Genomic DNA, 57,773 nt, shown 5'->3' with positions numbered 1-57,773 from the left:
CAACCCTGCCCAAAGAACCTGGGCAAAGAGGTGCGTCCTCACTGGGGATGAGGCACTCCTCAGAGGGAGGCCATTCCAAAGGTCACTGCAAAGAAAATTCACCAGCAGGCCTTCACCACAAACCTCATTACATGCAGGAACCACTATTAGGGCTTTCCCTGGAGGTCTTTGGGCAGGTTGGTCTAGAACAGGCATCCCCAACCTGCGGCCCTCCAGGTGTTTTGGCCTACAACTCCCATGATCCCTAGTTAACAGGACCAGTGAGCAGGGATGATGGGAATTGTAGTCCAAAACATCTGGAGGGCCAAAGGTTGGGGATGTCTGGTCCAGAAGGAGCCATTCTTTCAGTTATTTGAGGACCAAGTCATTTAGGGCCTTAAATGTCACATTGAACACCTTAAATTGGTCCCAGGAGGAATTTCCAGGAAGTCAGTTCTGGAGATAGCTGGAAATTCACGTCCTCATGGGCTTCAACTCCCGTACCCTGATATTGGCAGTGTTGCAGTATAACTTACTCATAAGTAGGGATGGGGTGGAAATTTGATTTTGTTTGCATTTTGATGAGCAACCACCTAATTAGCATACTTTGAATCAACACGCAAACAAAAGCGCAAGTGTGCTTTGAAATTCACTCTTCTCCAAATTTTGTAATGCAGTTCTCCAAGCATATAGTAGGGAAATGTTTTTTATAAACATGTTTACACTTATGAAAATAACATGCAGAAATGGACCATACTGGAGAAAATGTCTTGAAAAATGTGTATATTAGTCACAACTGCATCCTGAAAATGTGTATACTAGTCCTAACGAATTTTTATGAGGACTTTTTTTTTTTTAGTTGCAGATTGCTGCAGAAATGTGGAGAACTGTATTTAGGATCTGTCCAAGCAAATAATGAACTCTCAATAAAAAGGCCATCTGGAAGTGACCGCAGTCTCTGAGGAAAATGGAGCCTATGCTACACACACACAGACACACACACACACTGCATAAACTCTCCAATATAAGCTCCTTTCTGTACAACACTTAGAGTTATCTTTTTATACATTAAGTGGTATAGAAGTGGTCTAAATAAATCATGATATGCAGATGACACAACCTTGATGGCAGAAAGTGAGGAGGAATTAAAGAGCCTATTAATGAGGGTGAAAGAGGAGAGCGCAAAATATGGTCTGAAGCTCAACATCAAAAAAACGAAGATCATGGCCACTGGGTCCATCACCTCCTGGCAAATAGAAGGGGAAGAAATGGAGGCAGTGAGAGATTTTACTTTCTTGGGCTCCATGATCACTGCAGATGGTGACAGCAGTCACGAAATTAAAAGACGCCTGCTCCTTGGGAGAAAGGCGATGGCAAACCTAGACAGCATCTTAAAAAGCAGAGACATCACCTTACCAACAAAGGTCCGTATAGTTAAAGCCATGGGTTTCCCAGTAGTGATGTATGGAAGTGAGAGCTGGACCGTAAAGAAGGCTGATCGCCGAAGAATTTATGCTTTTGAATTATGGTGCTGGAGGAGACTCCTGAGAGTCCCATGGACTGCAAGAAGATCAAACGTATCCATTCTGAAGGAAATCAGCCCTGAGTGCTCACTGGAAGGACAGATCCTGAAGCTGAAGCTCCAATACTTTGCCCACGTCATGAGAAGAGAAGACTCCCTGGAAAAGACCCTGATGTTGGGAAAGATTGAGGGCACAAGAAGAAGGGGACGACAGAGGACGAGATGGTTGGACAGTGTTCTTGAAGCTACAAACTTGAGTCTGACCAAACTGCGGGAGACAGGAGTGCCTGGTGTGCTCTGGTCCATGGGGTCACGAAGAGTCGGACATGACTAAACGACTAAACAACAACAACGACAAAATAAATAATCTCTTAAAAAAGCAACGCTATCTGAATTAGGAAGTAATTATTAGACTGAATATGAGTTCACGCTCTGCCGTTGCAGATGGCCATGCCCAGAATCAGTCACATGCTGTTTTTTCCTGTGGCTGTTCAGGGCTGCTGACTCCACATTGTCTGCTGCTGCTCCAAACTGGCACCGCACAGTCTTTTTCTCCTGAGTTCATTGAGCAATATTTATGTGAATCAGAATGGTGGTGATTGTCATTATTTTGAAATTCCTAGAGCTGCTCCTCAGGGTGGGAGGTGGGGATTATGGGGCTGAGTTGCCCTTTTATTGCCCTGAAGAGTTAGCAGCCGTTGAATGCAGCATCCTCTGACATTCCTAGGTCTCACTCTCTGCCAACAAACAGCCGTGTGACCTGCATTATGTGAAATGGCTTGTTACGCCTGGCTTTAGTCCTGCCTGGGTGGGGCTGAGGAAAGCTTGCTGCAAAATATCCACTTGGAAAGAGGACTCTGGGGTGAGATGTAGCAGCAAATTGTTCCTAGTATTATGGCAGGCATTCATTGGCTGAGTTTCTGTTCTGCATTTGATTGCAAGGCTTTTTGTTTTAAAAGACAATTCTTTACATTCTGCTCCTGGTAGATACCATTTTTCTTGTCAAGTCTGAACTCCACCTACTTTTTGTTTGCTTGTTTTCTGTATTTTTATGGGTGTTGTCATTCTTTAAGAGCCCAGTCCTATACAGTGGTACCTCGGGTTAAGTACTTAATTCGTTCCGGAGGTCTGTTCTTAACCTGAAACTGTTCTTAACCTGAAGCACCACTTTAGCTAATGGGGCCTCCTGCTGCCGTCACACCAGCGGAGCACGATTTCTGTTCTCATCCTGAAGCAAAGTTCTTAACCCGAGGTACTATTTCTGGGTTAGCGGAGTCTGTAACCTGAAGCCTATGTAACCCGAGGTACATGTCTTTTCTAGCTCTACAGTTCTAGGATTCTATGTTGTAGAATACAACTGCAAAAAAAACCACCGGTCCGTGGGGGCCCATAGTGCTTGCATTGTTTCAAGGTCTTTTGATTTGCAATTATTGACTGGAAATTGGGGGGGGGGGGTCCAATAACATCAGCTGTCCTGCCACCAAAAGCCATTAGAAAGAGGGGGAAATATTTTTTTGCAATTTGCTAAACAAAAGCCTAGTGATTATTATCTCTTCACTTGACCCGATGCAACATTAAATTCCCATTATTGCTGCATGTATACATAGATTTATTTGGTTCAGTTACACACACAATAACCTCAATTTTATTTCTACCCTTTTGTGCCCTGTGGTGCTATTTGTTTTTTTCTCTTCTGCTGTTGTATTTGTATTTCAATCATTCCAATCACCCATTAGCATGACAAAGATCAGCTTCTGGGGTGATATGATGGTGTCTGGACCAAAGTAACATTTCATTATTTAGCTCCCTGCCTTGTATATTGCCAGCCTTGGTTCATTTAGAAAATGGACATAATGTACCTACTCCTGTGCCCTCACTGACCCTCAAAGGTATACATTCTGCCAGCGCAGAATGCTAAATGCTTGTCAGTTCTCAAAGTGCGTTTTTCAAGTGGGCCTCATTTAGTTAACTTGTGCATGCAAAAATCAGGGAGCTTTTGGTAAACATGATGAGAGGCACTTAAGAGGCAGCTACCAAGGCTTTCAAAAAAGGGTGAAATAGATGAAGAGGAAGTTGCTGCTGAATCTAACAGAGACGCCTTGCATTAGAACAGAGATGAATCACCTGGTGTCAGCATGCCTGATCTAAAAATCCCAGGCTGCCATCCTATGCCCTCTGACCTAGAAGCAATAAACTAGAGGTGAACTTTGAAATGCAGGAGCTCATTGTGACAACACCCATAGCCATGCCGACAAAGGAAAAACCAAAACTGTAGGCAGCTCTGTTGATCATAGCCCAAGAGTACATCATCAGACATCAATATCCCTATATCTGTATGCTGCATCTCTCTCTCTCTCTCTCTCTCTCTCTCTCTCTCTCTCTCTCTCTCTCCTGTGTGTGTGTGTGCTCAGCATCACATAGCATGTTGGCCTCCATCTGTCTTGAAAGACAATGAAAGAGTGTGCCATCAGGGGTTAAGTCAAACCATTGGAGAGCCACAGTGCCTGCTGTGGCTGTAGAGAACACTACAGGAAAGACGTGTTTTGTTGCAGCTGGGGCAGATGAAGGTGTCTGGTTTTGCTGTTAACAGATGCCTGTGAGAAGCAAGGTATTCTCGCACTTGTGTTCCTCAGTAACTGGTATTGAGGTATACTGAACGCTATTCTAATCACTATCCTGCACTGAGGTGTGTATCAGGCCCATATTGTGGTGGACACTGGGTGAAAACACTGGCCAGTTTTAGCTGGGGAATTGGACAATGTTAAGTGTATGGAACTAACTTGCTCTGGGTGTCTGCTGCCCTTGCACTAGTAAAAACATAGATAACAATGCACACTAAAACATTTCTCAGAAAATAATTTTTATGAGCTGGTTTGCATCAGTTTCAATTCTGAACGATGGTAATAGCCCCCCATGTCTGACAGAAGAGATTGAATACATGCTCTGTGACAATTCAGTGGAATGATCCAGAAGCCAACTGAACAAAGTGGAAGAAATTTCGAAATGGAAAACTTCCGACATGCCTCCTTTCCATAAGACAGTTGCTTTCCCTTGGAAAGAAGCCTTTATGGTATATTAGATTCAGTCACTCAAGCAGCTTACCATTTCTTGACATCTGTGCTCTGGTTAGTTGCAAGGAAACACTCTCTGCTTGCCTTTAGTATCCTCTCTTCACCTTTAGGCAAAAATAAATTCAAAAAGGAAGTACCCCTAGACACCTTAAAGAAGCAGCAGTATGCAGATGCTGCAGAAAGGTCTGGGTGAAACGAACAGCTGTCACATTTTCACCTGGTCTCACCTCAAAGGGTCCTCAGCCGGACCCTACTATTCTTGGAGAAGAGTTTGGGTAATTCCCACCCTATATTTTTGAATATTTAGAGACATACTTGTGTAATCATTGTTTGATTGGATTCTCCATAAAAAGTGACTGGGTGATGGCTGTTCCAAACGAAACACTGTGTGGAAGCAACCATAGCTGTTTTGCTGTTTCATGGGTGGATTTGTCTTTTTAAAAAGCTTTAGATAAACTGCAGAAATTATGTGTTGTACTTGCCCCTCTGGTTCAAGGCACATGAAGATCATCCAGAGAAAAGATGATGGGCAGTCTAATCCAATGCATGCTGTACAATAATGTGTTTGAAGAAGGCCTTTGGTATTGATACCAGGCTGCAGTCCTGTTGTTCTTGCTGCAATGCAGCTGAGTGTTTTCTGAGGAGTTAACAAAACAACAGGGTTGATTCTGAGCTGCTTATCTGTATCCTGGCTATAAAAGCTATTTCTACACACACTCTTTGGACTAATGTGTCCCCTCAAAGCACTAGTGCTTGACTGCTTATGGCTGTCTTAGAAATTGAATGGGAGATAAAACATAACAGTTATCTTTAAACTACATGACTGATCTTAATGAAATTTTCCAGAAGGTTAGATCCTAGGCCCTTTCAATTTTCCCTAACAGTTCTGGTTTTAAGACATTTAATGCCTTTTATTTGCTGTTTTATATGGTGTGGTCTTTATTGAGGGTTTTTTGGTTCTTTTTAATTTTATTGTTTTAATTATGCAAACTGTTGTGATTTTTTTTTAATTGAAGGGAAGCACAGAAGTTCTTTAACAGCACAATCCTATGCATGTCCATTCAGGAGTAAGCTGCACTGAGTTCAGTGGCACATACTCCCAGAATAGTCTGCATAGGATTGCAGCCTAAAGTCATGTACATGTTACTATGGACTCCGGCTCCAGTGTGTGCCCACCATTGGTGTTTGAAGCTGAGTACACATTACGTTAGCCACAATCCATAGGCATCCTATAGCTTCTTGAGAATTACTCCTGTTTGATGTGCTTTCCTTCAAATCAACTTCCATCCAATTAAGCCAAGGTCTGTATATACTCAGGCAGACAGCTTCAGTGAATTAGAGTTCAGTGAACTGGGGAAACAATCCGGGTGCTGGATATTCCTATCCTCTCTCTGGTCTGTACAGCACCTTAAGAAAAGATGGGGCTTGTGACTTGCTGTTGCTTCAACACAGTTCTTTTTCTATACAGATCACTGTGATAGACCCTTTATGTGTTTAAGGCATCAACAATTTTGTTTGTTAGTGAGTAGTAATCACACTTGTATATGATGTTGCAGTGTTGCTACTCTTCATCCTCTGCAGTTCTGTATTTGCTGTACAAAACAAACAAACCCTACAGTGTTTGGAGTATTATTATTTTTTAACCACCGATTTATTTTGAAACAGTACAAATCTATCATATTCATTCCTGGGATGTGGCTGGTGCCGGTGTCACATGCTGGCAGCTTCTAAGAGCTACAAGTGAGAGCTGAGTGCAGGGTGGGGACAAAAGATGGACAAACTATTAGCCAGCTAAACCAGGTGAGGGTAGCTGATGGGTCTCAAACCCTCCATGAGTTAGGAACCTCCCCTGCATGCGAAGACAAGCTCTGGCAGACTGAGCACACAAGACTAATAGTGGGTCCAATAGTCCAGAAGGTGGTTTCTGCACGTGCTGTAGAGGGAAGTGAGGGACAGATGAGGCTCGTCAACCTGGGAAGGTAGTCCATCTAGAAGGAAAGCTCTGATCCAAATCTCTGCTGCCTTGCGGGATATCTTCAGGACAACAGAAGGCTAAGGAGTAAACCCTACATAAATTTGGACTGTTGGATGGTGCCTTGTACACCTCCTTCCGGCAACTCCTGCAGCCAAGCTTGTGCCAAACGTATTGCTCTGCTTTCCTTTAGACCACATCAGCGAGGCCAAGGGGTGTGTGTGTTATCATCTGGGAAGCCCAGGACCTCCATACACACTGCCCAGGCTTGCGCCCCAAGGAGATCACTTTGGTGCTGCTAACACAGTAGTTTGACTTCACCCCTTGAAGTGCATTCCATTGTCTCTTGAGACAGATAGATATCATCAACAACAACAGCAGGATAAATTAACCTTCTCCTGATTTTGTTTGGTGCAGAGGTCTGTATAATCCACAAGCCTGAATGGAAGACAGGATTTCATTCCATTTTTAAAATAGCTGTTAATTCTCTGCAACATAGCAAGGAGAAAAGGTATTGCTTTAACATTTGGTATAAAGAATATGCCATCTAGTGGATAAACGCAAACACAGTGATCAAATCTGCTTTGCCAATTTTGAGATGGTCGCATTACCAGGAGAGGCGGGGGGGGGGGGGGCTGTATCTAGGTTTGGGCATAACAGCTTTAAAAAACGGCTTTCTCAGATCTATTTTCCTTTCGCAGCCTCTAATTTAGTATGTCATTTATTCATTCTTTAAAGCAAGTGTCACTGCTGCCAAGGATATATGATAATGAGTTTTTGAGACAGAATATAGCCCACCAGCCAGCTTCATATAGACACAGGTATAAAAAATCTAGAAAAAGAAACACTGGGATAATCTGCCTGGAAACAACACCCATCTAATGAGTACATGAGACTTCTGTTTACACGATGGTTTAAGTTTGATTTGTTCTTATTTCTTATGCTTAGGGTAAAGATCCGAAATAACCCGTCCGCATGGCGTCAGCATATGCCTTAGTTTATAGTTTGTGGTGTGCTGAAATGTGTTTTCAGGATGGAACCAATTAGCGGCGGAATTAAATAGATTCGGTGAAATCGAGGACACAAGCAGCACTAATTACTAGAATCATAGAATCATAGAATCATAGAGTTGGAAGAGACCACAAGGGTCATCGAGTCCAACCCCCTGCCAAGCAGGAAACACCATCAGAGCACTCCTGACATATGGTTGTCAAGCCTCTGCTTAAAGGCCTCCAAAGAAGGAGACTCCACCACACTCCTTGGCAGCAATCATGTCCTTTATTTGTCTGCCTCCAAATTCGGGGAAACTGGACCCGTCGAATTTCTGCCTGCCAAGCCCTCCTTCCGTCGGTTTTAGGCATCTGGACCGCTAACCGGGTGCCCATTCGAGGAGTCCCTGCGAGTGGAAATTTTTATTTTTATTCTCCCCCCCCCAACCCCCGTTTCCCTTTTCGAACGGCGGAACTCGGCTGCTCCCGGCTTCGGGATCCGAGGGACCAGCGTTTCGGTAGGACGCCGGAAGAGCTGCAGGAACGGCCTCCCCCCCCCCCTCCGGGCCCAAGAAGGCGAGATACTGGGCCGCTCCAGCCATGGTCGGAATGCGAGCGCTGCGGAAAAGCAAGACGCTACAGTATGGAGTCCCCATGATGGTGAGCGGCGGCCGGGGGGAGGGGGCGGCGGCCGGGACGCTCGCCTAGAACTAGCTCGGCAGAGCGGCCGCGAAGCGCTGGCGGAGGGCGGGGCTTCGTTTGCCAATGGCGGAGACTGCAGCGCCCCGGGCCGGCCGCTAGGGGGCGACCTTATCGGGAAGGCCGTCGAAGGCGCGACGAGGCCTTGCGTCGGGCGGCGCGAGCGTTTCAGCAGCGGCTCGCTCTGCGCTCCCCCCCCCCCCGCTTAACTAGGGTCATGTGACACCCCCCCCCCCCGGGCAGATGAGATTATATACGGAAATGGAGAGGGGGGTGTCGTTCTTTATATTCTTCTTGCCGCATTGCATGAGACGCATTACAGCGTGACTTTTAAAGTACAGTATTCGAGAACTGACCCTGTTTTTAGAGGGTGGCTGTGCTTGTGGGGAAACAAGGAAAACCGCCCCCCCCCCATAATTTTATTAGTTAGCTGTAACCCAGTACAGTGGTAAAGGTAAAGGGACCCCTGACCACTCGGTCCAGTCGTGACCGACTCTAGGGTTGCGGCACTCATCTCGCTTTATTGGCCGAGGGAGCTGGCGTACAGCTTCCGGGTCATGTGGCGAACCAGAGCAGTGCACGGAAATGCTGTTTACCTTCCCGCCAGAGTGATACCTATTTATCTACTTGCACTTTGACATGCTTTCGAACTGCTAGGTTGGCAGGAGCAGGGACCGAGCAACAGGAGCTCACCCCGTCGCGGGGATTCGAACCGCCGACCTTCTGATCGGCAAGTCCTAGGCTCTGTGGTTTAACCCACAGCGCCACCCACGTCCCGGCCAGTACAGTGGTACCCCAGGTTAAGTACTTAATTCGTTCCGGAGGTCCGTTCTTAAACTGAAACTGTTCTTAACCTGAAGCACCACTTTAGCTAATGGGGCCTCCTGCTGCCGCTGCACCGCCGGAGCACGATTTCTGTTCTCATCTTGAAGTAAAGTTCTTGACCCGAGGTACTGTTTTTAGGTTAGCGGAGTCTGTAACCTGAAGCATATGTAACCCAAGGTACCACTGTACTGGAAAGCAGGTGTGAGCGAAATACATGGAGCAGGCATATGTGGGATAGCTCAGTTGGTAGAGCAGGAGACTCGACCTAATCTCAAGGTTTGGGCAAAATGATTCCCGCATCGCTGGGGTTGGACTAGATGACCCTCGTGGTCCCTTCTGATTCTATGATTCTGCGATTCTACAGCTCATAGCTCTGACTACTGCATGAAAGAGCACCGCTGCTTTGGTGCCCTGCCCCAATTTGCCTGACATTGGAGAGACACAGCCGGATGTGAGGCAGCTGGTGACCATCTTAGTGCCCTGGAAGGCTGCTGATGTGTGGCACTCTTTCAACTTCTCCCCCCCTTCTTGTCTTTGTGCCTGGCGCTTCGGCAGATGCCTTGGCTGTTGTCTTTGTGCCCTGCTTGGAAGCTTCCCAGGAGCATCTGCTTGGCTGCCGTTAGACTCCGAATGCCGTTAGATTCAAAATGCCGTACCGGCTTAGATGATGGACCTTTCCAGATTCTTTTGTTACGACACGGGGAAGAAAGGAACTTCCACATGCCTTTGGGGTATCATTACTAGGTTGAAAGGGACTTCATCCAGTTGAAACCCGTGCCATTGCAGGGAGACTAAATGTAAGAAGAGCCCCACAGAATCAGGCCAAAAGCCCATCTAATCTGGCACTCTGTTCTCACAGGGGCCAAGCAGATGCCTATGGGGAAGCCTGCAGGCAGGACCTGAGCACAACAGTACTCTTTCCTGCAATTTCCAGTTGGCTGCAACAAGTATTACCAAAGGGAGGACAGTTAAATTTAAAATTTGGCATTAGCAAAGCAAAAACATTTTTTCTATTATAATGGTAGCAAACATACTTTCTAAGTGCCAATCATGTCACTTCAATTCATAAATAAGCTGACTTTCAGACATTCTAAGAATTTTAGCTACCATTCCGTTTGCGGTTAACTGTGTAGCAATGCTCATTTTCCTGTAGAAGTTTCCTTCTGGAAAAATCTTTGTAGTTCTTCGTTTCAGTAATTTAATAGGTAAAATCAGGCCTACTTCACTTCCAAGTCACCAAGCTCAGTAGGATATCCTAACAGCCATGTATTGTGAAGCCTTGGTAAGGCTATTATGCTTAAAAAGCAAAGGCAGCACCTTTATGAGGACCAACCAAATTGTCAGAAAACAGCAAGCTTTTGAATTCTCCAGAACTCTTAATCAGCCTTGATATTATACAAAACAAAGGGGTGAGAACAAGGGGAAAAGCACAACAAAAATTCAGGAGTTTGGCTGGATGACACCTGCATTTAGAATACAGTAAGACTGCATTTACACAGTGGTTACGTTCCAGAGATTGTGCCTAATGCCAAAATTGCATATAGTCAAAATCCATTGGGTTCAATGGTAGATGGGATTGCCAAAGTCATTTTTTCCAGGACCCTGCCCCCTTTCCGGCCTTTAAAATTACTATTTTTTGCCATGCGCGTAAAGCTGAATGTGCACAAGTTAAATGTGCATAAGTTGTGGGCCAACGTTAGAAAAGTTGCTGAGTACCTGAAAAGCCATGATGCATAGATGATGGGCTGCACAACATTTAGTTTGCTGGCTTTTAAGATTCAGTTGTTTTGCTGACAAGTAGATTTTGCTTAAGGGGTTTGTTTTGGTTTGTTTGCATGATGGTTTTTGTGCCATTAGATTCAGAATTCTGGTCAGTTTTCATTGTTCCAATGGTACATGCTTCTGCAGAAACTGAACAGACAGGAAATGTGACTTTGTACAGAATTTAGTGTTATGATTGAATTCCAGTCTTGGTTCCTATTAGATTCTTTCTCTTCAATATCTATTCACAAATCCTGCCTATGTCATTAACTGAATAGGATTATTTGTTTGTCAGCGTTAATATATGTGACAGGTCATTGAGATAAGTAGCACTAAAACCCGGGCCGTTAAAGGCACAAACACAAAAACATAAGAATTGATGTAAAAATACCATAGTACTATTCAGCCTAATACAATACAAAATAATACAATAAACTTGGTATAGGGAAGTCATAGCACACTGGGTAAAAGCATAGCTGCCAAGCGTCACTTATTTGGAGGGACAGTCCCTTATCCCAGCGCCATGTCCCGCTGCTGTCCCTTATCGATGGATGTCCCTTAAATTTCCCGGGTTTCAAAGGAAGCAGCTTCTGTCCCTCCCTGCCAGCCAGGGAGGAGGGAGGTTCCAACTGTGTTGTTTGGCTGCCCGGCCTGCCGCCCTCCGGCCCCTCTCACCAGCCTCGCAGCCGCCAAACTGAGCATCTCTGCCTGGGGCCTCCCCTCTGCCCGTTGCCGCCGCTCCTGCTCCCGCTAGGCCGTACTGCAGCTGTGCCGCCAAAGGACCCGGGTGAGATGGGCAGCCTGGCATGGCCTATGAATTGCTGAGGTGCCATGAGAGGAGAGCGAGGGCAACCATAGAGAAAGCAGTTCAGAGAGGAAGAGGAGGAGGCGGAGATGCAGGCAGGTGTTCCAAGGGCAAGCGCTTCTCCCATAGATTTGTAGTGGTAGACTAGCATAGATGGTCTGATCTGGGGGTTTACTTCGGGCGCTATTTCCCTCCCCCCTTCCTCCCGCCCCACCTGATGGAATTGAGAGGTGCAGATGGGGCACGAGAGAAAAGATACAGAACTACAGCAGCATCTTCGTAGCTTGGACTTCGTTTTGCGTGAAAAGTGGTGGCTGCTTGTAGTTATTTAATTGCAGTGTTTCATCGGCTGGTGTCTTGAACAGCAGCCTCTGGAAACGAAGGGTTAAAAACGAGCGCTGCTCTCCAAAATTATCTGGTCCCTTTTAACTTTGTATTTCAGCTGGTTGACTAAAATCCCTTATTTTGGCTGCTGGTCCCTTTTTTTCAAATCTGTAAGTTGACAGCTATGGGTAAAAGTTGTTTGAATCCCCACCCCAAAACCCTTGCTATTGTGTGTTTGTGCGTAACTTTTTTTTAAAGGAAAGACTGAATTATGGAAGGCTTTGTAGAATTCTCCCAGTTGTAGCTTTGTTAGATTGTTCCATACTTATTTCTCTACCCAGCAGGTAGACATAGTACAGGAAGAATGTAGAATTCTTAGTTTCTGGGGTCCCAAAGAAAGGCAAGTGACAGTGAGTTTGATTTTGCTGAAAGTCTAGCAGACTTTGATATCAGACATGGGAACTGCATGCTTTCCCTACAATTACCCTATTGCTATCTGCTAATAACATTGAAGACTTTTCAATTTAAGTAAAATCTAATGTGTCCTGCCTTCAGAGACCCCAGCAAAGGTCTCTCTCCTGAGCCTTATGTGCATAGAACAACCTATACAAACATCATGAGAATAAAATTAGCAAGGCTATGATCAGCTACATTTTTTTTTGACAGGAATCTTGTCAGTTTCTTGTGTTCTTGCTTAGAAAAACCAGAGCACATGGGTGTGGAACCTCTGGCATGTGACCTATATGACACAAAGCATGGGATAAATAAAGTTGCAGCTGCAAAGGAAGAATTAGGAGCTTTGGTGTCTGCTTCCAGTTGTCCCTTCAAAGTGCATCTTACATTTGATGCTGTTTCAATTTGGTGCTGATTGTAAACTCTGCTGCTTTCCCGCCTGGGTTTTTTTATGACATGTTGGCTTAGCCTGTAGGACAATAGCATGAGCAATGTGGATCTTTTATATATGCCCACCTCTGCTCTTTTTGTCATTTTTCACATCCTTAAAAAAACAACGTCCTAGAAAATGGCCATTGTGCAACTGGTGTGACTCATTTCTGAGTAGTGAGTCCACTTACCAAGTGGATAGTAGTGTTCTAGGGAAATCAAGTTTTACCATGTGTCAGTTGCCTTTTACTTTAAAACCCCCCAATAAAAACCAACATTGCTTATGTTTTAATCTATTGTAGCTCTTCCATATATTTCAGGATTAGGAAGGCTAGTACTGTGAATTAAATAACCAAATAAACTTTTAGAACAAAGAAGAAGTTGATTTATGGGGGATTAAAATAACTAACACAGGTAAATCTGCTGAATACAATGATTATTCTGGGGAATTCTCCAATCTGGCTTTCTTCACCTTTGAACTTGACAATATGTGTGATCATATCAGTGCCTCGCATAAGCCAGCAAGAACCTAAGAGAGTGATGTAAGATGGCATGGAACACTGTTTAACAGCTTATGCGCTGCAGGGTGTGAAGTCCCACAGCACCAGGATGGGAACATCTGTCCAGATGCTGGGATGAATTCTTGTGACCTTGTAGATATGTACTATATGTCTCACAAGAGGTTGTTCCGCATGCTTGGATTTTCACATCTCCTTGCCTCTTACTACTTTGTACTGTTTCCAAAGTGATTTCTAAGAGCCATGAGAGCTTTTTCTTTTCGGAAATTCTATTTGAAGTGTACCTAGCTCTCAAATACAGTAGATGGTGCTCCTGTTTCTAAAATATGGTGTTGATTTCACTTTTCTGATAATAGTTGCAGCTGCCAATGATTCATTCCCCATGTGACTCTTGCATACTGTACTGGGACAGCAAAGTTCTTTGTCACTGGTACAATAAAACTGCTATTATACTGTTTCCTGAACATGCAGAATTTCATATTTGGAACACTAACTCCATCTGAAAAGTGTCCCTTTAAAACCAACAGAAGATGGGTGTAAAAATCTTGATATTGTCTCTATGCAATCATATGTGGTTTATTTTTAGTTAGACAGGCAGCACGACTAGAATGTCTTTCATCCTGTTCTCTGGAGGGTTCTCATGCACTGCTGGTGCTTTATTCTTTCCCATTGAAGTGAATGGAAGCCATTCACTTCTATAAGAAAATAAAGCTGCTGAGCTTAGGCGCATCTATAGGGCCGACTGGCAAATTTTGCCTACTCACAATCACAAGCTGGTGACTGCAGCTATTTTATATTATCCTCCAGAAATGATTGCCATGACTTCTATAGGACAAAATAAAATCAGCCATCACACTGGCTGACACTTTGCCCGCTGCTTAAATTAATTTGTGTTTAGAAAAACAATTTTTCATCTCTGTATTTGCCATGACTGTCATCTGTTGTTTTTTGTTTGTCTTTTATCGTTACTGATGGCTGATGCCATGGGCAATATATGCAGTGGGAGGTGTAATAGTACACATTCTGCTGTTTAATGTTGGAAGAAGAAAGATGAAAGTCAAGTGGTTTGTCTATGTGTATTGGAAACCATGAAGAAATAACACTAGCCAGATGCTATCCCAAGCTGCCCTCAGAAAACGCTCATGCAAAGGTGAACCCTAAGCCCTTAGGGGAGAGCATCCCATACCTGTGAGCCAGCTGCTTAAGGAAAGCTGTCTCTACCTGCCTTTGCCATTCAAACATGGTACACCACAGATAGTGGTATGCCATTAATTTTAATGGACCACAGAAAAGGAGGCCCATTCGCAGTAAGTCTGTTGCTCAGCCATTCTCAGAAATTGAGCATTGCTCCATCCTATCCTCGTGTTTAGGGAGCATGAGTACTTTGCAGGTGATGCTGTCATTTAGATGAACTCTTAGCTGCTTTTTCTGTCATCCCATTCTGTTCCTCAGTCTGTTCCTCAGTTTTGACCTTTGCCCCTCCCACTCCTTTTTCTCCTTTCAGAATTTGGCTGTTTTGCCACAGCTTCTTATTTTACCCTGTAGTCCAGGTGTGGGGAACTTTTGCCTTCCAGATGTTGCTGAACTACAGCTCCCATCAGCTTCAGCAAGCATGCCCATTGGCCAGGGGTGATGGGAGTTGTAGTTCAGCAACTCTGCTGCAGTCCATTTAACTGGCCAGGAAAAGTCACTGCCCAACTAATGAAAGAGCAGCAGCGTTTAACTGCAGAGTTGGGGGGCTCCAAATCTTTATCCTTTGTTTCTGCCCTGTATTTCTTACATCATGGAACACTGGGTGATAAAAGGGAATATTAATTCCTGGTGTTGGGGTGTGTGGTGTTTCGCTTCCCTGTTGTGTGGAAGCTACTGAAGAAATAATACTAGTCTTTAGGTATCTACAGATTCTTCTTTTTTAAAAAAGCAATGACAGGCTGGTTGCATATGGAGCTGAAATGAAGATGGGAGAGAATTCTTCACTTCTTAAAATGCAACGTGTCTTGTTTTAAAGGAAGAAAGGGACAGCCCTGTTTTTAACAGGAAAGCTGTTCTTGACCCACCAAAACAGACTTGTTCTTCAAGCAGCTGTGTTAATTCCCTTGTTATCTGACCTGGCCAAGCACTGTGTGTAATGCAAAATGACAACAGTCTGGTTGAAGGAGCCATTTTTGCTCATGCTTGCACTGAGGGACATATGGGCTGCCTTCTTTTTAGAGGGTTCTTTGTGTTCTTTGCAAAATATCTTTTCTGTACTTCATCACATAAATTTGCCTAAGGCAGCTTCTTTTTTTACTGAACAGGGGTAGGGGGACTGTGGCCCCTGGATGTTGTTAGACTACAATTCCCATCAGCTCATCAGTTAGGGATGACAGAAGTTGCAATCACGTCACATGGAAGAGGGAACAAGTTTGTTTTCTCTTGCTCTGACTTCAAGTTAAAAGAAAGGACACTCCCAACTAAACATCAGGAATAACTTAATGATGATAAGATCTGTGGACAGTGGAACGGACTCCTCAGGAGGTTGTGGACTCCCCTTCCTTGGAGGTTTTTGAGCAGAGGTTGGATGGCCATCTGTCATGGATGCTTTAGCTGAGATTCCTGCATTTTGGGGGGTTTGGACTAGATGACCCTTGGGTCCTTTCCAACTCTACGATTATATGATTCTGTGAACTTTTGGAGGGACACACGTTCCCCCTTCCTATCCAGAAACTCTCTTGTGTGGCTCAGAGGAGCAGGTTATTTGCTCAACAGGGAGTCCTTTGTGATTAAATGTGCAGCTTTTGTTTTTACCTCTCCATTCAAGATGGAAGGAAGTATGAAGCTAGCATTTCCCACTCATCCATAAAAATTGCTTTAGCATAGGCATCTTATGACCAGAGTGATCCTCTCTTGGAATCAAGGACAAAACCAGCTTGTTTCCAACCAAATGGAAGAGCCAAAGGCCTGGCAAGTGGTATTTCATGCTTGTCACTCTCAGAATTGCTCATAACACTCATAAACTAGATTAGGCGAACCAAATAAGGCTGATGTAAGTCTACATCTTTTTTTATTTAACCTAGATGGTTTTCCAGCCTACTGCTTACATCTTTATTTTATTGGGAGAAATGTCTTCTGCAAGTAGCAAGGTTTGAGATGTGGCACAAAACAGCAAAAAATCATTAGCGCCACCAACCATTCTATGTATGTTAGCTTGCTGATGGCATATATAAGTGGGATGTGCAAAAACTACAAGAAAGAAGATTCCACCTAAACATTAGGAAGAACTTCCTGACAATAAGAGCTGTTCGACAGTGGAATTTGCTGCCAAGGAGTGTGGTGGAGTCTCCTTCTTTGGAGGTCTTTAAGCAGAGGCTTGACAACCATATGTCAGGAGTGCTCTGATGGTGGTTCCTGCTTGGCAGGGGGTTGGACTCGATGGCCCTTGTGGTCTCTTCCAACTCTATGATTCTATGATTCTAAAAGTACTGCAGCCTGGCACGTTCCTGTTCACTGTTCCAGTCAGTTGGACACGCCCCTTTTCAACTATTCTTCTAGTTGGTTATCAGATTTTTTTGCTTTCAACCAGCCAATGTTCTATGGCCATTGAATTCTCATTGGACTGGGTTTTTTTTTGGGGGGGGGTATCTCCCCCTCAGTTGTACAGACCTTGGAGTACTGCCCTTCTATGTATTGGTGGTGCCATTGTTTGGCTACATTTGTGTAAGAACACAAAAGACTACAGTTGGAAGTTGAGAGAATGATAATACATGAAGCTGGCTATTCAGAGCAAGTCCAAAAGACCTGATGGCCACAGGCCTGGTTTGCGTGTCGTTTTAAAATAATTGTTTAAAATCAGGCATCCGCAAACTCGGCCCTCCAGCTGTATTGGGACTACAACTCCCATCATCCCTAGCTAACAGGACCAATGGTCAGGGGTGATGGGAATTGTAGTCCCAAAACAGCTGGAGGGCCGAATTTGGGGATGGCTGTTTAAAATAAACTCTGGTTTAAGGGTGTATGAAATGTGAGCGTACCCACACGTTTGCAAAACATTTGTATGTGTTTTGAGGGACTTGTCTAGTCATACATAGCAATATTGGTTTGTTTGTGAGTGTGCTTCTGTACTCATTTCCCAGGTGACTCTTGCATACTGTACTGAGACTGATAGTAGGGGGACTTTCTGGGATCAGTGTTGCTTGAGATGAAAGATGAAGGGATAGGGCAGGTCTGTAGAGATCTATGCTGTGAAAAGGTTCAGAAAAGGGCAACCAAAATGAACAAGTGAGTAAAGCAACTCCCCTGTGAAGAAAGGTTGCTCTAAACTTACTAGTTTAGAGAAAAGTTGAGATGAGGCATGAAGAAAGTGGAGACAGAAATGTTTTTCTTCCTCCTCCATAACATCCGATGAAGCTGAATGTTGGAAGATTCAGGACAGATAAAGGAAAGTGCTTCTTCGTGGAGTAAATTGCTGCCACAAGGTACTAAGGCAGTGGCCACTCACACGACTTGAAAGGGGATGTGATATATTAATGGAGAAGCAGTGTGGTGATGATTATACGGAACCTCAAGAGTTCAGAGGCAATGTGCCTGAGAACCACTTGCTGATGAGCAAGGAGGGCTCTTGTTTTTAAAATTATGGTTGGCCCAGAGAAACTGAGTAAAGAAAAGTTATCTCTAATAACAATGAAGCTGAATGTTGAAAGATCCAGGACATATAAAAGAAAGTATTTTTTTTCAAGCAGTGCATAGTTAAACTATGGAACTTGCTTCCACCTGAGGCAGTGGTGGCCACCAACTTGGATAGTTTTAAAAGAAGATTAGACAAATTCAGGGATGAGAAGTGGCTACCAACCACTATGGCTGTGTTTTGCTTCCACTTTTGGGGGCAGTATGCTGGGAATCGCAGGGGGGCAGAGTGCTGTCGCGCTCTGGTCTGTGTTGCAGGCTTCCCACAGGCATCTGGTTGACTACTGTGAGAACAGGATGATGGCCTAGATAGGCCATCTTATGTTCCTGTGTGAGACAACGAAGATAATTGTCTTGACAAAGTTGTAGGTATGAATACGACATCTAAGGAGCGGTGCTACATTTGTCACAGTATGATTCATACAGCAAGCTATGCATCCAGGCTACTAGACTGCTGAGAATCCAGAGGCTGCTGAGAAACCCAAAGTTGGCTGTGCTTAATTTGAGTTGAAAAGTGACAGGATAAGTGGTTGGTGATATTTCTAAAGTCTCGTCTATGTGTTCCAAGCTTGCAACTGCAGAGCAAGGTCTCCTGGACAAAAACATTTTGATGACACATAGCTTCCTGGAGAATGGGACAACACAGTTACAAATGTTTAGGTACACCTGAGCTGTTTGGGAGAGCTGCCTCTAGCAAAACCCATATTATTCTGAAAGATAAAAGATTGGGGACTCTTTAGGGTGTCTGGGGCTGAGCCATATTGGTAGCCAGCATTTGGTTTTTTGGGTTTTGCTTTTTGTGCCCCTGCTGTACTTGAATAAATGAAGAACTGTAGTTTTCAGAGCTGTCACATTGGGACCTTTCAGCAGCTCTAAAGTGCACACACAGCAGTTTTTCTTTAAAAAAGGAACCCCCCCCCCAAATCTCTTTAATTCCCATCACTGTGAAGTAAAAAGAGAATATTTCATTTGACTGTTCCAGTTCTGCAGCTGCACAATGCATAGCTGGAGGCTTCAACAACAACAGTCTTAAAGAAGAGGCTTGAAAATTATCACATTCCCTCTTCAAGTAAAATATTTCATAACATTTCCCCGGCTTTCTTTTCACCAGTGCATGATCTGTGTTGCCAGCAGTGAATATTGTGATGTGATTAATTTAGGGATTTATGACAAAGGGAATGTAATTTTGTAATCTGGCTTTCAAAATCAGTGCTACAACAACGGAATGAGTTTCTCTAGCAACAGAGGTGATCTAACATTGCAAATTGCTAGGCAGTGCTGGAGAAATTGCTGCTTGTTGTTTTGCTAACCTAAGGGTTGGCTGCTTTAGATTTTACTGAATAATTTGGTGAGTCTGGAATCTGTAGTAGAACACAGGGTTTGAGGAGGCCTGACTTATTCAGTCTTTATTTATGTCTGTCTTGTGTTGATGAGCGTTAATATCCTCTGTGTACAGTGCTCTGTCTGTATTTGTTTACTTAACATGCTTTTCAGTAAAATAACAGAAATTAGTTTTTCACAATGCTATTGAACAGAAATTAATGTCAATTTCTTCATGAAACAGTTACTGAGGTTGCTGAGCATATGTGACAGATGGCACTTCTGTGTCGCCTCCCATGTTTCATTCTACCTTGCATTCTGTGCATATATAATTTCATTAAAAATGTTGCTTTTGATGTGTGTCTTGGTGTGAACTCACTGAAACACCAACAAAATCCTTCTTTGAATATTGAATCAAGTGATAGTTCTGAAAGCTGTGCTGTTGGCTTGTTTCCAGGTTAGTTTGTAAAGCACGGTCTAAGTGAGGAGTATTGGTGTTCTGTGTTGTTAAAGGTGACCTTCAGATGTAAAATGCAAAAACCTATTAACGTAGCCATGTTTTCCTGGCTTTACAGTAGCCAGAGTCAAAGTGAGACAATTCTGCATGTAAGTTCAAAACTTAATTCTCCTGGTTTTCTTGTGCACCACACAGACCTCATATTATTAGCAGACCCCTCATGTTGTTAATCTCAAATGTGAAAAACCTCTGACCCAACACATAAATGCTTACAGTAGAGGATGCTAACTGTTAACTGTTACAGTAATAATGCTACAAGCATGGCACTGTATACCCCTGGACGAAAGGAAAATACATGGTGTGTGAAGACGATCTATAAATTCTTCTCTGCCTTTTGGAAGGCCAAGATTATGGGTCTTTAAAAAAAAATCGATACACTATGCCTTTCCATCAGTTGATGCCCAAGGCAGCTTATATAAAATCATAAAAAATAAATTATAGCAATAACCCCCCCCCAATAAAACAGCAGGCACTACAAAAGCTAAAAACACAATAGTAGCATCTGTCTTAGTTTCTACACATCTTTGTAGACAGTTGCAGACATCCATCAGACACAAGCTCCAGTGACCTCTCTGGACCTTTAAACACACCTGAGTTTTAAAAATCTATGTACACACTATTTCAATTAGTCTTCAATCCGAAGCCCACTTGCCTGGAAGTCAGCCCCATTGAACTCAATAGTACCGGTACTTAGTTTTCAATAGACATGTATAGGATTTCACCCTTAGCTTTTTTCTGGTATGTGAAATATTGGTCAATTTCTTCATGGGGGAAAATCAGGTTATGATATATTCAGTATCTATATGCTAATGAAATGTAACAGAAACATGGACACTATTGTATACACTTTGCAAGCTTGAAGAGAGGCAAACAACATCTTAATGGATCTAGCACAGCTAAGTGTTGCTTTATAATTAGTTTCACTATTGAGAAGCCAGGCCCTCCTGGTACAGCTGTTTCAGTCCTGCACAGCTATTATTCATATGGGCATGTTGCTGTGGGTTTGTGGGTTTGTTGGAATGTATATACTCAGTAAATCAATGGAGAGCAAAACTGCATTCAGTTAACCTTTTTTATGTCAGCCCCTGTACAAATGATTACTGCGGTAATAACCATTAAAGAAGAAATTATGAGCATGTGTGTTCATTTAAAGCAGTTTTAAATTTTTAAAGGAAGACAAACACACTGCATTAAACCCCATACTTGTTCCTAGGCTTTTGTTGAATGTCTGTAAGTTACCCCTTTTAATTTCCTCTTACTACTGTTTCTGATTGTTTCTGGGTCTAATCCCAGGCAGTTGGAAATCCTGTTGTAAATAAGGATGCTACAATGCTATGTAGGTAACCAATGTCACAAAGTCCAGTCAGCTTGAAGGCAATGCTTCTTCACCCTGAGTAGCTTTTTGCCCCTGTTTGCAGCTCCTCCCAGTAAATCAGGTGTGGGAAACTTGTGGTCCTCCAGATGTTGCTGGTCTACAAATTTGATCCTCCCTGATCTTTGGCCAGCCTGGCACAGCTGATGGGTCCAGCAATATCTGGAGGTCCTCAGATCCCTCATCCCTGCAACACACACACTGAGAGGTGGGATGCTTTACAAAGTGGGTGAAATTATACCTGAAGGAGCGTCTCCACCCCCATCGTTCTGCCTGGACACTGAGGTCCATCTCCAAGGGCCTTCTGGTGGTTCCCTCACTGTGAGATGTGAGGTTACAGGGAACCACGCAGAGGGCCTTCTTGGTGGTGGCGCCCGCCCTGTGGAACGCCCTGCTTTCAGATGTCAAGGAAATATAGTGGTACCTCTGGATGCGAAAGGGATCCGTTCCGAGCCCCGTTCTCATCCTGAAGTGAACGTAACACGCGACTGTGCGTCTGTGTGTGTGTCACATTTCACCGCTTCCGCACATGTGCGTGACATCATTTTGAGTGCGCATGCACAAGCGGCGAAACCCAGAAGTAACGCGAAAACACTTAACTTGAAGCGTATTCATCCTGAGGTATGACTGTAAACAACTATCTGACTTTTAGAAGACATCTGAAGGCAGCCCTGTTTAGGGAAGTTTTTAATATTTGATGTTTTATTCTGTTTTTAATCTGTTGGGAGCCGCCCAGAGTGGCTGGGGAAACCCAGCCGGATGGGTGGGGTATAAATAATAAATTATTAACGTTATTATTATTTTGCAAAAAGTGTCTGTGGTGTTTATCATTGTCACTGACTTGCGCAGATTTGTATGTTAAGAGATACACAGTAGAATGTTATTTAGAGAGATAGTTGTAAGATATAAAGTAAGGTGTGAATGAGATATTGGCACATGTCTTACGCTGACTGGCTAAGAGTGGAGTGTGACTTTTAGAACAGTTGCGTGTGAGGAAAAGAGGTAGTTGGGTTTTGGAGGAAGAAGAAGTTTGGCTGGTGTGGCACTGAGGAGTAGGGGAAAGTATAAGATAGGATTAGAACTTGCATTAGGAATAGAATTCTAGGCACATGTTATGTCATACAAAGTATCTAAGCACTGTTATTGAAAACAAACAATAAGAACTTGTTATATTCAGCTGTTACTATAATAATAAATATTTGTTCATTCAAACTACATCTCCTGTTAGGTCAACATATTGAGGCTGTGACAAAATCAGTCAATATATGGTGGCAGTAGAACACCACTAGTTAGAGAAGATTGCTTCAGATATTTGGAGCGCAGAGCTGGAACTCTATAACTCAGGGGTCAGCAACCTTTTTCAGCCGTGGGCCAGTCCACCATCCCTCAGACCATGTGGGGGGCCATACTATATTTTTTGGGGGGAAATGAAAGAATGCCTATGCCCCACAAATAACTCAGAGATGCTTTTTAAATAAAAGCACACATTCTACTCATGTAAAAACACCAGTCAGGCCCCACAAATAACCCAGAGATGCATTTTAAATAGAAGGACACATTCTGCTCATGTAAAAACATGCTGATTCCTGGACCGTCCACTGGCTGGATTTAGAAGGCGACTGGGCCACATCTGGCCCACGGGCCTTAGGTTGCCTACCCCTGCTATAAGGCAGATAGGAACTCAGGAGAGCCTTTGCCAATCAAAAGGGATTGGGGATTTAAATTGAAGTATCCTCTGGCTCCTAAATACAAGGCTTGTGTGGGGAGGGCATGGCCGTATCATCCTCCCAATTTCAACTTGGATGGTTTGAATTCCTGTCATACACTGAGATTTCTATTCGTCCTCTTTTTGTAGTAAAGGCTATACCACCCAGGCTTGGATTTGAAAAGCAAGTAGTGGTTTGCTGGTGAATTTGGGGGGAAATTGCCTGAGTGTTTGGAGTTCCGCACGCTTGTTGTATATTAAAAGAGAAAGCTGCAGTATCTCCGAACAATTTTACACGTCACTCGGGAAGACAGGCTAGCTAATGTCAGTGTACTGGAAAAAGCAAAGATCACCAGTGTTGAAGCAATGATTCTTCAACATCAACTTTGTTGGGCTGGTCATGTTGTTCAGATGCCTGATTACCGTCTTCCAAAGCAACTACTCTATTCCCAACTCAAGGCAAACCTAAAAAAATGTAACATAGGCACTGATATCTGGGAAACACTGGTCTGCGAGCACTCCAGTTGGAGAACAGCCTTTACTAAAGATGTCATGGACTTTTAAGAAGCTCGAACTCAGGGCAAAAAGAAGAGGAAGGCATTCTTGGCAAACCCTCACCGTCATCAACTCCCTCCCAGAAACCTATGTCCCCACTGTGGAAAAACGTGTGGATCCAGAATTGGCCTCCAAAGTCAGTTACGGACTCACTGTTAAGACCATGTTCATGGAAGACAGTCTTACTTGGCTACAAGGGATCGCCAAAAAGAAGTATATTAATACAGAACTATGAGCATGTCATCTCTGTTTGCCTTGGTATAAGATTTCAAAAATTGTATTTGCATTTCATGACAGAGAGAAATGTCACCTTCCTATAGATATCAATTTCTTTCTCTCTCTTACATATTGCTCCTATTCATAAGTCTCGGAGGTTTGGAGCTATTAGCTATAATGAAGATATAGGTGCAGAAGGGACTGATTTATCTAGCTACATAATAACATACCATAGGATTCTGGTTCCAATCTGCTGGCTTGTTCCAAAAACTTAATTGGGTCCTTTTCACCTTGGCACCAGAATGAGCCAGCTGAGCATTGTTGCTTCAATTGTTAAAAGTTTGAAAATGGTGAGAACAAGTCCCAGAGCTATGATGTTAAGGCTCCCTAAATGCTGTTAAATGCTGTTAAAGGGAAAAGGCATTGTGGGAGGTGAAACATAGAGTCAGAAATATAATGGGAGGTAGGAGAGATTCAGAAAAACAGTCTTCTGAAGTCCTCCGTGCAAGAATGAGACATTTTTGATATGTTTGTGAATGAAAACTGTAGTAGCCCCATCCATTTGACATGAAATGGACAGTCAATCAAGTTAGATTATCAGAAGCTAGAACAAATCTCTTCCCTGGAGCAGATTCTCCATGCATCTCTCTCTCTCTCTTATATGCACATGCCTGCATCAATGAACAAAGATTAAGCTTTGACTTTAATATATGTGCTTTGGAAAACCGAGGGGCCATCATGGAATCTGTGCTAATGAGTCTGAGTCACTATTGTATTATAGCATGCTTGGCATTTCTTTAACACCTTTAGACTGTTTAAAACCTTTACATGCGTTATCCTGAGAGTCCTTACAACAGCTTATGGCAGCAGCTTCTTGGCTTTGTACGTGGTGTTCTAGATTTTTCTTTCCTTCCTTCCATCCTAGTTATTTTTTCCTCTCTTGCTTTTTGAAAGTGTATTTTAGCTCACAATGTTCTGGGTACTCATTTGCTTCTATTCTGGTTATCCCCCCCCTTTTTTTTTATATTTCAGCTGCTTATAATTGGTGGGTCTTTTGGGCTCCGTGAGTTTGCCCAAATTCGCTATGATGCTCAGAAGCTCCACAGCAAGGTAAGCTGAATTATCCTCCCCTGTACTTGGAGAACACAAGCTTCAAGAGAACTAGACAAACTGTGTACACTGGGTTCTGCCAATCAGCACAGGCTTGCACATATACATGTATGGGAGCTGAAACATGAACACATACTTAACCCAGGTGCTATGGTTACTGAAAGTTGCACTCCCAGATTAGGCCATAAAGTCTATTTCGTAATAGCAGCAAACACTCCAACATACAGCAAGCAAAGGCACAGCTTGGAAAGGTTGGCTTTAAGTCCTATTTTATTTTATTTTATTTTATTTTATTGTAGAGCAATGAATCTGAAATCTGTTGCAAATTTTGTCAAACATTGCATTTTAAAAGGAAATTTCTGAACATCCTGGTTGAGGAGTTCGGTTTGAAATATATGGGCAATGTGATTATGAACTGAAACTTATGGCTTGTGCAAATTTCATTACAGATGAGCACAACATCTTGATCTTCTTAGCATAGAACTTGGTGTGCCTATTTTTGTTTTCTTGGGTTCTATATATTCCTAGTTTCTGAGTGTAAATAACTGTGAAGTTGAATTTGCATTGCCTCAGCCCCAGTATCAGTGCATGGCATCTTTGGGTTGTCGCTGGCAGAGCACACTGCGGCTGAACTGACACTTGCCTGACCCTCTGCCAAGAAGTTTGGAGCCACCATATTAAATTCTCCATAATGCCCTGGAACATCATTGCATTGGAACCACTGTCGGAAATTTTAAATGGCAGTTCTAATCTGTCCAATGATGATGCAGCACTGTTGCCAGGTGCCACTGCCAGGTAAGCCCACCAGACTCCTCTGGTGTAGGAGGGGAGCCCACCTAAAGCCACTTTGCTGAGGCCCCCCTCAAACCTGGAACTTGCCCTGGTATTGACTAGGACATTTGCATTTTGCTGAGCTGTTTGTGTGCCCTCAGAACATTGAGACCCCAGGCAGCTGCCCTTTTGGTTCAGTACGTTTAATTTCCTTACAGGCCGCTTTCTGTCTTAAAATATGTATGGACTCTGTGCAGCACTGAGGAGGTAAAGTCTGAAGGATAGTGAACAAGAAATAAAAGGCTTGACCAGCTCTTTTGAGGTTTAGTCTTACAGGACTGGGCTGCCTTCAAAAAGTTGGAGAAGAATTCATAAAAATATTTCCTTGGTATCGGAGAGTAGCAAGGACATAAACAAGAATGGCATCTGTAATACCATTTAGTCATGATTTTGGTCGCTGAGCAGATTGCATTAAACTGCTGCTCCTTAGAAGTTGTTTGTAGGCTTGCATTGTGGAAGTTGCATTGTGGACTTGCCTTCAATTTAGCTCTATTGGACAGTGTGGCCTTAGAAGGATGTTGGGAATATTATCTCCTGCTTTTTTAATTAAGGCAGATCAAAAACTGGAAAACAATGTATGAACTGTAACTTCATGGCAGACTTTATTTGTTTGTTTATTACCCTGGCGTTAAGGATATAAATCCTTCCCAGGCAGCTTACAGAAACATTAAATTACATTAAAAATAATAATTAACTAATAAAAAGTCATTGGGATCCTTCCCCACAGGTAGTTGGTGGTAGAAAGGCCTGACAGGAGCGGGGGCAGGGATGGTTCAGTTGATACAGGCTCTGAAGTGATCTTTACCTGTATACATTCAGTGTTTGCAGGGCAGCGGCTGAAGAAGGAGCCAAAAGGGGTTTCTTGTGTGTGTGATTCTTGTGGCTGATTAGCTGCTTTCCCTGGTCAAAGGTCAGAGGGGGCAGGGTTTCTGTTGAGGCAGGTGATTAGCTGTGGGAGGAGCTTATCAGTGTTTGCAGGGCAGCGCAGTTTGAACCATCTTTTAGATTTAGGGGAGCTAGTCTCAAGCCCAACGACACATTCTCAAGATGGAGGGGGAGGGAACAGTTGCAGTCGCCTGCGGTTCCTGCGCAATGTTTGCCATCTTGCCAAAGGTTGCAGGCAGCTTTACGTGCAGCAATTGCATGTTGATTGCCCTCCTAAAAGACAAAGTCCAGCAACTGGAGGAACGTGTAGCTACCTCCAAAGAATTAGAGAGCTGGAGCTCTTTTTGGAAGCAACAGAGCACACCGTCTCCACCAAGGAGGAGACAGGGGACTCCCCTGAGAAGGAGGCTAGTTCACCAACACAGGAGCCCGATATGTGGAGAAACGTGACTCAAAGAAGTAGGAGGCCCAGGGTTCGCTCTGATTGTCTAGAAATACACAATCGCTTTGAGGTCCTCTCCCCTAGCATGGAAGACGAAGAGCAGACTCCATTTGAGGATCTCTCCCTCATTACAGTCGATCACGTATATGAAGATGAGCAGCAAAGTCAGTCCTCAGGGAATGTGCAGGCGACCTTGGAACGGACCGCTCACGGAAGAACCCTGACCAAACCTAAGAGAAGGCGTGTAGTGGTGATAGGGGATTCCCTACTGAGGGGAACAGAAGCAGTGATCTGTGGGCCTGACAAGATGTCTCGGGAAGTGTGCTGTCTCCCCGGGGCTAAGATCCAAGATGTAACTGAACGACTGCAAGGAATCATAAAACCCACTGACAAATACCCCTTCCTCTTGGTTCATGTGGGAACCAATGACACTGCAAGCAATAGCCTCCAGAAGATCAAAAGAGACTACGAGGCTCTGGGCAGGAAATTGAAGCAATTAAATGCACAAATCGTCATCTCATCTGTCCTCCCAGTTGAACGACGTGGCCCAGGGAGAGAGAGGAAAATAGTGGAAGTAAACAGCTGGCTTCGCAAATGGTGTAAACAGGAACGGTTTGGATTCTTAGATCACGGACTGCAGTTTCTTGAGGATGGACTTCTGGCAAGCGATGGGCTGCACCTCACAACGGTTGGGAGGAATGTTTTTGCCAAAAAACTAAGAAACCTCATCAGGAGGGCTTTAAACTGACTAATGTGGGGGAGGGAGACAGTGCTCCTGAAGGTAGGAGTCTATTAATTGATGAAGATGATCATCCAAATGTCATAGACCAAATGGAGCAAACAGCAAGCAGACCTAGTGGTGGGAGGAAAAAATCCTTAAATAAGAGACACGGGGGAATGACTAATGGACTTCAATGTCTGTACACTAATGCACAAAGCATGGGAAATAAACAAGATGAGCTTGAGCTCTTGGTACAGCAAACTAAATATGACATAATAGGCATCACTGAAACATGGTGGGATAAGTCCCACGATTGGAATGTAAAAATGGAGGGATACAATCTATTTCAGAGAAACAGACCAGACAAGAAAGGAGGAGGAGTGGCGTTATATGTCAGGGATGTGTATACCTGTGAAGAGATCCAAGATTTAGAACCTCAAAGCCAAAGTGAGAGCATTTGGGTCAAAATTAAGGGAGAGAAGAATAATAGTGACCTCATTGTGGGAGTTTACTATAGATCCCCAAGCCAAACGGAGGACATAGATGATGCCTTCCTGGAACAGATGGCCAAGCATGCAAAAGGAAGGGAGATAGTAGTAATGGGGGACTTCAATTACCCAGATATTTGTTGGATGTCAAACTCAGCCAAGAGCATAAGGTCAAACAGATTCCTCACTGGCCTTGCAGACAACTTCATTGTCCAGAAAGTGGGAGAAGCAACAAGAGGAACAGCCATTTTAGATCTGGTCCTAACCAATGTCGATGACCTGGTTAATGGGGTAGAAGTGGAAGGATCATTAGGCGCAAGTGATCATGCTCTTCTGAAGTTTACTATACAACGGAAAGGAGCAGCCAAGCATACTAGGACTCAATTTCTTGACTTTAAGAAAGCCGACTTCATAAAACTTAGGGAAGTGCTGGGTGAGATCCCATGGACAGTAATACTAAAAGGAAAGGGAGTCCATGATGGCTGGGAGTTTGTTAAGAGGGAGATAGTAAAAGCACAACTTCAGGCAATACCAATGAGACGGAAACATGGAAGGTGCCTAAAGAAGCCAGGGTGGCTATCTAAAGAACTTTTAACTGAGTTAAGATTAAAAAAGGATGTGTACAAAAAATGGAAAAGGGGGGAAACCACCAAAGAGGAATTCAAACAAATAGCCAGCACGTGTAGACACAAAGTCAGAAAAGCTAAAGCACAGAATGAACTCAGGCTTGCTAGAGAGGTTAAAAGCAACAAAAAAGGCTTTTATGGGTATGTTCGTAGCAAAAGGAAGAACAAAGAAACAGTGGGGTCACTCAGAGGAGAAGATGGTGAAATGCAAACAGGGGACATAGAAAGGGCTGAACTCCTCAATGCCTTCTTTGCCTCAGTCTTCTCCGATAAAGAAAACAATGCCCGACCTGAAGAATTTGGAGGTAATGATTCAGCAGAGGAAACACAGCCCAGAATAACTAAGGAGATAGTACAAGAATACTTGGCTAGTTTAGATGTATTCAAGTCTCCAGGGCCAGATGAACTGCATCCAAGAGTATTAAAAGAACTGGCAGATGTGTTCTCAGAACCACTGGCAGTCATCTTTGAGAATTCCTGGAGAACAGGCGAAGTCCCGGCAGACTGGAGGAGGGCAAATGTTGTCCCTATTTTCAAAAAGGGGAAAAGAGAGGACCCAAATAATTACCGCCCAGTCAGTCTAACATCAATACCAGGGAAGATTCTGGAGCAGATCATTAAGCAAACAATCTGTGAGCACCTAGAAAGGAATGCTGTGATCACCAATAGTCAGCATGGATTTCTGAAAAATAAGTCATGTCAGACTAACCTGATCTCATTTTTTGACAGAATTACAAGCCTGGTAGATGAAGGGAACGCAGTGGATGTAGTCTATCTTGATTTCAGCAAGGCATTTGACAAGGTGCCCCATGATATTCTTGTAAAAAAGCTGGTAAAATGCGGACTTGACTATGCTACCACTCAGTGGATTTGTAACTGGCTGACTGACCGGACCCAAAGGGTGCTCATCAATGGTTCCTCTTCATCCTGGAGAAGAGTGACTAGTGGGGTGCCACAGGGTTCTGTCTTGGGCCCGGTCTTATTCAACATCTTTATCAACGACTTGGATGATGGACTCAAGGGCATCCTGATCAAATTTGCAGATGACACCAAACTGGGAGGGGTGGCTAACACCCCAGAAGACAGGATCACACTTGAAAACGACCTTGACAGATTAGAGAACTGGGCCAAAACAAACAAGATGAATTTTAACAGGGAGAAATGTAAAGTATTGCACTTGGGCAAAAAAAATGAGAGGCACAAATACAAGATGGGTGACACCTGGCTTGAGAGCAGTACATGTGAAAAGGATCTAGGAGTCTTGGTTGACCTCAAACTTAACATGAGCCAACAGTGTGACGCGGCAGCTAAAAAAGCCAATGCAATTCTGGGCTGCATCAATAGGAGTATAGCATCTAGATCAAGGGAAGTTATAGTGCCACTGTATTCTGCTCTGGTCAGACCTCACCTGGAGTACTGTGTCCAGTTCTGGGCACCACAGTTCAAGAAGGACACTGACAAACTAGAACGTGTACAGAGGAGGGCAACCAAAATGGTCAAAGGCCTGGAAACAATGCCTTATGAGGATCGGCTAAGGGAGCTGGGCATGTTTAGCCTGGAGAAGAGGAGGTTAAGGGGTGATATGATAGCCATGTTCAAATATATAAAAGGATGTCACATAGAGGAGGGAGAAATGTTGTTTTCTGCTGCTCCAGAGAAGCGGACACGGAGCAATGGATACAAACTACAAGAAAGAAGATTCCACCTAAACATTAGGAAGAACTTCCTGACAGTAAGAGCTGTTCGACAGTGGAATTTGCTGCCAAGGAGTGTGGTGGAGTCTCCTTCTTTGGAGGTCTTTAAGCAGAGGCTTGACAACCATATGTCAGGAGTGCTCTGATGGTGTTTCCTGCTTGGCAGGGGGTTGGACTCGATGACCCTTGTGGTCTCTTCCAACTCTATGATTCTATGATTCTATGATTCTACATAGAATCTAGGAACCTACTTCAGACCTTTGGTCCATCTAACTCAGCTGGTACTGGCTGGCAGCAGCTCCTCGGGATTTCAGAGAGGATTCTCTCCTAGCCTTACCTAGACATGCTGGAGATTGAACTAGGGAGCTTTTGCATGTAAAAGATTTTCTTCCCCATTCCCTCTTTCCCCCTACTTTCTTCTCTCTCTCTTGGAAATATTTCCATAGGGTAATTGGCAGTGGACAGCCCTGTATTGGATACGTGTGTATGTGAGTAAGAGAGACATAGAGTAAATACCCAGTAAAGCAGAAGCAGACCCTACTATGGTCTTGTCTTGTCTAGCCAGGCTTCCTACATTTAATTGGCTTTTCAGTAAACTAATTGCAGTGACTTCATGCAGCAGGGGATTGATGATGATCACTGATCATTTCCCCCCTCCCTTCTTGTTAAGCAGGTCCAATAAGGTCTACATTCCAAGTTTAATGAAAATAAACCTTTGCTAATTTCTCTGTGTAAGTTGATTTGCAGAGAATAAATTCATTAGTATGGCAACTTGGCTGCACCCCCTAATTTATTTATTTATTTTTAAGAAAACTTGGAAGCGCAATTTAGCATGTGCAAGGTTTGTGAGTGATACAGATACTTTCTTTCTGCTCATATCAGACAACAGCAGCTTATTGTTATTCATCAGAATTCTACTAACAAAAGTCATTTGCTTAATTTAAATAAATTTTGCTTTCAAGCCTAGTTCATTGCTGCACATCCCAGTTGATGGAAGGTTTAATGCAGTTACATAATTAATACTGCAATTTTTGTTTTTCCTTTCATGCAAAATTAGATGTTGATAGAAATGGCTTTGCTTCTGGTGAATAATCTTAGACTCTATTTGAGCCTTCATTTTGAACCAAGCTAAGAGAGCACAGCAGAGAGGAGTGAAGGGATGATACGCTTTGTAAAAATACATTATGGCTTTACTGAGTTTCCCTTTTCATGCAATCAATTACAGTGGTCCCTCTTTGGACACATGCAGAAGGGTTAGTATGAGCCCAAGCTCTTGTACATAGATAGAGCTCCAGCCGTTCTCATGATAACAGTAGCTGGAGAAAATGTGGCAACAATGCTGGCTGTGTGTGTTGTTTTTGAATGTTCTGTGATCAGATCATCTAGCCTAAAACTTCTTAACACAGTCCATAGTTAAGCAGTAGAATTCTCTACCACAATATGTATTGACAGCCACCAGCTTGAACAGCTTTGAAAGAGGGGTTAGACAGATTCATGGAAGATAAGGTTTCTAGTCATTATGTAATCTCCAAGTCATGTTGGTAACCTCCAAAATCAGAGGCAGCATGCTTCTGAATACAATTGCTGGGGATCACAAGCAAGAGTGTGCTATTGCGAGAGCCAGTGTGGTGTAGTGGTTAAGAGCGGTAGTCTCATAATCTGGTGAACCGGGTTAGCTTCCCCGCTCCTCCACATGCAGCTGCTGGGTGACCTTGGGCTAGTCACACTTCTCTGAAGTCTCTCAGCCCCACTCACCTCACAGAGTGTTTGTTGTGGGGGAGGAAGGGAAAGGAGGTTGTTGGCCGCTTTGAGACTCCTTTGGGTAGTGATAAAGCGGGATATCAAATCCAAACTCTTCTTCTTGCGGTTGTATTCTGTTTGTGGGCTTCTCATAGGTAAGGTCGGAGAAGAAATTTGGTTTGCATTTTAATGTGAACACATCCAGTTCACACATCGCAAAACAATATGTAAACAAAACGCAGCTATCCTTGAATTTAGCAATCCAGTTCTCCAATCAAAAATGTCTGTACTAGGGCAATGTGTGCCGTTAAATGTACAAAAATGCATTATATTAGGGAAGGTGCTTGCAAAAATGTGTATACTGGGTAAAATTGTGCATGAGAAATGCACACTAAAATGCAAATAAATAATAAATAAAGACTTTTTAAGTAAATAAAATATCTCAAACTGGCCAAAATATGTACCCAAATAAATTTAAGATTGGAATAATAAGAACATGAGCAAACCAAAAATTGACAGATAGGCCCATTCATTTTCAAAGATCTAGGTAGTCACTGTGAGAACAGAATGCTGATCTAGATAGGCCTTCAGTCTGATCCAGCAGAGCTCTTCTTATGACGGGGGGAGGCTCAAAAATTGTGTTCTATACAGAGAAGCTGAAATTTTTTTAGATGAGATAAAGTGGCCTCAAAGTTCCAGCTGATATAACTATGTGTTTGTGACAAATTCTCAGAATTGCTTTAATATGTTAGCTTACCACCAAGAGCCCTTCTATATTCACATGAAAGCAGCTGCGCATTTGGGGTATATTTCATATTTCCTTGATACCTCTTTTTGGCCAAGGTCCCTAAAGCGATGATGATGAGTTTGTTACGATCTTCTCATTATCAGGGTTAGAATGTTGGAGTTGTACCCAATGCTATACTCTGAGTAGATCCATTTGAATGAATGGACCTGACTAACTTAGGTCCGTTCATTTAAATGGGTCTACTTTGAGGGACGCGGGTGGCGCTGTGGGTAAAAGCCTCAGCGCCTAGGACTTGCCGATCGAAAGGTCGGCGGTTCGAATCCCCGCGGCGGGGTGCGCTCCCGTTGCTCGGTCCCAGCGCCTGCCAACCTAGCAGTTCGAAAGCACCCCCGGGTGCAAGTAGATAAATAGGGACCGCTTACTGGCGGGAAGGTAAATGGCGTTTCCGTGTGCTGTGCTGGCTTGCCAGATGCAGCTTTGTCACGCTGGCCACGTGACCCGGAAGTGTCTCCGGACAGCGCTGGCCCCCGGCCTCTTAAGTGAGATGGGCGCACAACCCTAGAGTCTGTCAAGACTGGCCCATACGGGCAGGGGTACCTTTACCTTTACTTACTTTGAGTAAAACGTAGTTAGCCACATCAGGGTGTAGTAAATCCATGCTGGTACATGTACTTCAAATGGTTATATGAAGACTGAATGTTGGCAGGTGCAGCTTTTTCTTTTCTTCACCTGCATGAGAAACTGTACCTCTTATGGTTATTATGTACAGTATGTCCTTTTTTCTGTGTGGTCATCATAGCAACTTTTCACCCATGGCAATTGATGACGGGTCAGGCTAATTGTGATTCCTAAAAACTCCTAATCTTTGCCAGCCTCAAATGAAAAAGCCAGAATGCAGTGGTCCAAAAATATACATATAACAATGTTGGCAATTTTATCAATAATGTTTTGAATGCAAATTTACTGAATCATAACTTCTCTAGATGTTTCTAATGACACTTTCCAAGAAACTGGAATATTAGCTCCAAAAACAAAATGGTATTTAAAAAATATATATATCCAAATGCTTCCTGGAAATATAAAAAAGAGTAATAGAAATGCATACATTCTCATTTTACCTACAGAGGATTTGGAAGTGAGCATTTGTAAAGCACTTTGAACATGAAAAGTACCATACTAAGTAAATGCTTAAAATTCTTGTGTTATTTCTTGTTGCTATAGAAGTTCACTAGATGTCAGTATAGAAGTTACTTTGACTGGTATTTAGTGAATCTTGAAGTGAATCCTTCTTTATTGCTGTGCCATTTAAGCCCCAAGGAAAAGCAAATTAGTTTGATTTAAAGACCTGATACCTTCAATGAAATATTGAAGAACATTTCACTAGACATATCACCAAAAGGCTGTGACTAAATTCCACAATTTATTTACATATATGTAGGGTATGTAACCCTATTGGACTTCCAAGTTGCTCCCACATAAGCACCATTTTGAAACTTATTGTGGATGCGTAGTAGTAATAGTAGTAGTAGTGTTTGGTTAGATACTGTACAGTAATTACTTGTATCCTGATAGAATTGGATTGTTGTTTGTTTATTTGAACATACTCAAGGAGGCCTGGGCCTTTGGATTATGTCATTTCAGCCTCCTCAGTTATTTGTTACCAGGTACTCCAGTGCCATTGTAGCGTCAAAAGACAACAAACTGTTGCAGTGTAGAGTAGGGCCAGCTACATGAATAATGGGAAGACTGGAAAATATATAAAAAAATTGTTTTAACTACAGAGGTGGGGGTTTTGGGGTTTGTTTTTTTTAAAAAAGAGTTAGGAGCACATGCTACAGATATAATTGTGATGACCCAGCAGATTTCCTCTTTAAAGACACTGCAGTAGATGAGACTTCAAGATGCATGCTTGACGTTTTAAAGACTTCAAATCCTAGCAGAAAATGTCAGTGAATTTTTCATACAATTACGCCGTTTTTGAAGAACAGAAGAAAAGAAGGGAAGTTTTGAAACACTGCACTATGCAACATTTCCTCTTTCTCGGCCCAGGCCTCGAGGGCATTTCATTTTAAATCCTGCACTTCAGGCTATTTAAGTGGTTTGTAAAAGAACAGGTATAGCATATTAAAGAGGCTTTGCAAAGGCACCTTGAGGAATTGTCTTTTAATATTTTAAACATAGGTGTCTTACTTTTCTTACTCCCCTGCCCTATCTACCTCCATTACGTTCAGGATGAGTCAGCCGGCTCTTCAGCAGCAGAGTTCCAGTTCCAAAAGAGTTCTGCATTTTTCAATAGCAGTCCTGCTTTTTTACACAATAGAGTATATGCCAGCCCCAGAATTTTTAATTGAAAAAGTAGTAAATGGATGCTCCAGATAAATAGGATATTTTATTTCCTCTAAACCTGTGGTTCCCAACGCAGGGCACACACCCACAGGGGGGCAAATTTATTTTTAAGGGGGGCAATTTGAGAATGAGTTATTAACAGTGAATAGCCTTTTAGGCTTCCTCCATGTGAATAGGAGCTCACTTTTTGAATAATAAGAATTATATGTCTCCGGGGTGGGGGTGGGCAATCACGATTTTAGAGATGCTTTGGTGAGGCATGGCCAAAATAAAGGTTGGGAATTACTGCTCTGAACCAAGCGCTTCTTTTACATTCACTGTTAATTTGAGAGGGGCACATCATTTCACTAACTGTGTCCCACAGTGCATGCTCTCTTCTTTTTTTGCACCCCCACGGCTTCCTTTGAACTCTTCCTTCTGTTAACCACCCCTCCTTTTCTATTTCTCCTCTGTAACACTTCTCCTTTCTCATTCTGCACCACTCCAATTTGTTTGCACCCACATCTGTTACTGATTTCCGTTCTCTGCAGAATTTTCTGAATTTCACATTCTTCTCCCCTTTTCTCAGATATCAGACGGAGTTCAACATTGTTCTAAGGCAGGTTTCAGCAACCTTTTTCAGCCACAGGCCAGTCCACCATCCCTCAGACCATGTGGTGGGCCGGACTATATTTTTTTTGTGGGGGGGGAGAATGAATTCCTATTCTCCACAAATAACCCAGAGATGCATTTTAAATAAAAGGACACATTCCACTCATGTAAAAACACACTGATTCCCGGACCGTCCGCTGGCTGGATTGAGAAGGCGATTGGGCCGCATCCAGCCCACGGGCCTTAGGTTTCCTACCCTTGTTCTAAGGCAATCATTCATCAGTGCAAACATGGACGGAACAGTTTTTCCTCTCCTACCTCCATGCACTGTTACGGGGGCACTCCTGACCACCCCGAGCCAATCGGGGGGCACATGGGGAATGAGGGGGGAACCCAGCGCACTAGTGGGTTTCATTGTGCTGGCTCCTGCGATTTCCATGACCACATAGGCCAAAACCAGTGTTACTTCAGTGAGCTTATTTTATTTTATTTTGATACTCATTTAAATTGATATTATTTGGTTGTTTATTTGTTCTTAATTGGACTGCAAGCTGTAGGAGTTGTAGACCTGAAGGGCAGGATAACAAATAATGATACATAAATAAATTCATATACAAATATGAAACATTATAGGGTAAATTGTCACATATGTGTATTAGTTAAATAAATAATTGCTATTTAAATTTAATCATTTAAAATTACACACATATTGGTGGTATTATTCAGATCTCTCTTCCCCTTGTAGAGTGGCAGAGCCCAGATCCCAGGCACATGAAAGACAAGAAGCAAACAGGTGGCTGAGAGTGAGGGGGAAAAGTTGGACAGGAGGAGAAGCCTCTGCTACTTACATCTTTTCAGAGTAAAGCATTGATTTTATTTTTTTACAGTCATTTGAGTATGTGTAGTGGGATGCCTTAGGGGTTGCTTGCTTTTTCTTTTTCCATATATAGCTGAGGTAAGAAAGAAATCCATGAAACGAATGCACAGAAAGGTGCAATAGGTTCACACAGGCTAGACTTCATAGCTTAACACGAGGGAGTTGGATAAGTTCTGTAGCTGAGCGTGACCAGAGAAAGGTGATGCACTGTGGAATTTGTTAACATTTAGGACACATTCCAAGGCTTGCCCTTCTTTTTCCCTTGGAGGACTTGGGTAGTGGAAAAACAATTCATCCTGTACTTCACAAACAATTTTAACTCCTTTACTTGCTTCCTGAACAGATAATAGAAGTGATGTTCTGAACATTATATCATGAATATTTGGGATAGCTACTGACAGCTAGTAAAATTCTATTGAATGAGAGTGTGAAAATGATATGGAGTGTCTTTTGGAAGATTAAACTTGTATTTAAGACCTCACTGTGCAGGCAGTTTAAAGACCACATTTAGCCATTGCTATTTATCACTGAAAATGGGGGAATGCAGAAACCCACGAGGGAGTGGGTTGTATTGTATTCTGAACACAAAATTCAGAGCACGTTTTGATGCTTTATGAATGAATGTGAAAATGGGTGTGCTATATAAAACAGTGGTGGGGAACCACCAGCCCATGGGCCTAACAGCAGCCTTAATTTGGCCCACAGGGTCATTTCCCCCAAGCCACACCCACTTGCCCTACACCTGACACCATATACATTGTAAGGTATGGAGCAAGTAAATATGCAATTCCTTCCAAAAGTAGGGTTTGCAGTTTGAAATCCACCCCCTGGGCAAAGTAAAGTCTTCATCTGATGGCAGAGGCTTTGTCAGGAGTTGGGGAAGGTGAGGATCCAGCCTGCGATCTGGAAAAGATTCCCCACGCCTGCTCTAAGGCAAAACGAAAAAATTGGTAAATCCTTGAGGAGGTTATGAAAGACATAAGGAAAAACACCTACTAGAATCAACGGCAGGACAGACTCGAGACATAGTCATACTAGTGAAAGTCTTCACTGGTGTGCAACTATTCTCCTATTTGGATATGGCAACATATCAAAAGGAAGGGGAGATGGCAGGGCCACTTTTGCCTGCTGGGCAATTTCTATTGCTTTGGGGGAAGATAACCAAAAGGAAGCTAAAAGCTTTGCAAAATGAGATGATTGTTTCCTGGTGGTTGCAAATAATGGTAGGTATTGGGCATGCTCTGTCTCCGATATTGCATTGATCAAGAGTGGATATGTGAATTGATAATCTTTACCTTTAGACTCAATAAATTGATCGGCTAATTTATAGTCTCCTGAATCCATTCTCTTCAACCATGTCAATGCCGCCTACATAGACGCAATTATCTGAGAGGTTCCCCAGATTCAAGCCTTGAGTTAAAAAGCACACAGTAAAAGCAACCTCAGCTGGAACCTAGGATTCACCGTGTATGCTTCCTTTCATGATTGATGCCGGGACAAGGAAAGAAATTAACTTCTTTTCCCCTCTCAGGATGAAAGCTGAATTCATTTTATACTTGGTGGGTTATGACAGGAAAGGGATCTCCGTTTGTAAACAGTACCGTTTATAAATAATTATTTCTGGGGTGAAAACAACTGTTCTAAATGTACTGGAACTGTCTAGCAGTGTAAATTAGTTTTGTAGCCCATAAAATCCTGCAGTACAAACATTTGTTCAGTTATTGCCAACCTCTGGGTAGAATGTGGCCAGTTTTACCTGACAACAGTCCAAGGTCCACTAAAACGTCTTGGGCTGAGGGATCTGGTTAGGAACTTAGGCACACAGTTGACCTCCAAAGTCATGTTTCCTTCTACTTTTTTGTAATATGTTATGGGGTCAAAATCAGCGAGGCGAGGCCTTAGACAAAGCAGATTTTCTTTTACTGTGAATCTCAGTCCTTTGGCCCAGAAATTGTATCTATAAATACATAGTGGGTATGAAATGTTTCTGCAACACAGAAATGAATTCACTGCAGTGGTTGATAGAAATAGTGTCCTAAGCAGGCGTGGGGGTGGGGATCCTTAAACATCAAAGGATCTTTTCTCTTATTTCTGATTGCTGAATGAAACTGACATTGCCAGTCTGCTTTGGAGACCTGCACTCTGTGCTAGTCTTACTCCCCCTTCCTTCTTTATTCTTTCTGAAAACAGAGAGTTGCATTTATGCAGTTCAGATCTTGCTTTGAAACTAGATTATTCTTGGAGCAAAATGAGCCATTGTGGAGATTTAACTATCATAAGGTATATATAGCAGTAGTATATGCAAATTTCCTTATTTAAAATGTTCTGTGCTCACGAGCTTTGTCTTTCATCCTTTTTTTTTTAAAAAAAAGTTTAACTGCTCCCATAGGTACCCCACTGTAATAACAAAATTTTATTTGTGCCCCCCTAGGCCTATCCAAAATCTGGTCTTTTAAATAATAAATAAATAAATAAATAAATAAATCACCTCGTTCCTTGCTGTGAGTCTGTCATCCTTCACCTACTGAGTCACATGTGGGTAGGGCAGTGGTTCCTAAATATAACTACCTATCATAGTTGTATTCTAGCTCTAAGGTGACAATTTGGAAGGGGAATTAAGCACAGATGTCCTCTCTCTCCTTTATTGAGACCAAGATGGAATTGTCAGGATCACAGATGTGTTTGAAAATAGCACATCTCTGCCCCACAACATACTGTTGACTATTGCTAGAGGCTCAGGGGGAGACTGGCTCCAGACAGTGAACTTGAAGAGTACTCACGGGTCCCTAAAGTTCTTTTCAAAACTAATGGCAATAAAGCACTGACCAGAGAAAGAGCATCTGTGCTGTACGATATGCTACTAGATGTCCCAAATGTTTGGGATACCCTAGTTTAAGGCAATGTCTGAGAGTTTTGAACTTGCTAAGCCTGGGAGGTGGTGCTGGAGGAGACTCTTGAGAGTCCCATGGACTGCAAGAAGATCAAACCTATCCATCCTTAAGGAAATCAGCCCTGGGTGCTCATGGAAGGACGGATCCTGAAGCTGAGGCTCCAATACTTTGGCCACCTCATGAGAAGAGAAGACTCCCTGGAAAAGACCCTGATGTTGGGAAAGATGGAGGGCACAAGGAGAAGGGGACGACAGAGGACGAGATGATTGGACAGTGTTCTCGAAGCTATAAACATGAGTCTGACCAAACTGCGGGAGGCAGTGGAAGACAGGAGTGCCTGGCGTGCTCTGGTCCATGGGGTCACGAAGAGTCGGACACAACTAAATGACTAAACAACAAGAACAAGCCTGAGAGGTATTCTGGTGGTGGTGGGCTTTTCTTGGAGCTAACTGTTGGACAATCTAACTTAATTCTTCAGAATGGCTAGGAAATACCTGAAAAGATAGCATGTCCCCCATTCTTCGCTAAGGACAATGTAATTTGGTAAACTGTAATTTGAGTCGGAGACTATGATCAATAGAGAGACTTAGGTTTTAAGATTCTGTAAGCTAAGTGCATCAGGGGATAGGGCTGCCTCTCTGTGAAGATCCAATTTAGCTGTCCATTGGAGGGTCAAGCTGTGACTTCACCTGTGTTCAACCTGTATATAAATAAAATATTACAAAATAGCATAAGCCTCTAGTGACGTCCTTCCAAGGGAAACCAAATCTGAATGAGCACTGTGCTGCTAAAAGGAACTATTCAGCCCTAGGAGACGTTGGAGATAAATCCGAATGGTCGGTTCATTGTTTGAATTTCATTAGCGCTGTGTTTGAATGTGAGAGCCGGGCTTTTCTTCCAAGTCTCTAGAATGCCAGTCTGCAGTTTCCAAGGTGGATTCCCAAAGGGAGGGTTCTTGCATTCATATTCCTGGTGTGATCCATTCTGAGACACCGAGTTCAAGCAAGCCTCTTGCAATCTTAAATTGTTTAGTTTGTGATCAAAACTGAACTAAAGGAGTTCATTTTCATTTTTAGAAGAGAGAGGTAATTGTGTACATGTCCCAGTTTCCTACTTTATGAATGAAAATGTATGAGAGACATCTTCAATGATCTGTTTTTCATATGCAGATCATCTTTTCCCTTCTACAGTTCTTTAGACTTAAGGTGTAGTACCATCAAGGTGAAAGGCTGTGGATTTTAAGTGGAGCATTCTTTGCAGAAGTCTCTCTGCTTCAGAGATATTGCCAGAATCTACTGTGACAAAGAGCCAATTGGAAATGCAGTTCTTGATTCTTCTCCTATGCAGAGGAACAGCACACTGCAACAGACTGGAGGGGATATTTCCTGTTTTGAATGTTTTTTTGAAACTTAAATGTACAGTGTTTGATTGATATTTTCTGGTCTTTTTGACTTGGCAGATTGATCCAGCTCTGGCAGAAAGAATCAAGAAGAATAAAGTGACTCTGGAATCGGAATATGAGGTATGGTTCACTGCATGTTCTAGCACTGAAGGCTTTTCTTTGCTACCCTTCACTAGTGATAATAATGGTGTTTCTTCCCCTAGCTAAAATTAAAACAGCCCTGGCTTTGATTCATGGGCATCCAGTAAAAGCAGCCTTTGCTTTTGGATAGAAGCAATATTTGAGAGTTCAAAGCCTTTTATAGCACTCCTCTTCTTTGATGTCCGCCTGCCAAATACAACACTGCAAATACATTTTAACTGTTCCTGTGGTTAGTCTATAAAAGATTTGCAGGTCTGACTGGAATGTGCAGGAGTCTCCATTTATATTGCTAATATTATAATGGGATCCATGTGGCTAATTGCAAAACCATATGATTGCTTTAGTGACACTGGCTGTTAAATAATTGTTCTCTCAAACCACTTGTAACATTTCAGGTTTTCTGGCTCTCTTTTGCAGCATATATATATATATATATATATATATATATATATATACTCTTGCAAAGAAATGTTTTTCATTTCCTTGGGAAATGTTTGGTGGTGGCAGTTGTGGTGGGGAGACTGTGGAATTAAACATTAATTTCATCTCCGTCAGGAGAGGCTTCCATAATTTTTCCCGTACTTGACCATAGCTCAATCTCACCCCCCTCTCCCAAATCCCTAATATGTTACAGGTCCCAAAGAGCACCAAAGAGGGTTGGGACCAATGTAGATTCAGCCCTCTTCTGGTCTTTGTGTATGGTCTCTTGTGCATATTAATACCAGTGGCTGGGGAACATGAGTAAGAGAGTGAAACTGTGCTTATGTGTTGTGGGTTTCCCTTAAGCATCTGGGTGGCCACTGTGAGGAAAAGGATGCTGGACTCGGTGGGCCTTTGGGCTGATCCATCAGGGCTCTTCCTACGTTCTTAGGCATTTCCTGTAAATAACCCTTTCACTTCGATCTTTACTATTCACCTTGGTGTAAAAACAAAAGCCCAACAATAATCCTTGGAGGCATGCTTAAAAATGCATTTCATTCTGCATCATTTGGGTGACAGAAAGCATCATTCTTTGCAAGTGGAATGAAATTGTTTGCCTCAAACTCATAACTTAAAAATCCATTAACACACAATTCTGTTGCCTTTCGAGAGCCCTTTGTCTTCTATATTCCCTTGCTGGTTATTGTAACTCTGCTCTGATTTATTTATGTAAAGAAACCATCATATAATGCAAAGAAGAGGCTCTCTCCTTTACACTTGACACACAACTCATCTCAGAATTGTGTGCCGATTTGGATATGCAGTACATTCTCCCCACCAGGTTTTAGTAGCTGCTTGAAGACCAGTATTTAGATTGCCAGAATGGTATTGAGTCTCATGGGAAATTCAGAAGTAATGACACAAAAGTGGCACAGAGAAACATGAAATTTTAAAACATTAAATCTGTTCAGATGATGCTTGCAAGAATTGCACTAGATGAGGAAGTGGCTGAAAAATCCTTCTGCTTTGCCTGAAAACCCACTGAGGCCAAATCCAAACAACTCTCGTAGTGGAAGGGAATTTAAATTGTCTCGGTTTTGAAAGTACCTTATAATCAATGGGGTTTAGCTAAATACATGTACACAGAGCTGTAAACTCACAAGGTGTTGGGCTTCTTTAATTATGCGGCTGTGTAGAGGGAATTCAATCTAGCCAGCAGCTGGTAGTGGAGGGTTTTCTATTAAAAATTTTGTTTTGATCCAGCACTACAAATAGTGCTTTTCCAAAAGAGAATCACAGAACACAGGGCTGAAGAAGCTTCAGTTGGTTGTTGGATGTTTGGGAAGCAGTGCACAAGGTCCCTGTTGACCAAGCACCCTCCTTTCCTGCCCCACACCTGACATAATGTATGAGGGCAGGTGGCCATGTCTCGCCCAAAGCAGCCTCGTGGGTCACATGGGGAGACCTATTGGGTCAAAACTGACTCACAGGCAAGAGGCTCCCCACCCGTGAATTGAGTTCTTTTTTGAAATACAAAGAGGAACACAGTTTTTAAAATATGTATAAGGAGTGGGTAGATTTCAGATTTGCATAATCTGATACCCCTCTCCACCCCTGCTCTGAACTCTTATACCTGTCAACTGGAACCTGGTGCCAAAGACATACACTTAGAATTAAAGAATTCTGAGCCCAGGAATTTTTTAGAAGAACAGAAACATAATAAAGCTTACAGACCTTCTACACAAAACTCCAATTCTGGTTACTGCCGCCCCAATAACTTTTTTTCATTTTAGCAGTTGGAAGTGGGGATAGACATTTGCTATTGGGAGTCGGAAATCCTTGCCAGTTTTCCAGAAGTTGCTGTGAGTTCTGCCAGTAGATCCTGATCCACCTTGGGCCCACCCCTGTTTCTGAATTTACAGAAGGTTTCAACTTAGTACTTGTACCATATATTTCAAGAAGGCGCTTACGCCTCTGAATAATTACAAAGCTGTATTGTATAAGCTCTTGGGCTCCATGATCATTGCAGATGGTGACAGCAGTCACGAAATTAAAAGACACCTGCTTCTTGGGAGAAAAGTAATGACAAACCTAGACAGCATCTTAAAAAGCAGAGACATCACCTTGCCAACAAAGGTCTGTATAGTTAAAGCTATGGATTTCCCAGTAGTGATGTATGGAAGTGAGAGCTGGACCATTAAGAAGGCTGATCGTCGAAGAATTGATGCTTTTGAATTATGGTGCTGGAGGAGACTCTTGAGAGTCCTATGGACTGCAAGAAGATCAAACCTATCCATTCTTAAGGAAATCTGCCCTGAGTGCTCACTGGAAGGACAGATCGTGAAGCTGAGGCTCCAATACTTTGGCCACCTCATGAGAAGAGAAGATGCCCTGGAAAAGACCCTGATGTTGGAAAAGACTGAGGGCACAAGGAGAAGGGGACAACAGAGGACGAGATGGTTGGACAGTGTTCTCGAAGCTACGAACATGAGTTTGACCAAACTGCGGGAGGCAGTGGAAGACAGGAGTGCCTGGTGTGTGCTAGTCCATGGGGTCACGAAGAGTCGGACACGACTAAACGACTAAACAATTGTATAAGATGCATGAAGTTCTGCTTTGGATATGGTGTTCAAGATCTCAAGGGAGAGCTACAATTGGTGCATATATTTATATAGCAAATGACTGCAAATTTATATAGCAAATGACTGTTCTGGGAGTAAGCTCCTTCCCCCAGTTTCTCCCACATCCACCTACAGAGTTTAAAGCATTCTGCTCACACACTTATATGTTCTTATGCAGTCAGCTAGGCCTGGCTGTCTCATTTGCCTAATAAATCATTGCTCTTTCTATAAGTGCCACCAGAACTAATGGGAATGTAGCTCTGCTTCTGGGATGCACCTTGTAAAGAAGATTGTAAAAATGCAAAGCATAGCATTTCATGCTTGGACACCGTGGTCTACATTATTTGAAGTGGCGGGGCACGGGTGAAAATCCAAAAATAAACCAACACGGGTACAAGTGGCAAATGAATCCCTAACAGATAATTTGCTTTAAATAGTCAACAGAACTGTAGGCTTAAAAACACACACCCTGAAATAACTTCCTCAGAGCTACAAAGTAGCATATTTATGTTAATTTTTTTATCTTGCTTTTTCTCTGAGGAACTCAAGAGCAGCCATTTAGGCTAAGGTTATCAGATTTTTTTCAATGAATCCGGGGACACTTATCAACTCAGTTGGTTTTGTATGGGGACTGATTTGTAAATCTGGGGACTGGCCCCAGGAAACAGGGACGTCTGGTAACCTTAATTTAGGCCTTATACTCATAAAGGTGTCAAATTTGTGCCTGTGCGATGCCATTTCAGACTTAGGGTGGGGCCCATGCTGAATTCCTTCTGCAGAAAAAGTAGAATGTCAGCAAGAAGGGCTGTAGCCTAGACTCTCAATTCTTGCTTTCTACATGGAGTTACAGTGGAGCATTCAGTCATTTGAACCTCCACCTGATGACTGAAGTGATAGGCCTTAGCCTCACAGCAATCATAAAATCATAGAATCATAGTTGGAAGGGACCCAAGGGTCATCTAGTCCAACCCTCTGCAATGCAGGAATCTCAGCTAAAGCATCCATGACAGATGGCCATCCAACCTCTGCCTAAAAAGGAAGGAGAGTACAACCTCCTGACGGAGACTGCTCCACTGTCGGAACGGCTATTACCATCATAAGGTTTTTCCATATGTTTAGTCGGAATCTCCTTTCTTGTAACTTAAAGCCATTGGTTCGAGTCCTACTCTGCAGAGCAGCAGGAAATAAGCTTTCTCCCTCTCCCCTGTGACAGCTCTTTAGATATCTCCTCTCAGTCTCCTCTTTCCCAGGCTAAACATACCCAACTCCTTCAACCGTTCCTCATAAGGTTTGGTTCCCAGACCCTTGATGAGTCAGGTGGGGACAGAAAGAGACATCGCAAGAGCTCCAAAGCAGCAGCCCTTCTGTTGCCACCGCTTTCTCTCTTACCCCATAATAACTAGCCTTACAAAATACATTGCAGGATGTCACTTTGAGTTCCCCTGCCCCTTCACGTGGAATTGGAGCAAGAGAATACACAGCAGAGTGAGAGGTCACCACATGTTTTGCAGTAACGGACATGGACAGAGAGGGAAAAGTAGTTGTGGGGCTGCTGCTCTCATCACAAAAGGCATGAGGCTGCTGCTGTCTGATTCTGGTCTGAGGCGATATGGAACCCTCTGAAACAATGGGGCCAATGGTGGTAGAGACTGCAGGGGAAGGGGAAAATCGGCAAAGGCAGCTTCCCCATCCCTGTCGGTGGGCTCTCTCCACTGGGTCAAAAGCCTTCAATGGATGTGTGAAGCCTTTCCATCCATGAAAGTCAAAGTCTTCTGGGTACAGGCAAGTGACGTGCCCAAGGCAACCCAGTTGTGGTGGGTACCATATTGGCCCAACTATAAGCCGCACCAGCAAATAAGCTGCACCTTTAAAATTTAAGGCTTATTTGCAGGTGTGGCCTGCCTCCTAGCACTACTGCCCTGAACTAGGGATGGGGATGGGTTTCCAGCGCTCAGTGCCCCGCTCCCCAAGATGGTGTCGGCACTTGGCTCCGAGTATAAGCCACATTTTAACTTTTCACAGTCGGAACATGGGGGGGAAAGGGCAGCTTATATTCAGGCCAATGCAGCGTTTTGTTTCCCACCAACAAGCCCAACACTCTGACTCCTGTACCACACTGCGTATGTGTTTTAAATATGTCTTGCTTATAACTGGAATAATGCATAGAGGAATTGAAAGAAAGAATCTGTTTCCCATCTTTTTCAAATTCTTTTTGTCCACACTTCCTCTTGTCATTTTCATCTTTCTCATTACACCCTGGAGGTAAAAATCTTAATATCTTTACATGTATTGTACTCCGTTTTTCTGCTTTTTCAGCTTTTATATTGATTTCCCCATAAGAAAACTAATAATTGGATAGCTTCAGCAATCCTAGGGAAGATATAGTATAGTAAAATGAAGTCAGACACCATGCACGTGTTGGGTGGGTGGGTGCACAAACGCACACACTTTTTCAGTGGGGTAGGTGACAATTTTACCTCCAAGCTTATTAGCCTCCAGGTCTGGGGTCTGCCTTGCTTCTGCCTCTTCTCATTCATTCTTTCTGAACCTGTAAATGTGCGAATTAACAGTTTTCCAGAAAGAAACAATAACAGACTGTCCCTTCTGAAGGGATGTGACAAGAGAAAGAGCCAAGATAACCCAAGTTTCACTAATGCTGTACCAAGACTCTAAACTAATGGCTCCACTAGGCTCCTTCCTGCTTGGGCATGGTTGGCAGCAGGGGAAATTGTCCCTGTTTAAATGGAGCCAATGTGATGTAAAATAAATAACTTAATCCCCGTGACAACACAGTACCTGACTTTGTCTGATGTCTATTCATTTGCAAAGTGCAAAATAGCCCAGGGTCTAGCTGAGCAGAGGTTGTTTTCTCCTCCTTCCACCTAACAATCCTTTGCTTGTCTTGAACATTTAAGCTAACCCTCTTTGGGATGGAGCTTGAGGGAACCAGCTGGATCTCAAGTATGCTTGGCGCTTGAGCCTTGCCTCTGCTAGATACTCACCTGACCTGGAAGCTTGCACAGGCCTTTCCCAAAAGTGACAGTTCTGTCGCATATACTGTCAAGTCGTTGCATATCTCTGTCTATTCCAATTCATGGTGCTTGCAGGAGGTTATGTTGTGTTTCCGTCGTGCAGAGACTGCTTCCTTACACTCATCTGCATGGAGAAAAGCCAGCTGGGAAGTAGCAAATACGGACCCTGCAATATCATGGAAAATTGGGAGAGGGAGCAAAGGAACACCCACATTTTTCTTCCAAGCACAAGCATTGGTGGATCACAGGGGAAGTAGCCGACCTTGCCTGAGTCTCTCATCTTATCTCTGACTGTTACGGCATGCATGTTTCTCAAAAGTATTGATGCATTCAGTCTTCTCCACCTTACATTAATTAATTAATTAAGGATTAAGTCATCCCCCTTGAACTACCTCCTTCCTATATGCACCTTAATCAAATTTGTTGAAGACACCCTAATTCTTGTACTGAAAGTGTGTACTTGTCCCCCTCTACTCCAGTTCCCCATTGACATGTAGTGTAACTCAAGACCACACAGCATGTGATCAGGGAAAAACTCAGTTTAGGTGACTTCATTCATTCTCCCCGTTCCCCCCGAAGACACGTGCACTTCTGAGGGGTGAAAAGGGTGTTCAGGGCCCACACACAATTAGGTGTTTTTGTCAAGCAACTGGTACACACCGAATGGGTTATCTTCATGCTAGAAGGGAGGAGCTGATCTTGCTCAGCCATTAAGTGATGGCATCACACTTGGGGAATGGGAACTGAGGTAAGGAGAGAGAGGCTGTTCATACCTCATCATACTAGAGTAACTGAGCTGAAGGAACTGAAGATTTCAAGCTATATATGGAATAGCCATAGGCTGCACATGCTATACCTTCAAAGCACATTTGAAGCTCATTTTCCCCTCCCAAGAACTCTAGTTTACCCCTTCACAGAGTTACAGTTCCCAGCAACCCTTTAACAAACTACAGTGCCCATAATTCTTTGAGGGAGGGAATGTGCTTTGAATATGCTCTAAAGGTATAGTGTGTAAGCAGGCTAAGTTGTCTACATAGACATTCTGTAAACTCTAGACTTCAGGCTGGATCTACACATGAAAATAAAAGAGGTGGTAAAGCCTTGGTGAAATAGGCCACATCATTTGAGGTTGCTTGCAGTGGATATTCCTGACAGAAAAGAGAAATACAATCCTCACAGCAGATTCTAGCCCCTACCTTATATCTCCACAAATTCTCATTTCTTCTGGCTTTCTTTTCTTTTATGTGGGGAAGCATTCTAAAAATGATATTCCACCGCATGAAGCCTTCTGTCCAGACTTCATCACCTCTTTCTGCTGAATGAGTAAAGGTAAAGATAAAGGGACCCCTGACCGTTAGGTCCAGTCGCGGACAACTCTGGGGTTGCATGATCATCTCGCTTTACTGGCCGAGGGAGCTGGCTTCCGGGTCATGTGGCCAGCATGACTAAGCAACTTGTGGCGAACCAGAGTAGCTCACAGAAATGCAGTTTACCTTCCCGCATTTATCTACTTTGCACTTTGACGTGCTTTCGAACTGCTAGGTTGGCAGGAGCAGGGACCGAACAACGGGAGCTCACCACGTCGCGGGGATTCAAACCGCCGACCTGATCAGCAAGTCCTAGGCTCTGTGGTTTAACCCACAGTGCCACCCGCGTCCCGTTGAATGAGTAGACTGAGGGAATTGCTACACTAGTGTTTTAATGTTCAAGAGCCATGGTTTGTACATTCGCTTTGCGTGAGGTATCCATATGACACACGGCCATACTTTCTCCCCACCCCCACCCCTGGTTCTGTCAACTTTTCCCATATCATAATTTTTTTGACCTTTTAAAAAAGAAGAGCAGTGCATTCTTCTCAAGTGGAGACAGCCTTAGTGCCACCCTTCTGACTTCTGAAAGAGGTGTGTGTTTTGGGTGTGCACTGACCTTTAGGGAAGACAAATCTATCGCCACTTTGCACACGTCTTTCCCTATCCTTTGCCCTGTTGCTCAGAGCAACTTGCTTGGCTTGATTGATTGCTGTTCAAGAGGCGGGGGAGAAAAGGAGAACCTGTCTCCTGTCTTTGGCTGCAATTTTATTTTTGTCACTTTTCCTGTCTTCTGATTAAGTGGCAGCTTCTCCTTGCAGCTCTCTGGGCCCCCCACCTTCTGAACACCCAAGGGAGGCAAGCAGCTCTGTCCCCAGGCAAGTGCCCTCTTTTTCCTGTCGGATCCCCTCACTGCTGCTCCCAAACCAGCAAAGTCTCAACACATCCATAACCAGTGCCTTCTCTCCCAATGTCTTCTTTATTTTTAAACTTGTGCCGTTTCTTCTTAATGAAATTAAGGTACTGCAGGAGATAATGAATTCCAACCACAGCATGGTGAATGGGTGAGAGCCTGAACCATGGGGAGAAGGCAGGGTCACGAGCCACTTTCTCTCCCCCCCCCCAACTAAATTGTGAATGGTGTATTCACAGTTTGCTAATATATTATAGCATACAAAGGGTATATGACAAAAATTTGGCTACAGACAAAAATTGAAAGGCATAAATTCCACAGCAACCCCTACCCTCCAATACATACAGACTAAATCCACTTACATCTCACCTTTAATAGAGCACTTAAAAAAAAAAGTAAACACCAACCCAAAACATGAATTATTTGACCTCAGTTCTAAATTTGGATTCTGCAATGTAGCTTTAAAAAAGGGGTTCAAACACACTCAAGTTCCTGAGCATAACTAGGATGTAAACTCCCAATATTTGTGTAATGAAACGAAAATCACTTTTTAAAAAATCTGTACATGGTACCCCATTAGCTCCAGCAGAATGCTAGTGTAAACCTGTGTGTGTAAGGTACGCCATGCAGAGGTCTTCATAAGCCAAGCACTTTGAATACATATGCATTTGAACTACAGCACACCAGTTTCTGCTCCAAACCCCACAACCTTCTCAAGTGAGCTGGAAGGCCCGATCCCAAGAAGCCTCCTGCACCCTTTCTCGGCCCATCAGCCACTTCTCCCCCTCCAGGAGCTAAGGAGCAAAGGAAGATTAGAAGGATGGTGATCCTGGCTGACTAGGAGCAGTGGCATGAGGCATGGAAAGTGCTAACTCAACACTGTTGATAAAGCAAATAAGAAGCTACCCACTCTTCTGGCAGAGTTCAAAATCTCTCTTGCATAACTACTCAACTGTTTTGCCTCCTGGGTGTGCAAGAGGGTTTATTCACACTTTTCCTTCACTCTTTCCAGGCACCATCCGCGCTTTAAAATTCTGTGTCCGAATGCCCCTTTTTTGTCTCTGCAGCTTTCCCTGTGAAAACCCTCACTGCAAAGCTAAATCGGAGCAAACAGCAGTCAGTAGAAAACGCAAATCGATGTTTGCTCTGAGTGAGTGCTAAAGAGCAGGTTTTTGCAGGGAAAGCACCGGAGCATAAAAACCCCAACACTCAGACATGGAGCTTTAAAGTGGGAACCTATTCCTGGGAAGAGCAGGGCAAAAGGGAAGGGTCAATAAGCCCTGTATGAGCACGAGAGAATGAACTTTAGCAGTCTGTTGGTGAAGAAAAGGGCAAGGGTAAAATATTTTTCACCGTTAGTGTGATATACTCGGCTCCCTTTGTCATGGAGGTACCGTATTTTTCGTCCCATAGGACGCACCGGGCCATAGGACACACCTAGTTTTTTTTGGGGGGGGGGGGAATAAAGGAAAAAACTCTCCAAGCTTCAGCGAAAGCCTGCATTCGCCCCATAGGACGCACACAGATTTCCCCTTCATTTTTGGAGGGGAAAAAGTGCATTCTATAGGGCGAAAAATATGGTACTTTAAACTTTGTGATTTGTATTTTTATTCTGTATTACAATAATGAACTCTTAACAACTTCCAACAAACTTTGGAGTACTGATGCTCTTGTCCCGTTACCTATTTTCCACTTTGAGTTCACACTTCCATTGCAACACATTAAAGCATTACAAATGTGCAGCCACACCTCTCTTTATGTGCTGAAGGTGGGATCAATGCTGGGGTACCTTTGCCAATATACATTAGGCAAGGCATCCAAGTATCTGCAGATTTGTCCTTCACTTTAGGTCCTCTGCTAGCTCTGCAATGTTGTGTAAGCTTCTCAGGCAAGGCAAGCTGCCAGATTTTGGCAGTCCATCCCTTTACCAAAAAGCTTGCTGTCTTCCAGTGACATGCTCTTTCTGTCTGAGTAACTACCAACATGAACACAGTCATTTCTTTATGCACTAGTTCCCCTTTTTGTGTTTCCAAAACTAACAACAGAGTCATTGCCAGATCCAGAAGGAATGAACCACACTTCAAGGTGCCGTTGATCCAAGTACATTGGTGCCTCATAAGTGGCCTGACATAATCTCTCTCTCTCTCTCTCTTTCTATGTGTGTGTGTGTGTGTGTGTGTCTGTGTGTGTTTGTGTTTTGGTTGAAATAAGTACCGTATTTTTCGCACCATAGGACGCACCGGACAATAGGACGCATCTTGTTTTAGAGGGGGGAGAACAAGAAAAAAAAATTCTCCCCCTCTCTGCCCAGCGCCCCTTCAGCGAAGCGGCAGAAGGCTCTGCGCAGAGAGAGGGAGAATTTCCCCCCTCTTGTTTTCCCGTTCTAAAACAAGGTGCCGTTTAAGGTGCCGTTTAAGGCTTCAGGTTCCTTTCGACCTGCTCTTTGGGGCTGGCTGGGGGAAGCCCACCACCAGCCCCAAAGAGCAGGTCAAGAAGCAGCGGAAAGGCGCAGCGGAGAGGCTCCTGCCATAGTCGCATGTCACTTCTCCAGCTGGGAGAGGGTGGCGGGGCTATGGCTTCTTTAGCCCCGCACACTCCAGCCCCGGGAGAGGGTCGCGGGGGGCTGCTTTAGCCCCGCGCACGCTCTCCCGGCTGGAGAGGTGACGGGCAGCTATAGAGGCTACTGCCATAGCCCCGCGTCACCTCTCCAGCCGGAAGAGGGTCGCCGGGTGCTTCTTTAGCCCCATGCGCGCTCTCCCGGCTGGAGAGGTGACGTGCGGCTAAAGAGGCTCCTGCCATAGCTGCGTGTCACCTCTCCAGCCGGTAGAGGGTCGCGGGGCTATGGCGTCTTCGCTCCATAGGACGCACACACATTTCCCCTTCATTTTTGAAGGGGAAAAAGTGCGTCCTATAGAGCGAAAAATATGGTATCTCCTCTCCCATTGCAAATTAGAATTGGCAAAGAGTGCATAACATTGCTCAGGAATTCTAAGATACCAGTTTTGGAATCAGTGGTTAAAATCTGCAGAGTTTTGAAAGATTTGGGTCACCATCTTGATACAAAATGGCATCCAATTAGACAAAACTGACAAAAACCACTGCTCCTTCATTTCAAACACCATCGTGCAAATTTTGATTATGATTTGATTAAAATTTGCAGTTTTGAAAAGCTCAGTCTGCCATCTTATTTCTTTATTAGTTATTTTTTTATCCTGCCTTTCTTCCCAAAATAGCCCAAACATCAAATATTAAACCAATAATTCAAAATAGTGTCCAATTATATGCAACTATAGAGAAATCCTACTCTTTGATCTTTGGAACCATTTGGTTACAATATCTTAAGAGGTTTCCAAATGCATAGAGAACAGGCAAAGAGACAAACCGCTTTCCAAAATATATAATAGATGAACTTTTTATTCTTATCATGGAATGTTTTACCAGAGGGCTCTTGAATTGTCAGCTGTTCACTTTTGCGGCCCTGTCTTACTTCTTGATGAAGTTTCTTAATAAGGTTCTGTTTAGGATCTTCTGTGGAATGCCAGAAGCCATTTGATGTTCAATGCTACCTTTCCCAGTAGAACAGTATTTAACACAGTGGCCAAATAATGGACTAGAGCAGACTATGCTCCTGTAAAGCTTCTGCACAATCCATGCACAGTTGACATACAGAAGAAATTGCACCAGTTGTATGTCTGCATCACTAGTAGGAGCCCTGACCTGTAAGGAATCTGCCTCCCCATAGGAGGTTGTTGGTTGGAGAGAAACAATTCACATTCACAAGATATTAAACTTTCAGTCACTGGCCCAGCAACAAAAGGCAAAAAATAGCAACTCTTTAGTCTCTTTCTCTCTCAAAAAAAACCAAACCAGCAAGATGAAAATCTGAGTTGGTAATAGAGCAACAGAACCTTTTGGCTCAGGGAGTATAAAATTCCTTAACCAGACAGAAGGTGGTTTGAGGTTCTCACTTAAAAGGAATCATGGGGGCCCTTCTTAAGCAGAATAAATTGGCTATAAAAGACATCTTATTGATTGAAGGGGGAGGTGGAGTATGTTGGCCCCTGTTCATATTTCCTTTGGATTTTATTTGCTGCATTTAAAACCCACAGTTGTGTTCATCTAGGCTCTTTTTTATGTGGCTCTTGAAATATCCGATGGCTTATGTTATGTACTGAGTTGAATAGGATCCAAAAGGCAGCAGTCTGATTGGTCCTAGAACAATAGGATTCAGAATGCAGCAGTCTGATTGGTCCACAGGAGCCACCCAATCCAGCTCCAGGTGGAAGTGAATCTGCAACCTGATTGGCCTACAGGTGAATCCCGGAATTAGCCAATCATGTGTGGCCCATTGTTTAAATAATGTATATAAAGCAGACATTCTGGGGGAACTTCCATTCCTCCTCACCACTATGAGCTGAATAAAGAGCATGAAATCCACTCTCGACTCCCAGTATTTTTCAGCTTACAACGGTGAATGCAAAATGAAGAGCCATGTCTTGCTCTGTTAGTCTCATAGTTTTAAACACTCCAAACCATGCATATTTTTTTAATTTTTCACCTTACTTCAGTACCTGAGAATGCTCGTCAGTAGTTTGGGTCCCACTACTTTGGAGATCACAGATGAGGAACCTGAGGTCTGGGAGATCAAGGCTGCCCTCCCAGTCTACCTGGCCCTTGGGGACTCTCCACAGGTCACACCCCTCTTCCGAGCCACACACCCTCGCCAGGCTTGCTTCGCACCTTCCTTGTGTGCTTTGGCCAGGCTAGAATGTCTCTTTGGAATCTGATCCTTCATCTTGCTGGCCTGGATGGAGGGTAGAGGGTGTCTCTGTGTGTGTAGAAACTAGCTCACTGTACAGAGATAATGTTTACATTCATTTGTTCCCACCCACCACTGTGCTGTGGGTGCCAGTAGGTTGCCTTAAAGGGAATGAGGTCTCCCCCCCCCATCTACATCTTTCTGCACCCCACACCATTATTACTATTGCTGTAATTACTGTGCAAGTTGTACAATAGCTTGCTTATTTCTTGGCCAAAAAAATATTTCCATATAAGATATGGTAAATTAAAGAATTTGATTGATCCACCCCAGAGGAACGAATACTCTTTTCACTGCTCCTGCCAGCCGGTCAGGGAATTACTGCCTACTTGGAGTAGCTGGAGCCATTTTATACTAGGGTTGCCATATTTCAAAAAGTCTGGGAATTTACAGACGTATGGCAACCCTATTTTATACAAGCATCTCTTTTTCTGCTTTGGCCTGCCTTCTTTCTTTATCGACTCCTGGTTTACAAACATAAACAAGCCTGCTGGACCAGGTCAAAGGCCAATCTAGTCTCATAGTAGCCAAACAGATGCCTATCAGAAGCCCCCTAACTTGAGCTCAACAGGGCTTGGAACATCTTTCGGTAGGTATCACTATTTTGCCTTTTCTCCATAATAAAACGAAGCTGGATAAAATACGTTTTCTAATCCATTTTGACTACATCTGAACATCTGATTTTAGTGGGCAAGAATAAAGTAGTTAGGGCAACCTCACATAGTTAGGTTGTGGGTAGAAAATTTAGAAAACAACATTGATGGCTATGCCAGCCTTGTGATAAGGCAGTGACTAAAATTACAGTAAGCCTTGCATTCTTAGCACTACAGCTGACAAAAAATACCCAGCAGCCCCCTTATTTTACTCTCCAGCAGGGATGGGAGTCTTTAGGTTTGAGTTGGGAAGCGGTGGTGGTGGTTTCAAAGCCACAGTAAAAAAAATAATAGTCATTTGACGGCTGGGCCTCATTGACTTCCCCTTGGGTGCATTCACATGCTGTGCTCTTGCTCCTCCAAACACACCAGTTTTGTAGGTAGCTGAACAGGTAGCTTAGCTGTTGAGAGCCACTTCAGAGGGGAAATGGCTTCCAGGAACAAGAGGAGCAGTACTGCTTCTTATTTCCCACACAAATTCCACCTGCTTCAGAAGTTGAGAATGGGTGAAGTCAAAAGCAAGATACAGCAAAATGTAAGAGATGCTCCAGGGGTGCTGCAAAGAGTCAGGTACTTATCTTGCTTCTCCAGTCTGAGTGTCCCTGTTTTTCTTTAGCTCACGCTGAATTGTGGCTTCATTTGTGTTGATCTTGGGATGCTTCCTTAATGGTTTCCTCTACAAATCTTAGTCGTTATGTGTTCCATAGGAGACACTTTAATTTATAAAGAGAACCTGAGGATGTTTAGCATGTTTTCCTTCTTGCTTATTAGTTTATTTTCTTCTTGTTGTTGTTTATGCCTACAGAAATTGAAAGATGCCAACTTTGACGACTGGAAGAACATCAGAGGGCCCCGTCCATGGGAAGATTCCAAGTCTTTACAAGAGCAGAAGCGGTAGCGCCAGCAAAGCCTTGGCTGGAGGCCAGCCTCACTGCCTTCGCTTGGTGTGACCTTGAACTGTTTCTTTCCGGCAGACGGGTGAAGCAGTAGCTAACCCTAGCATGAAAAGAACCGTTTTGATCTGACAGAATGTCTTAGCAGAAGCCTTGTAAATAAACATTGTGAAGTACTGTGTTTCCCAGTGATCAGCAATATTCTACCCAGGGGCTGCCAACCTTTTTGGACCCATGGGTATCTTTGCAAACCAAAGAAACTGTCGGCACCATATGCGCACCGCAACGTGTTCTATTAGGTACAGAGGAATGCTTCTTTTAAGCATAGGAGGGATCCGATAGGTACCAGGGAATGCCTCTGCAAGCTCATGTTTGTCTGCAAGCACCACATTGATGATTCCTCTACTACACACATTTCTAGAATGGGCTGACCATTTCCCACTAAGAACATCAAGAGTTTATTTTTGCTTCTTCAGCGGATTTAAGGACAGAATCCTCACACCAAAAGGTGGGTTGCTATTTAGCTACTCAGTCCAGGTTCTCGCCTTATTAATAGGTCCAGCCAGGTCTGGCTCTAGATCTTACAGTGATCCAAGCAAGGAGTCCCTTCAGGGCCAACCTTCAGATTTTATTTTTGATTGCATTTCCAAAACACTTCACAACTTCAATACATGACTTGCATACACAATTTATCCCCGTCATATAAGGCATTACAATTTTGAGCATGGATCTGGTCGCAGTGACTAACATGGTTTTTATAATTTATTGTAATTTCCCCCAAGAATAATGATAAAGAACACAAACATAACACTGGTCACAGAGGGCAGGATTACCAGCTATATAATGAAGTTTCACTGTTTGGGCAATTTGTTCAGCTCTTGAGTGGATAATTGAGAGGATAGCCCATGACACATGTCTCCCAGGGGTAGCACCCAGTCAGTAGCCTGGGATGCCTGCCCCTAAATCCAGTCCTGGGCCATCTAAATGGTGATTTCTTGCAGCCAGCACCATATTACCCCACAGAGGTGCAATGGGCTTCTTCACGATACAGCTTTGGCAAATGTTGAAGATTCCCCGCTTTGTGTGGCCTTTGACACCTGAGATGCATGTTTTCCAGACCCACCATGTTCCTGCAACTGTAATCTATTGTAACAGTTTTTAAGTTTAAATTGCCGCAACATGCACTTGGACCTGCTGGTGAGGGTGGGCAATAAATTTATGTCAGGGAACTGCCATCGGCAGCACAAGAGGTGCCAAGGCTCTCTGAAGTAGAGAGAGACGTAACACCTGAAGAGGGAACCAGTAGGGGGCGAACAGGAATGTCAAGGGAAGGGGAGGCGGAGGAATGGCTCAGAGATGCTTCCAGCGAAAACAGTGGGGATGTCTCAGGTCCTCCTATAGGGACACCCGTTCCTCGCCGGAAACTGTCACGCAGAGAGTCCAGAAGACGTGTTTCCGTTAAGGAGCTTTTATGTTGGAAACGTTTCCGAAAGCAACCACTTTCGGATTCTGCTAGCGACTGACGCAGCCATGCTGGAGGGGCTCCGTCACAGGCAGAGGTTTGAGAAACTGTTCAAACTCTGAGGGATTTGCAGTTTACACACAAGCAGCTCTTCATCCCATCACAGCAATCCGAAAGTCACCGACAGTTAGCTTGTGCCAGGGAGAGGCATCATGAGCGAACCAGCCGGAACTGGAGGGGCAGCTGGAGGAGGTCCAAGCCTGGAAGAAAGGTACAGGACGTTGGAGATCCAGCTTGCCTTGCAGACGGCGAGGCTGGAAGAGAGGAGGGCTCAGGATGCAGAAAGGGGGAAGGAGAAAGCCACCCCACTCAACAGAAAGATGCCAGGATTGGTGCAGAAATTTGGGGGGGACCCCAGAAACTATC

The 57,773-nt window shown here is 43.5% G+C and overlaps 1 protein-coding gene and 1 long non-coding RNA gene across 4 annotated transcripts; both read left to right on the top strand.

Annotated features, from left to right (window-relative positions):
• Positions 1-7,826: 7,826 nt before the first annotated feature.
• Positions 7,827-56,062, top strand: COX16 (cytochrome c oxidase assembly factor COX16). 3 transcript variants are annotated; one of them, XM_083399196.1, is made up of 4 exons: positions 8,025-8,193; positions 24,727-24,804; positions 41,144-41,206; positions 54,089-54,322. In XM_083399196.1, the coding sequence occupies exons 1-4, from the start codon at positions 8,134-8,136 to the stop codon at positions 54,305-54,307; spliced, it is 420 nt and encodes a 139-aa protein (XP_083255322.1). In that variant the 5' UTR covers positions 8,025-8,133; the 3' UTR covers positions 54,308-54,322. The 3 variants fall into 3 exon arrangements, with proteins under 3 accessions (XP_083255323.1, XP_083255322.1, XP_083255324.1); XM_083399198.1 differs by lacking the exon at positions 54,089-54,322 and adding an exon at positions 55,798-56,062 and having other exon boundaries at positions 8,032-8,193; XM_083399197.1 differs by lacking the exon at positions 24,727-24,804 and having other exon boundaries at positions 7,827-8,193; positions 54,089-55,777.
• LOC310657995 lies at positions 37,901-41,079 on the top strand. The gene is made up of 2 exons (XR_014502073.1): positions 37,901-39,728; positions 40,099-41,079. It is a non-coding gene; the product is annotated as an uncharacterized lncRNA (long non-coding RNA).
• Positions 56,063-57,773: the final 1,711 nt, after the last annotated feature.

This window comes from Podarcis tiliguerta, assembly GCF_965153285.1.
Source record: "Podarcis tiliguerta genome assembly, chromosome: 1".
NCBI lineage: Eukaryota > Metazoa > Chordata > Lepidosauria > Squamata > Lacertidae > Podarcis > Podarcis tiliguerta.
This window is presented reverse-complemented; position numbering and strand designations above follow the sequence as displayed.

Bases quoted from the DNA above. Each gene is read 5' to 3' on its own strand.
- COX16 (XM_083399196.1), top strand. From the start codon at position 8,134: ATGGTCGGAATGCGAGCGCTGCGGAAAAGCAAGACGCTACAGTATGGA. The intron at 8,194-24,726 runs GTGAGCGGCGGC...TTTATATTTCAG, and splicing joins AGTATGGAGTCCCCATGATG to CTGCTTATAATTGGTGGGTC. The intron at 41,207-54,088 runs GTATGGTTCACT...ACCTTACTTCAG, and splicing joins CTCTGGAATCGGAATATGAG to TACCTGAGAATGCTCGTCAG.